Below are 58,644 nucleotides of genomic sequence, written 5' to 3' on the forward strand. Positions count from 1 at the left end.
CGGACGGAGCAGCCCCCGCCGAGGGCAGCACTCCTGGCCCTGCCTGGCAGGAGGGCACGTTTTCCCACATTTCCCTGTTTTCCCATGTTTTCCCTGTATTTTCCTCCCCTCCCCCCCCCCCCATTTCCGCTTGTTTTTCCATGTTACTGCACATTTCCCCATGATATACCATCTTTTTACTTTTTCTCACGTTTCCCCGTATTTTCCCACATTTCCCCCTATTTTCCCACGTTTCCCCATGTTTTTCCCACATTCCCCCTTGTTTTTCCCTCGTTTTTCCATATTTTTACCACACTTACCCACATTTCACTATGTTTTCACGTCTTCCCATGATTTCCCACATTTCTCTATACTTCACCACATTTGCCTATCAATATTTCTTTCATTTATTCCCTCCTCTTCTCATCATTCCTGGGGCTCCAGTGGGTGTTTTTGGAAAGGGTCCCACCAGGGAGGCTCTGGCAGCAGTGCAGGATGCCAGGTAGGCACCAGGCTGGTGTCTTAATTAACCTATTCATGTAATTAACTCTTTTTATAATTAGATCCCCCAAGTCTCCCAAGAGGTGGAGTATGGCGGGGAGGGGGATCCACGGCCTGGGATCAAGAAGGTGGAGCAGAGCTGGATTGGGGATCAGTGATGATTCTGTAGGGCCACTGTGGCATCAATGGGGACTTGTATGGTGGCAGCACTGCAGGTGACAAACCTGCAGGTGACACAGGGACACGGCTGTGGGGTGACAAACCTACAGGGATACAGGGACAGTGCTATAGGGTGACAAACTGCAGGGTGACATGGGGACACAGCTGTGGGGTACCAAACCTGCAGGGGACACAGGGACAGGGCTGCAGGTGACAAACCTACAAGGGGACACGGGGACAGGGCTGCAGGTGACAAACCTGCAGGGATACAGGGACAGTGCTATAGGGCGACAAACCTGCAGGGTGACACGAGGACAGCGCTGCAGGGTGATACAGCTTCAGGGTGACCAACCTGCAGGGTGACATGGGGACAGGGCTGTGGCATGGCACAGTGACAGGATGACAGGGCTGCAAGGGGACAGTGTGATACAGCTGCAGGCTGATACGGTTGCAGAGCTGCAGGGTGACAGTGACAGGACTGCAGGGTGACAGGGTGACATGGTCACAGGGCTGCAGGGTGATGCAGTTGCAGGGCGACAGGGTGACAGGACTGCAGGGTGACAGGGCTGCAGGGTGACACGGTGACAAGGCTGCCTGGCTGCCGGGCCAGGGCTTTGTGCCCTCTCGTGGCTGGCGCTCGCCGGCTGCTCAACGCCCGCTTGTCCCGCACCGGGAGCTTTCCAGCGGGAGGGAACAAGCGGAGATCCCTCCCAGCTCCCAGGGTGAAGCTCCCCAGGGAAAGCCGGGCAGGAGCGATGACACCGAGGAAGCGGAGTTGTTATCAGAGCAGTTTGATAAACACACGCGCATCCAAACCGTGGCACTTGCCAGCTCGGGTTGGGTTTACGTCAGCGATTGGAAACAGGAGCTGTTCCACGCCAGGCGGGGGCGGCTCCAGCTCCCTGTTTGGGTTGGGAGGGTGAATGTTGCTGTTGGAAAATGCCAATTTGTCAAAATGGAAACGTTTGGCAAGAACAGATCCATTCTGACAAACTTCTGTCCAAACACAGCCAGGGAGACTCTGGGAAGGCGGGAGGGGGGAGCACAGGGCACTCACCCTCCTCACCCTCGGCGTGGGGGGCTGACAGGGCTGGTGCCACGGGGCCTCTTGGCACTGCCAGCTCCCCACAGTGCAGTCAGAGGCTTCCTTTCTCACCTTCAAAATTTGGGAAAAAGGCTTAAAACATGAGTTTGCAGCCGGGGCCAGGCGCCGAGGGCTTGGGATGTGCCCAAGGTCACCTCAGCCCCGTGTCTGGAAGAGCTGGGGGGCCCTGCAGGAGGGTCCCTGGATTCACCCCAGACCCCACCAGACAGGCAGCTCAGGCAATTAAGGACAAGCAGCTCATGTGCAAGTTTATAGCAAAATCAGAGCATTTTGGTTGGAATAAATGGGTTCTGCAATGTTATCCCGGTGCTTGGTATCCTTGGCTGGCAGTGGCTGCCCAGGGGTGGCTGTGCCAGGGCCTCACCACCCTCGATTGTCTCCGCTGAAGCACAACAAGGGTTGTTCTTCCCTCCCTGGGTCCTGACAGGAGTGAGCAGTCCTTGGGAATCCCCATGGCTGGACTGGTGGCTCCAGAGGGGGAGCTGTGGAGGGAGATGCTCCATGGAGGAGCTGGCGCGTGGCCAAATCCTGGTCAGAGCAGTGGCATCAGCTCTTCCCATCATGGGCTGAGCTGGTCCCAAAGCAGGGGCAGGTCCAGCCTGATCCAGGACAGATGACAAATTCCACCAAATTCCTCCACAGAGGCCAAATGCAGCAACATCAGCACAGCACCATTTGAGCTCCGTGCTCCCCTTGGCCACCCTGTCCCCCATCCCAAAACCAGCAGGATGGCACCCCTGCTGCCCCACTGGCCCCCCCAGCACCGTGACCCTCCTCCAGCCCCCCTCTGCCCACCGCCACAGGCAGGCGGGAGCCGCAGCGTGGCTGCTCTGGGATTTCTGGGATTTCCCCGAGTTTGTTATTACAAAGAAAGAAAGAAAAGAGCTCAGGGGATCAGCAGGGATGAAAAATGCTTTGGAAACACGGGGGATCATTTAGCAGGTCACCTCCATGGCGCAGTTTGCCAGGCTGATAAAGGCGAGCAAACTTATTAAAGGCGCGCACAGCTTGATTCGAAACGGCTGCTCCCAAACAGCCAATTACTGCGGCCGTCCCAATCCAATTAGGGAGGCTGTTTCCCTGATTGCAGCCGAGTGTTGGACAAATACAGCACAACTGCTCAGGTTCAAAGAGCAGCCCATAAAAGGCAGCTCGGGGCAAGGCGAGGAAGGGAGGCAAACTTCATCCCAAGGGATGCAGGATGCCCCAGCCTCAGGCATGGTGACACTCGCTGGAAAAGCAGCGCTGTGACTGTCCCTAAAGCAGCACAGCCCCACCAGGCCGTGAGATGGGGTCACTCTCCACTGGGGTCCCCACCATGAGTATCCATGGGGTCATCCAGACAGGGATATCACCAGGAGCTTCGGCCACCCTGCTCTAGTCCCATCTGGGGTCTCGGCAAAGGCCTTTCCCCAGGGACCTGGCAAGATTTGAGGTTTATCCACTGGGTTTTGGGGAAAAAACCCATCATCAGTGTCACATTGCAGGAGGATTTCTCCTGGTCCTGCAGTGGGGAAAGGCAGGATGTAGAGGGAGAAACCCAGGTGGGGCCATCAGAGCTTGCCAGAGAACATCACAGAATCAGGATGTGAGCAAGGAGGAGGAATGGATCACATCTCCTGATTCGGATCATGAGTGCAGCACATGGAGCTGATCCCCTCCACACCCAGTTCCCCCTCACCTGGAGCGAAGGAGACACCAAAAACTCATCACCAAGGATTAAAAACCAAGCCCCATCCCCATCCTCACTCCAAGAGGCTGAGCTGGGCTGGGGGGGCCAGGGCTGAGCCACAGCTCCAGCAGCACCACAGCCATCCCAAGGCTCACCGCAACCGCTCCAACGGGTTCGCTCCAGAATCCTGGCACGCGGCCACCGCTGGGGTGGAGCCCAGCCCCTGTTATTAAAATGTGTGACAGCAGCTCAAGATGGAAAGTGAAGTTGTACATTCTCCATCTGAAACTCCGGGAGGAATTTCAAGCAGGGGAATGCAATTTCCAGCCTGGAGGAGAGCCAGCAGCGCCAGGGCGAGATTTTTCTTAATATGGTTTTGCAAAACTCAAACACAGAAAATTGCCCGTAGCTGCAGCGATTCCGGGGAGCTGCACACAGCCCTGTTCCCAGAGGGGGAGAGGGGTTTGCGCAACAAAAACACCCCCCAACTCCAGCAAGCTGCTGTTCCTGTCCCCAGCAGCGCCTTTGGTCACCTCAACTCCCTGCTCCAGCCCCGTCTCCACTGGGATTTGGGGGCTGAGCCACGTGGAGCCTGCGTGGACAGAACAAACCCATTCTTCTGGCTCGGGAAGGCAGCAGCATCCCAGGAGGGAGGGTTCTGCCAGGGGGACCTCCATCAGCCCAAAAAGGATGTGGGTGCACCAGCTCCGTGTTATTCTCCTGATGGCAGTTTGGGACAGTGACCTGCAGGACCATGGGACCCCCGGTCACCCTCTGGCTCCAGCAGCTGTGGCTGGCTCCCATCCAGCTGGAGTCACAAAAGGAGCCTCCCCCCATTTCTGCTTTTGATTTAAATAATCCCAATAAGGGGATAAAGCAGCCAAAAACCCACTGGTTTGGGTTTTTTAAAGCTTCAATTTAAAAAATAACATACATTAAATGTGCAATTTTTATCGGGGCAGGCAGAGCCACAGAGCTCGGAGCAAACCCCATCCCTGGGACTGACATTGTCCCAGCCCTGCCCTGAGCCCAGTCCCCTCCTCATTTCCCATCTTACACAAACTGGGAGCAGTTATTCCCTCAATGGTGCCCTCATGGGTGGGGACACAGATTTCACATTATCCTGGGAGTGAAAAAATTACAGGGATGGGAGGAGGCACAAAAGTGACTTTTTTGTGTTTAATTTGTTGTAACCCAGTGACTGGGTACACAGGTCTGTGGAAGCAGAGGGATTTCTTTATCCTGGCTGGATGTGTGGAGCAGCAAGGACATTTCCAGTGGAGAAAGTCCCCTTTGGAAGGAGCCAGGCGATGCCACACAGTGGGATCAGTGTTGGCAGTGGGAGATGGGTGCAGCCAAAGGTGATGGCCTGGAGCCTGTCCAGCTGCAGACCACAGCTGGATTGGGAGTTCTAGAGTGGTTCTAATGCCCTGGTGGATGTTACAGCCCCAAAATCCCACGGATGAGGTGGGATCAGTGCCTGTGGAATTACTGGAGCCACCTCTGTCTTTCCTGGGCAGGGAATGAACAAGGTCTCACCACCATCAGCCTCTCCAACACCTCTCACATCCCGCAGTTATTGCAGCACCTCTGCTCATCCCTCTGCACCAGGAGCCTCAGCTGACCAGCCAGGGGTGTCCTGACAGCTCTGTACCTGCTCTTTACCAGCTCAGTAACTCCTGGAACCATAATGACACATTCATTGCTGATCTCATTTAGAGTTAATTACATGGCAAACAGACATCTCCCTAATGAGCTTGGAAGCATCCCAATAACGGCTGGAGCAGCCTGTCAATATGCATGGGAGTGCAGGAATTCCTCCTGCTGGTGTTCCAACACCTGGTGCTCACATGAAGGGCTAAATCAATAATGTCATTTGGGGTGGGGGAATGAGGCACCAGCTCAGCTCCGAAGGAGGAGGGGAACATCAGGGAACCTCTCCTGGCCACAGCAGGTGAGATCCAAGGCCGGGCTGGACAGGGCTTGGAGCACCCTGGCATAGTGGAAGGTGTCCCTGCCCATGGCAGAGGGTGGCACTGGATGGGCTTTGAGGTCCCTTCCCACCCAAACCATTCCGGGACTTCCTGGTTCTCTAATTGCTTGCTTAAAATACATCTACAGCAGGCTACCAATAGGGTCACTGCATGGTTTAATTCCGCTTTTTTAGCCTAAAACCATGCCCCTGGGGCATTTTTCCCTGCTGCTGGGCTGGAGGCTGTGCCAAAGGCACTGGGACAGCACTGGTGTGGGACTGGGGAGCCTGGAAGGTGCAGCAGCACCCCATGAAGTGAGAATGGCAAAGGAGGGGTGGCAGCCCCAAGGATGCTCTCCCCAGCACTGCAGTGGGAAAGCCAGGAGGGCAGGCGGGACTGGCTCTGTGCCCTAAGACAGGCCCATCTTGTCACCTTGGAGGGCAGGGCTGGGGAATCCTGTCCTAAACTCTCCCCATACCAGCCAAGAATCACACAGAACTGTTCCCAATCCAGCAGCAAGCAGCTGGGACTCATCCTCCTTCCCCGAGTCTGTGGGAAATGGCTTTTTCCAAGCAAATAATTTACAAGTTTCCTCTTTTTTTTCTCTTTTTTTTCCAGGGGAAAAAACTCAACCCATTTAGGAGCAGGGGGTGTTTTCCTTGTTTGCCTTTAAAAAATCCTGTTGCCAGGTGCAGATGGCCACATTTACATTTACGAGTCTGTGGAGCTCTGGCATGCCCGCTGCTAATTCCATGCACAGGTGGGGGGTAGCTTTCATTTGGCTCTGGTTCAGCCAAATATCCAGTGGCCAAAGGGAGAGAAAGGTGTGGGATCAAGGATTGGAACATCTGGAGCGGAGCCGAGCAACAATGAAACGCAAAGTGAGGTTTGAAGGAAAATGTCTCAAACGGATGGAGGGGAAAAGGAGGGCTCAAAAGGCTCCCTGGAAGCAGCAAGGAGGCTCCCAGTGTCTTTCTTTCAGAAGGGGTTTGGAAACAGGAAAAAATGTGGTGTCAAAGAAGGACACAAAACCCAGCACTGGATCAAACCCTGGCCAGCTGCACCCCCAGCCAAACCTCCTCTGTGGGCAACACAGATTCCAGGGTTTAATGAGTTAAAACCTGAATTTCAGAAGTAGCAACAGCAGGATCAGGCTCCCACTTTAGGCCAGAATCCTGAATTTTCACCCCCACCAGACAGAGATAATCCCACTCCCTGCGCCAGCCTGGAGCTCTCATCCTTGGAAGTGTCCAAGGCCAGGTGGGACAGGGCTTGGAGAAACCTGGGATAGTGCAAGGCGTCCCTGGCCATGGCAGGGGTGGGACTGGATGGGCTTTAAGCTCCCTTCCAACCCAAACCACCCCAGGATCCTGTGACACTCATTTCCCCAAGCAGTGGATGGGGATGAGCTGGCCAAACCAAGGCCCGGGGAGCAGCAGCTCCTGCTGGAGCCACAACCCCGCGTTCCGGGTGAAGAACACCCACTTTCCAACCAGACCTCAGGTCTCACCCGGGAGCGAGGAGCAGAACGGAAGCACAGGAGCGAGGGCAGGGTCCGGGTCCAGCTGCAGAGCCCCACCCAGCCGGCAGGGCCGATCCCCCGCTCATCTCTCATCATCTGGGATGCACATGCTGGAGCAATCAGCAGGGAAAGGCTGGAAAGGCTCCAGAGTGGGAGAGGGAGTGCGGCACGCTCAGCTCCCCAGCCCCAGGGCTGCGGCTCCTCGTGCTCCAACAATCCGCAGGTGCCGGGATTGCCCACACACCTCTCGGCACCCGGATCTGCCTCTGGGCATCCCTCACAACACACCCCGGCGAAAGCTCTGGGGGAAAAGCCCCATTTAGGAACCAAAGCCTCCTGGTGACGGAATCCCCTTCCCCGGGTCAGCTGGCATCTGGTTCCCGTAGCACAGGACCCACACGTGCTGTGTGACCCCACGGGCCTGTCCCAGGTCAGCGCTCGCCAGCCAGGGATTGTCTGGAGCGAGGCTGGTGACAGGAGCTTTCAGGAACATGAGACGGGAGCAAAGCCGCTGGTAGCCTGAGGCTCCTCAGCTCGGGACAGCCCCAGGGACCCCAGAGCAACATCACGAGGCCTCCTGGTACCCACCAGCATCCCACACCTCAGATCACCCAAATATTTGGGTGCTGGTGCTCCAGGACTCTCCTGTCACTCCCCACTGGAGTCAGCTGGAGCAGAAGGTCCCATCCCCAGACCCGGCTCATCCACCCAGGACCTGTTCCTCCCCTTGTTGCCAAACACATCCCAACAGCACCAGCCCCTGCCCCATGGAGAAGGGAAGAGCCAACAGCCCTCTCTGGAGGGAGCACAGGAACACGGAGATGGTGTCCCCCACTTGGCTCTCACCCACCACCAGACCCAGCTTCTGAGCACAGATAAAAACAGGAGACACATGAATCCAAAATGCTGGGAACAGGTTTTAGGATCACAGCTTTGGGGTGGAACCCAGGTAGACCCCGCTCCATGCCATAATTCCCTCCTGCACCAGGACTCAAGTCCCCAGGGCAGTGCCGAGGGGACCGGAGCAGCCTGGCACAGGCAACCAGGGTGTTCTCCAGGCACTTCCTCGGGATCACATGCAGCCACAGACGAGATTTGCATCCCAGTGCTGGAGAGCTTTGGAGACAACAACCCAAGGGCAGTCAGGGGCTTAAATGCAAGGCCCAGTGCCTGTGATCCCTGGAACTGGGACAAGCCTTTAGGATCTGCCCTGATGTGCCTCCCAGGGCACCCCTGTCTCTCGCATCACCCCCATCTTCGACTCTCATGGCTGTCGGAGCTCCTCGGAGCATCCTCTGCCTCCCCAGAGCATCCAGGGCTGCCTGATGGGGTGTCAGGGGGCTCTTCAGTGCTAGGAGCTCCAAGCACAGAGCCAGGACATGGGGCCAGCCCCCCCAGCCCCTCTCCCACCGCCCCCCAGCAGGCCCAGCCCTCAGGCCCCACCATCCCGGGGCTCACGTGAATGCCCCGTGGTCATTTCTAACCTCAGATCTTTGGCGTTATTAACAACACACGTGTGGGCCTGGCTTCCCCTGGGGGACACCGTCTGGGGGAGAACATCTGGGGGATATTCATCACGGCCACCGCGGGCTGCAGCCCCCGCCCCCCGGCCGGGGACGGGTCACATGTGAGCGCTGAGCGCTTGATGTGGAGTCATTACCATCACAGACTTCCAGCCCAATTACTTGACAGATGAAATCAAGATCCGCTGGCCTTATTGTTTGCATCTGGAGCGCCGCATCCGCAAACACTCGGCCTCGTCCCCCGCCCCGGCCGCGGCAGTGCCAGCGGTGGCTTCATCTGGATGTCGTTTCCCTCAGCCTGGCACATGGGAACATATCAAACACACGCTGCTGACGGGACCTGTCCCCCAGTCGTTACCCACAGCACCTTCAGAGAGGAGGGGATGCCCATTTCCCGTCCCTGCCCGCTGCCTTTCCTCCCGTCAGCAGCCCCACAGGAGTTTTGCTCTCCCGGCCATCCCAAGCCCAGCTGGGTCCCACCCCAAACCAGTTTCCAGCTCCGGTTTTGCAACCAAACTGCCTCGATTTCCCCCGGCTGATTTCACACAAAGGAACAATTATGCTTCGTTTCTACCCATTAACACATCGCGTTTGCTTTAGGAGGGGAATAAAAGGAATTGCATCAGAAATATCTGAGGTGCTGAAGTCAGCAGGCAGGTGTTCGGTGACTCTGCCAGCGCCAGCCCGAGCAGAAAACTCCTAATCCCGGTGATTACGGCACATAAACACGGGGGTGGGGATGGGGTTCACACCCCGGGCAGCCCCTGGGGTCGGCCCGGCCTTGGAACCTCTCCTGGAACTGTTTGCTCCGCTTAAGGAGCGGCTCCACTGCGGGATGGGAACCAGGGAGCTCCAGAGGAGCCCCGAGTCCCCGAGGGCCATCAGGGTCAGCCATGGGCAGAGCGGGGATGGCCCTGGGTGCTGCAGGAGCTTCATCCCCTGGGCCCAGTTCTGGTGTCCTCACAGCAGCTGCCTGGCATGAAAGATGTCCATCCATCCATCCATCCATCCATCCATCCATCCATCCATCCATCCCTCCCTGCCCTCAGCACAGCCACAGCAGTGCCCTGGAGGCAGGCACTGAGCAGCAGAAGGAATTTGGGTTTCTTTTTTTCCCCTCTAACCCATCTGTCCTTAATTTCTTTGGGGGTTTCACTCCAAATTCTTCAGATTCTGCAGCAAATGCTTTGCAGTCCTCGGCCCCTCCGCGGCTGCCCGGCTCAGGGCTGCCTGCAACCGGAGCAGAGGGAAGGGAAAATCCCAGCCCTGAAATTCACCAACAATAACCCGTGTCCAGGGGTTGTTTGTTGATCCATGGGATTTTTTTCTGTTTGGTTTTGCTTGGTTGGTTATTGGTTGGTCCATCCCCCTCCCTCTTCTGAGGGCTGTGCCAGCCCGTCCCTCCGTGCCGCAGCAGGGGACAATAGATTTGGTGGCAGGGGACACCAGACCCTGTTCCAGCCCACATCTACCCATGGCTACATCCTGTGCCCCGCGTTCGCCAACTGCTGGATCGAGTCCTGCCAGGAGGCGCAGCCACGGCCGCACTGCTGCTCTGCCTTCCCTCCTGAGGACCGCAGTGCCAGGAGGCAGATGTTGCCTTGCCAGGGCTCTGCTGGGAGGTGTTTCCATTTCCTCATATCATTTGTAGCAACAAATCCCTTGTTTTGCCCTAATTTCTCAATTACAAGGTGGTGGCTCAGGGCTACGGGCGCATGCGAATGTCTGGGGCTGGGGAGCGCAGCCGGCCCGCGGTGCGATGTACCCTGCAGTCGCTGCTAATTAGCCGCTAATTTTACAGACTCCTTTATGGTTTGCAGTCATTTCAGCTTCCTCGTGGGCTGGAGCGCCGCGGGCAGAGCTCTCCCGGGAAGCAGCAGCGCGGCTCAGCCGCAGGTCCCCGGGGAGAGCCGGGCGGGTGGAGCAGGACCCCGGCGCCAGCCGAATTATTTCCCCAGGATGCTGGGAACAGCCTGGGAAGCATCGGGAGGTACTCACAGCCTGGCCGAGGCTGAGCTCAGGTGGTCACAGCTCCCTTTGGATGCTCCCACTTCCCCGGGATGCCAGGATCCAAAATATCCCCCTCACCCCTCTGTCTCACAAAGCACAAACTCAGATCCTGCACAATCCCGGGTGAAAACAATCCTGCCCCAGCAGTGACCCACACAAACCACATTGGCTCGATTTGAGCCAAACTTTGAGGATTTAAATTATGCCTTAGATTAACAGGAGAGCACAATTCCTCCTCGGAGCCTTGGTCCAAGCCCCAGGTTTGATAAGCATCAGGACACGGCCTCAAATGGAGAAATTAAACAAATACCTCACATATTTGGGAGATTCACACATGTGAGCAGCTGCAGTTGAAGACAGGATCCATCTTGCCCTGATCCCTCTCACCCCTCGGTGGGTATTGGCAAATCCCAGCCTCTCCTTGCTCCCATTTAATCCCTGCTGAAGCAGAGGTGCCAGCCTGGCACCACCCCTCGCTCGGCTTGGAGGGGTCTCCCCGGCTACTTCAGCCCCTGACCCCTCACCGACCTCACACTGCACACCTGCACCTACAAACTCTGCCCCTTTCCAGCCAGAATTCCCGGGAAACCAGCACAGCACCCCAGTTCTGTCCCACTACCCGGGGTTAGCTCATCCCGACAGACAGCAGGGAGCTGCGTGGATCAGCGTCCCACACCTGGACAGATGGATGGATGGACAGACACGGGATGTGCTGGGAGAGGCAGCACCTCCTGCCTGTGTTGCATCCCTGCCAGAGCCTTGGTGCATCACCCATTCGAGCCAGCATCTTAAATTAATCCGAGATTAACTAATTTGGAGCCTCGCTTTGAATTGGACGCCTGCGAGATTGGGTTTAAAGCAGGGAAGTTGATTTCCAGCAGAGCTGTGGTGCTGCTGGCAGGAACAGCCCCGGCCATAAAATCCCAAGACGTCAGAGGGGAACAAAGATAGACTGTGATGCAGAAAAGATGCTCAAATTTAAAATAATCTGAGAGGAATGAGCACAGCCCTGCAGACACATGGCCCCAGCATCGCTCCCGAGCGCAGCTTTTCCTCTTTAAATAGACTCTACCGCTTATTCCCTCCCGGTGGCTTTCAAGTCTTTATTTTCCACCCAATAATGACGCAGTTTAAAATCCTTTTACCCTCCCAGGTGCTCTGGGAAGCTCCCACCTCATCCCAAACATCACTTGGCGGTGGCCTCTGAGCACCCAGAGCCAGAGCCTTCGGTGCTGGAGCAATTGTGGCCTCTGCAGAAATTCTTGGCAGTCTTCCCAGAGCTCCCCTACTCCTAGAATTAAAGGATCGAGCCACAACAACCCCTGCATCTGAATTAAAACGAGCTCTATTTACTGATCATGCTAATTGAATTAGATGAACTCCAGGCTGGAGGATAAGCAGAGCCGGCCCTCATGGTTCCTGGGTTTATTCTATTTAATGTTGTGACAAACGCTCACCAGTGGGGCTTCAAAGCAGAGGAATTTGGTCCTGGGCTGTTTCCATCCTGCCCTGACAAGGCTGGGTGGGAATTTGGTGGGGGTTTTAGGAATTGTGATGTGGAAGTGGTGGTGGATCCAGTGCAAACACTGTGTTTCCTCCTCTGGAGCTGGGAAGTAGAACCCCACGGCAGTGCCAGGTTGTGGTGGCAGTGCCCAGGGTGATGCCAGTGGGTGGTACCAGGCATGGGAGCAGCTTCTCACCCCAGTCCATACCCCACAGCTCCATAGGGCAGGACCCAGCCTCACCCTCTGGCTGCTGCAGGATCCATTCCCCCAGTGCCATCCCCGCTGTTCCCATCTGGTGGGGGCACAGCCAGGGAGGGAGGGCACAGCACTCACCCAAAATCTGGGGCAGCCAAGGGCTCCATGAAGGGACAGGACAGAGGTGTGGGTGGGGAAGGAGAGCACACCACCCTCCCTAACATCATCGGGACAAACTTAATTCAAAAAATTTGGGCAGGAGGCTTCAATAAGCCCAGAGGACCCTGCCAAGAGTCACACTCTCTATATCCAAGTGCACAAAAGCTGGACATGTAAGACATGAAGAAAGCACTGTCAGGGCAGGCCAGTGCCAGCCAGCAAATCTGTAACAGTGGGAACATGAAATATTAATCACTGGTGCATAAAACAATAGGAAAAACCTGCCTTTTGGGGCAGCCATCCATCCTCACTCAGCAGGGAACATCAAGAGACACTAATGCCATACAGGTTCTGCTTAAATATTTGCCTGCCTTAAAGCTCACGCAAGAAGCATTTGCTTTGAAGTTGAAAATAGACTGTAAATGTCTTTTGTGTGAGATGAAACATGATAAGACATGAAACCAGGAGGCTAAAGTGTAGTTAATCACGGCAGCTTTACAAGCAACAAATCATTACTGCAGACAGTCAAGTGGATTGTTTGATAGAGCAGCCACGTGGGGAGAGAGCCCTGGCCAGGCATCGGCCTCCACCATGGGGGTTTGGGGTCGTGGCACGGCAGGGTGGCCACGGGAACAGCCACAGGGCTGGATGGATGCTCACAGGGCTGGAATGATGCTGGGGAAGGGCTGGAACAGTGCTGGGAGGGCTGTGATGCTGCTGCGAGTGCTGGACTAATGCTCACAGGGCTGGGGTGATGCTGGCATGAGGCTGTACCAGTGCTGGGAAGGCTGGACGGTGTTGGTGCAGGGCTGGACTGATGCTGGCAGGGCTGGGATGATGCTGGCAGAGCTGGATTGATGCTGGCAGGGTGAACTGGTGCTGGCAGAGCTGGACTGATGCTGACAGGGCCAGACCGATGCTGGCAGAGCTGGACTGATGCTGGCACAAGCCTGACTGGGTGCTCCCAGGGCCAGACTGATGCTGGCACGAGGCTGGAGTGATGCTGGCACAGCCTGAAACATCCTTCCCTGGTGAACCCTTCCCCAGGGCCACGGGGGTGATGTGGTTTGGGTTCACCCAGCTCCACACTGGAGCATGGGGAGGGCAGCAGAGCTGTGACATTCCCATGCTGGCTCCATCGGCACCCACGGCGTGGGGAGGATCAGTCCCACCCCAGGCAGATGCTGGGACGCCCAGAAGGAAGCCACCCTCAAAAATTTGGGATGCAGTTGGTGTGGGCATGGAGCCCATGGTGGGCATGACTCTTCAGGCATGGACTCATGGAATTGTTAGAGTTGGAAAAGACCTTAAAGCTCATCATGGTCACCACTAACCCACGTCCTTAAGAGCTACATCCACATGTCCTCTAACACTTCCAGGGCTGGTGGCTGCGCCAGCCAGTTCCAGGGCTTTACAACCTCTTCCACGAGAAAATTTTCCTAATATTCCATCTGAACCTCTCATGTGCTGCCCTGGTGCAGCCGGTGCAGGAACACGCCTGGGACGTGTATTTCCCACATCAAAAATGAAGCTCATGATTAGAGGCGATGCTCACTTGGGAGCAGGAGATAAGACCCCAAAGCGAGTGTCTAAGTATGACTGATTAACAACTAAAGCCTCACTAATTGCCTTAAAAAGTCGGATCTCGACAACCAGGGAAGGGGAAAAAAAAAAAAAAAAGGATTAAAATTTTCCTTGGGCTAAACATTTTTCCTGCGTGCTCAGACTCGCTCTGGATGTCTCCAGTCATTATCTCCTCATTAACACACACCACAAACCGAAAACAAATTTCCCCACCTTGTGGCTCTGGGAGGTTCGGTGAGATTAACCAAACTTCGGGAATGGGATCAGCCAGTGCCCAGCTAGAGCTGGATTTGGGACAGGGGCATGAAGTTATTATTGGTGAATGAAGTGGAATAAGCCTTGGATTTTCTCCAGCTGCAGCTGGAGGTGCTGGGGGACAGGTGAGATCTGGGATGGAGCAGGTGAGGTGATGGGAGGCTCCTCTCCGTCCAACCCCGTGTCACCAGGAAATCATGACGGGGTAGGATTTTTAAAAATTTCCATCCCTTTATTTCCTGTAATTAACACAAACCTGCATTTTCACAGCCCCAAAAAGAACCCAAATAACCCCTTTGAAGCAAACTGATGCTCCAGAGACCACCAAAGGGATGGGACCTGGCACAGCTTGGGATGAAGGCAACGTTTGTGGGGAACGATGGTGCCAGAGCACCCCAAATCAGGCTGTGCTCCCTGTCCCGAGGGACGTGTAACCATCCAAAACTGCTGCTTTGGAGTCTTGGGCTTTCAGAGTGGGAAAAAGTGTGGAGCAAAGGGAAATATTAAATAAAATGACACAAATATTAAAGGAGCCATCTCTGTAATGCTGGGCAGCCACTGGAAACATGGCTGAGAATTCCAGGGTGCAGGAGGAGCAGGAGCAGCCAGGCACCGGCTCCAAGGAATAGCGGTAATTAGAGCTTCCGAGTGCCTCCAGGTCATTTTCCTTTTCCTTGGATAACATAATTTCTATAGGGCTTGTTGTCTTATTAGAGAATTAATCTAAATCTCGGCGGGCTCTGGATGCTTTGCCGGCGGCTGGAGCCATCCCGAGGAGGGTCAGGGGCAGGTCCTGTGCGTGGCATGTGGGGGGAAAAAAATGACAAAACTCTAAAGGGAGGTCAGCTGGAGGCTACGGGGGAGGAAATGAATGATTTCTTAAACAATCAGGGAAGTTTGTGTCGGCCTGGAAACGTAATTGAATTTGTGCCGTTAAAGCCGGGCTGGGGCGGCTGCTCCCGACTAAGCAAAGTCCTCTCGTTAAGGCAGAATTGTCATTAGTGGGATAATTAAATGAGGAGGAATGGCACAGGGAACGCCCGGGCCATGGAGTGAGGGAGGGAAGAGCAGATTTCCGAGTGCCCCGAGCAGCCAGAGGGATCCGGGGAGGGGGAGGGACCCTGTGGTGCCCAGGGCTGAGGGTGCTCGGGGAGCTGGGATGGGATCCATCCTGCGGGATTGCATCCTGAATCCTCAGCATCAGGCGTTGCCTGGAGCTCTCCACCTTCAGGTCTTTAATATTCCTACTAAAATCCCATCTCCAGCCAGATTTCCATGAAAATGTCCCACCCCTATTTAAACCATTCCGGGGTTTTTGGCTCCGGGGATATTTCCTTGTTGCTGCAGGGGTGGATGTACGGGATCCCACAGGAGCATCCTCCTCCTTCCCATCTCTTCCTGGAAGGGTTAGGAAAGGCACTTGCACCCTCCCGTGCCTGCATCCACGAACTGCAAGGCAGCGTGGAATTCCGGCCGGATCCCCGAGGCACACACAGGCTGCTGGGCAGGGCAGGAGTGGGAGGGATCCCGGCTGGATCTCCCCTGGCACCCGCTGCCCGCGGTGGGAGGAAGCTCTGCCATCCCCTCACCGCTGACACTCCCAAGGTTTCCTCCCACTGCAACATCTCAGGGGAAACCACTCCAAAAATCCCATCCTTCCACGCTTCCAGCACTCCAGGGCTCACATGGATGTCACGTGACCTGGGAGAATCCTGGAATGGTTTGGGTTGGAAGGGTCCTTAAAGCCCACCCAGTGCCACCCCCTGCCAGGGCAGGGACACCTTCCACTGCCCCAGGCTGCTCCCAGCCCCAATGTCCAGCCTGGCCTTGGACACTTCCAGGGATCCAGGGACAGCCACAGCTTCTCTGGGCACCCTGTGCCAGAGCCTCTCCACCATCCCAGGGAAGAATTTCCCCTTAATATCCTAAAATCCAAGGATTAGTCAGTGAAAAGGCAGCTTGGACCTTCAGACTGGAACCTGGTGAATAATTAAGAGCTGGAGGTTGACCCAAGGTGAGGGCAATGGGGGAGAGCTGGCACTGGCTCCTGTGTTCCAGAGAGAACTTTACCCCATTGGAGCAGGGAACTGGAGTCTGGCAAAGCTCAGCTCAAGCCTCCAGGCTCCAGGGATCTGGTATCCAGCTCCAAGGGGGTGAAGAGCCCCTTGTGAGGCTGAGGGTTGTGGCTTCCAGTCCTGCAGACAGCTTCATGTGGGGAAGTTCAGGTGAGAAACTCAGCTCCCTGTGCCCAGAAAATCCTGACAGCCCAGGAAGTACCAAGAACACACTTGGAACAAGCTAAAATCAGCTTCACTTGGGAAAAAGTGCGAAGTGGAGTGAAAAGGAAATGTTCCCAGTGGAGCTTTGGCCCTGGGAATGCCCAGCGGCCTCCAATGCATCAGCATCCCCCTTTCCCATGGCAAAACCTGAGGTAATGGGAAAGATTCCAGGTAAAACCACACACATCCCACCCCTCCCAGGCTCCCCATCCCTGCAGCCACAGAGCAGAGAAGGAACCCCCGGCACTGGGATGCCATTCCCAGCGTGTTTAACACTCCAACACAGTGAATCAGTGCTTTATTTTCAGTATGGAAAGAGGTACAAGACCAGCAGTTGAGCTCCAGGAGGTGGTGTGGCAAACTTCCCCTGTGCCCTCGGATCCATGGGACTGAGGCAAAACACACGGAGAGAAAAGCCCCCAGTGTGTCCCCGAGTGCAGCTGCACCGGAACAGCACTGGCAGCGCGGCCCCTCTAAACCCCACAGGTCAGCAACAGCCTTCCCCATCTTTAAAGATCTTGTGTACCAATTCCAGAGGAGGATTTGGCTTCTGGGACAGGGAGGGAAGGCCACGAATCAGGAGCTGAATTAAGGAGAATCAGTGTGACAGCCCTTGGGAGCATTGAGGCAGCGCAGACACGATTCCCGGAGCCTGAGCGGTGCCAAGCGCAGCCCGTGGGCCCAATTCTGGCCTCCCTCCCACCAGGGCACAGCCAGGAGGAGCCTGAGTGCCACTGAAATTTATTACACAGTGCTAAATCAGGTGTAAGGCCAGGGCAGAGTCGAGGATGCGGATGTGGAACCGTCTGTGCTGTGTGCGAGGTGGGCAGAGGGGGAAAACACCTGGATGCTGCCCAGTGGGACCATAAAACATCCTTGCCCCAGCACCCTGGAAGGGTTTATATAGGGCAGTTCATACCATGATCCCAGCCCAGAATAGCTCCAGGGATTAACCCACACTCTGACCTCAGCTAATCCCGCGCTACTCCCTGGAAGTGCCAGCGGAGCGACCCTGGATTGCATCAGTGCCTGGCTGGGATCTGGAGACTGTCCTGGCTCGGCTGAAGTCAGCAGCAAACCCTCCCCAGAGCTCAGCAGAGGCAGGAGCACAGGCACAGGAGCTCCTTGGATGGAGCCCCAAGGAGGAACTGGACCAGGGAAACCAGGAGAGACCCATGACAGCGAAACCAGAGGGGAACCAGATTAGGAAAACCAGGGGATAAAACCGTGATGGGGAAATCAGGGGAAAACCGTGATGGGGAAATCAGGAGAGAACTATGACAGAGAAATCGGGAGGAACTGAAACAGGGAAAATGGGGAACCATGACAGGGAAGTCAGGGGATAAAACCTTAGCAGGGAAATCAAGCGGAAACCGTGACATCAGGGGCAAACCAGAACAGGGAAACCAGGAGCTTCCTTGGAGTTCTTGCTGCTGTGGGTGCCCTTGGCAGGACAGTGCACCCCAAGGAGTGAAGGCAGGATCAGCGCAGGGCAGTGCCAGGTGCAGCAGCTCGCTTATTTCTCCTTCAGGTCATTTTCAGCTTTACCTAAAAAAGGAACAATTGGGGCTCATGTTCCTTCCTCCAGAACCCTTTTATTTGGGAGTTTTGCTACACATCATCACCTGACAAGCAGGACAGCAGCTCATGGCTGTGGTGCCGCCTGGAATTTGGCCTCCTGCGGCCTTTCCTCGACAGCCTTTTCTTGGGCAACTTCCCCAAGGAGTGACCAGCAAACCCCCCCAGCCCCTCAGTGCCACCACAGGGGCTCTCTGCCCTCTCTTTGCACCCCCAGAGAACCCCCCCAAAGCTCAGCCACCCCTCAAACCCACGGAGACCCGTGGTCACACCCAGGAGCTCCAGTGGGAGGTCGGGGAGCCTTGAGCTGAGCAGGCTGAGCCTGATTTAGTCCATGAGCAGCTCTCTGGTGTTATCAGCACTGCCAGAGCCACGCTGCCGAAAGCACTGCAGCACACACAGCGTGCCCCCAAAATAACTCCCTGGGCTGGGACAGCTGCCAAGCCACAGCTGGTACCTTTCGGGACGAACTTCAGCGAGCTGCTGAATATTCAGAAGCGGGACTGGCCCTTCTTGGGCCCATCGTTGAGGAATTCGTGGCCCAGCCCGTTGCCACACTTGCCACACGTCACCTGAAAGAGCAAGGGGAGGGGTTGGCAGCAATCCGGCTTTCTCACGGGCTCATGGAAAACAAGCCCGGGGGTGTTTTTTTTGTTACATCCCAAGGGTTCGGGGATCGGCACCTTTAAAGCCCCCGGGCGCTCCTCGCGCTTGGCCACGCTGTCCCCGTGCAGGGTCTCGGTGAACGCTGGCCACGGGGACGAGTGCTCGTACTTGGCCCGGCTGGAGAACAGCTCATGGCCACACTTGGCACACACGTAGATGCCTGGGGAGGGCGGCACGAGAGCGGTCAGTGCAGCGGACAGCGGGGGGGTCACGTCAGCGCGGTGACACGGGACACTCACGTGGGACTTTGCCGGGCTGTGGCTGCCGGACCCCCACGGAACCCCCAGGGCCAGGCACGGGGGTGGAGGGGCAGGACCCCCATTCCCCATAGGGGTTGCCACAGGGCAAGATCCCCCCCAAAGGGCTCCTATAGGGACCGAACCCCCGAGCCCCTATCAGGACCCCCCCCCCGCCACAATCGGGAAGGATTCCCCCACCCCACTGGGAGGAGCCCAACAAGGACGGCAGAGAGGGGACCCCCAGCCGGATCCACGGGTGGAGGATGCTCCCCCTAATCCCCCCTCAAACGCTCACCCGGAGGGTTCCGCTTTGCCGGGTGACACCCCCTGCCCGCCCCGCTGGGGATCCCCCCCGGCCGCACCCCCGTGGGGAGCCCCTCACCCGGCTGGAAGTGGTCCTTGAACACCTCTCCCCCCACGAAACAGCAGAAGGACATGGCTGCGCCCGCGGCCCCGGCCCGTTCCGCTGGCCCGGCCGCGCCCCCGCCACGCCCATACACCGGGCCAGCCCCGTGTCCCGCCCCTCGCCGGCCCCCCCCGTGTCCCGCCCTTGGCCTCTCCTCCGGCCCCGCCCCTGCAGCCCCGCCCCGCCGCCCGCAGAGGGCGCTGCGGGCCCGGCCGTACCAGGGGGGTCCCGGTACCGGGGGGGGCCCCGCTCCGACCCCTCCATCCCCGCGGGGACCCCGGCCCGGGCCCGCAGCCCCCGCGCGGCCTCCCCGGGGCGGTGGCGGAGCGAGGGGCAGCCCCGGCGAGGGGGATGCGGGGGGGCGCGGGGCGGCGCGGGGGGCGCGGGGCGGAGCGCGGAGCCGGCTCGGGGCTGCGGATGCTCCGGCACCGCCGGCGGGAGCGGGGCGGGCGCCAGCCGGGCTCTGGGCATCTGCAGCCGGCAGCGGGACCGCGACGGAGCCTCCGGCACCGGCTCTTCACCGCCGGTACTGCCACCGGAACCGGCACCGGCTCCGGGCCTGCTATCCCGGCACCGACATCAGTACTTGGATCCTGGCACCAGGACCGACCGGCCTCCGCCAGCGCCGACACCGTCACTGGCGCTGGCACCGGCTCTTCTTCCCCGGCACAAGGTCCGGTCCTCCCCGGCACCGGGACTGACCGCCACATTATCCTCCCCCGGCTCTGGGGCCACTCCGACTCCCCGGCTTTGCTCTTCCTTCTCCACCACCGGGACCGACCGGCCCTTCCCGGCTCCCCGGGCCCCTCCGCCTGCCGCAGGTACCGGCGCTGCGGGGCCCCGGGGCGGGCGGCGGGGCCGGGCAGCCCCGATTTCCCCAGCAGGGTTGGTGGCGGTTGGGACACGGGGTCCCTCAAGCACCCCCAGGGCTCTGCGGATGGGTGCAGAAGCGGGCACAGCGGGACCACCCTGCCCCGGGAGCGCAGAGCCGGGGTCACCCGTTGGGACCCTCCCACGGAGGGATGCGGGGTCCGATCGGGGCCCGTCGTGGGCGCGGGGGGTCCCGGAGAGGAGGAGGTGACAGCCCGGCATGTGGCAAGGTGAGGGCTTTGAAGGTGAACCTGGGCAGGTTTCCAAAGGGGCTGAGCTGCTGCAGGTTCCTTCTCCTTCCAAAAACTAGCACCACAAATCCCTTCTTTTGTAGTTTATCCAAAACCTCTCGGATGACTCCCCGGGCTTTGGCTCTCGTGGAAATGGCACCTTCCTTGGTGCGAGAGGAAAAAATTTTAGTGCCCTTTGGACAAAAACCGGGGTCTGGCTCTGCCGCCCTGGCCCTGCGGCCGCAGCGACGCGCTTGGATGGATCCCCATTCCCTAACGCCAAGGGACGTGTCCGGCGGCCGGGAGCTCCCCCCGGGGCTGCGGGACCCCGGCGTGGGGCCGGCGCCGGCGGTGCCGCTGCCCTCTGCATGCTGCCCCTTTGAATTAGGTCAGGCTTCATCCCGGGCGGGCTGAGCTCCCGCTGCAGCCCCGGGGATTGATGGCTCGTGGCAGGCGCCCGGGCAGGGGGAGGAAGAGGCTCCGCACCGCAGGGCGCGGGGAGCCGGGAACGCGCCGCGTCACCGCACGGGAGGGAGGGGGATGCGCTGCTTTGAAAGCGCTTCCCGTAAGATCCACCGAGATCAGAGGAGCGGGATGTCAGTGAAAGCTCCAAATAGACTCCAGGGCCCCGCACACCTTAGAGGTGTGGATTTCCAGGCGGTGGAAGGAGCCGCAGCAGCCAGCAGGTCTTGGCAGCATCATCCATGGGATAACTGCTGTTCCCTGGAATTCCGACAGTGAGGCTGTGCTGGTGAATGGGATGGATGCTAGAACTGGCTGGATCCTTTCCCATGGGTGAGAGCTCCTGTGAGCTGCAGGGGCCATGCCACGAGGGATGTCAAAGTCTCAGGAAGACAAGCAGATATGGGGAATGGCTGAGACATGGGAGCGAAGCAGAGTCCATAGAGAGGCAGGAAGAGGTTCAAGCCCTGGGATGCACAGGGTGGTGTAGAGGCTTTGGGAGTGGGTCCTGGGGCTGGCTGGCTCTTGGCACCCTGCTGGAGGCACTCCAAAGCCCACCTGGCTCCTTGCTCCCCCAGCAGCATGAAACCCACTCCTGTATCCACCAGTAAAACCCCTGAGAAGGAGCGATGTGATATGCAACTGGGAGCAGAGGATGGAGCTGGGATCCCACACTGCCCAGCCCATCGGCCAAAGTTACATTCTGAGCTTGCAGAATTCCCTCAAAGCCACCTCGGTGCTCCCTGATCTTGGGATAATGCAGAGCGCTCCAGGGACAGTGTCACAGCCAGGTTCTGTCACAGTGTTTTGTGCAGATAATTAGAGAGGGATTTCCAACTCCTTTGGCTGGGTGAGGAAAGCGCTGCTGTGGTGCCACATCCCTGCCAGCAGCACCACTGCCACCCTAATTAACCACAGAGGACTGAGGGAAGTTAATGAAGTTGATATTTCAATTAACTCACTGATTCTACAACCAAAGCAAACACCAGGCGGGCAGTGCCCCCCCCCGGGAGCTCCCACCATGCCACTCTGTGCCATGCCACCTCCCACTCCCTTGGCCGTGTGAAGGGAATGTTTTAGGGAGAGATGCCCCAAGACACCAGCCCAAGCTGGGTCGCAGCTTGTCTCTGTCAGGTCACGTCCAAGACTTGAATTTGAACCAAAGCTGGGAGCAAGGAGTGGAATTTTGGAGCTGGAATCCAGTGGAGATTCTCACTTGGTTACAGCTTTGGTGTGTCCACACACTGTGAGGGGGGACACTGTCATTAGGGGTCTTGTGCCCCTGCCCTGCAGAGATGTGACCATCCTGGGCTGGGTGTCCCAAGCACTGCTCCTCAAGAGACATCCCACTGAGCCCCAAACCCTTCCAGGGATGTCCCAAACAGGAGGGATCACCCCCTGAGAGCTGTTTGCTGGCACCTCCAAAGCCACCATCATCCTATCACCCTGTGACCCAGCTGAGCACACCCAGCTGCCCCCATGAAAACACTTGCAAGGACCTTCATATCCAATTTATCCTGTAAAGAGCAAAAAGATCCCCACGATCCTGCAGGGCCACGGGCTGGGGACGAGCTCTGGGCTGGGAGGTGGGGTAGTGCTGGGCCACCTCCACGCTCAGCATTTGCTCTGTGACACCTGAGCCAGCAGCAAAGCCTCCCCCGGGGCTGCACCTCCCTCTCGGGGTGCTGGTGGTCCAGCCAGGGCACACAGCTGGGTCTATCCTGCTGCACCCCACCTTCCAGCACCCCCTCCCCAGAGGTGGCTGTTGCAGCAGCAGCAGCGTAGCCCCCGCTGTACTCACCATCCCTGCCAGAGGAGAACTCCCATACAAGCCCAGGCTATTATTATCTCCGTCTTCCACCGTGCTAATGGTCTCTCAGGAAACAGACTTCTTTTTTTGCCTTATTTTTTTTTAGCTTTTAAAACCCACGAGTACGGGAGCGGTGGGAACGGAGAGCCGGGCACGGCAGAGTGGAACACCGGCAGCACTAAGCCCAGCACTGGGGAGACACTGTCCCCCTGACCTGGCAGGGACACGGAGCAGGGACCGGGCAGGACCCTGCAAGGACCAGCCCAGGGACGTTCTGGTAGGAACAGCCAGTACTGGGGATACTGGGAGTGGCTGTGATGTGGTGCCACTGAGAACCCTGCATGATGAGGGGCAGGGGGTGCCCGGGCTGCAGTGCTGGGGTGGGAGGTGGACAGGGCCCTGCGGCATCAGGGGAGGGATCCCTTGGAATCACAGAATCATGGAATGCTTTGGGTTGGAAGGGACCTTAAAGACCACCCCTGCAGTGGATAGGAACACTTTCCATTAGAGCAGGTCTCCTCTCAGGCCCAGCTCCACTGCTCATTTCCCTCTGCTCACTCCTTGTTTGGCTGTTTTGGTGCCTTGCCAGGTGCTGGTGGTGCCAGCAGTGCCACAGCCCTGCCCATGGGCTGGACAGCAACAGCCAGGCTCTCTGCAGGGAGCTGGGACCACCAGGATAATCACCCGTGGATGACTTGGGGTTAACAAGTGGCTCCTGTAAAGGAGAAGCAAAGCAAGAGCTGAGATTATATAAAGGGGGCTGGAGGCAGCTGCAGCACAGCCTGTAATTAATTCCTGGCACTGAGGAGCTTTGAAGATCCAGGGCGGTTCGGTGCGAGCGTGAGGCAGCCCCAGGGTCCCTGGGATGCATTCCTGCTCCTGCTGCAGGGATGCTGTGAGGGGAAGAGGGCAGGGGGGGCTGAGCACTCCATGGGCCTGCTGGGAGCTGACTCAGCACCGCGGTGGCCCTGCAGAGCCCTTCCTGCAGATCCCTTCTCCCTCTCAAAATCATGGAGGGGGCACGGCTCAGAGCGGGTCAGCCCATGGCTTTGGCAGGAGTGCTGCCATGAGGGATAGCGGCAGCTGGTGGGGACAGGACTGCACTTTGTTGAGGCCACAGACCCCCTCAAGACAATGGAAATCTTGTGTTAGAAAAACTTGTGTGCCCCCTTAGTAAAGCCAGAGATTGCTGGCTGTGCTTATGGAGCATCCCCACGCTGCACTGGGGCTGCAGCTTGGGCTGGCTCCATTTTGGATTCATGCAGTGCTCGAATCAGGGGCCAAACCGTGAACATTTAGAGGAGTCAGGGAGTCCTGCCCGCTGGCCTGGCATCCCTCCTCGCAGCCCCAGCACTCAGCACTGGGACCAGTGGAATGTCCTGGTGTGGAAAATTCCCCTGCTTTGGCTGCAGCCCTGGCTGGCAGCCCCGGGCTCTCGGCAGCCCCGGGCTCTCGGCAGCCCCGTTGCTAATTGCCTGGCTGAGGTTTATCCTCGTTAGACAAGCGGTTTCCCACACGCAGCCATTGAGCTCATCTCACCACGGGGCCTTCTGCATCCCCTCCCTGTCGGGAAGCACAAGGAGAGCCACAAGCTCTATGCCCCAAGCGCATCCCCAAACAGGCTGGAAGGCGCCCAGCCCAGAGCGATGGGTTCCGGGAGATGCCCCCGGGCGATGCCGATGGGGTTGGCAGGACTAGGGCAGGGATGTTCCGTGCCCTGAGGTGACCCGGAGCTCTTCCAGCTCTGACAACTGCTTCCCTGTCCCTCGGCAGTGCCGTCGGCGATGCGAGCGATGGCAGACCAGGCTGCGGTGGCAGCAGACGCCTCTCCAGCCCTGGCACCATTCCCGGGCTCACCTCGCCGTGGGGACACCGAGGGACCAACGCCCCATCCCAGCGGCACCAGGGAGGACACCGGCGGCCGGGATGGCTGCGGGCCCCTTCACACGGCGGACGGGGACGCAAAGCGTCCCCCCTCGCCCCAGCCCGGGGGGATGCTCCTGGCCGACCTCCCCCGGGCCCCCCAGCCCCGGCTGAGCCCGGCCAAGTCGCGCACGGCTCCATCGTCGCCCAGCGTGTCCCCGTCGGAGAGCCGAGCCGGCCTGCTCCGGCTGCGCGACGCCAGGCTGGAGGACACGAGGCGGCGGCTGTCGGAGGCCGTGCAGGAGCCCCTCAGCCGCCTCAGCCGCCTCATGGCCGAGGACAGCAGCCCCACGAGCCGGGCCAAGGAGCCGGGGGGCAGCCCCGGGGGCAGCCGCGGGCCCGGAGGCCGCCGAGTGCGGGACTGGACGCCCTGGGAGCCCACCCTGAACTGCCGCTACGAGATCTGCTCCTACGGGGACGTGATCCAGGTGGTGGAGGTGGCACAGAGAGACGCCGAACCCCCGCTCCCAACCCCCGAGGAGCCGCCGCCGGCGCGGTCCGGGGCCACCGTGCCGGGCAGAGCGCTCGCCTCCATTGCCCTCCTCGCGTACGGGTACCTGGTGCTGCCGCTGCCGCCCTACGCCGCCGGGCTCGGCGTGGGGCTGCTCTGCGGGCTGCTGCTGGGCTTCCTCGCCGTCCTCCTCCTCGTGCCCAAGGCCCCGCCGGCCGCTCGGGGACCGTGGGGCCGCCTGCGCCCCAAGCTGCTCCCGGGGGAGCCGCGGGAAACCCCCCACCTCCAGGTAGGAGAGGGGCGGTCCGGGACGAGGGGCTGGAGGGGGTCGCGGAGTTGGAGGTGCCTGTGGTGAGCAGGAAGCAGCCGGCTCCCTCTTCCCCCTTTTCCAGGGCTGGATGAATCAGCTGCACGTGTACGACCCCGAGCTTTTCCATCCGTCGCTCACACACTCGGTGCTCGCCGTGCTGGACGGGTCCACCCTCAAGCTGTCCTACCCCAAGAGCAACATCCCGCGCCGAGCCACCTTCGAGGAGGAGATCCTGGACGCAGTCTTCGTCAGCCACCGCTGCTACGACCTGACCGACGCCAAGGTGAGCCTGGAGGTCCCCAGGACCCTCCCACGGGGACCCCCCATGCCTGGCCCGGCCTCATCCCGCTCTCGGTGCTGCAGATCTTCCTGTGCCCCCCCAGCCTGGCCCGAAAGCGGACGTGGAACAAGAAATATCCCATCTGTGTGCTCCTCCCCGAGACGGCGGAGGGAGAGGGCAGGAGCAGCGAGGAGCACGACACGGAGCTGCAGGGGGATGAGGGGACAAGGAAGGTGCCGGTGTCTGGGCAGGACATCCCAGGGGACTGCAGGGAGAGGTGCCTGTACCTGTTTGGGCGGACAGGGCGAGAGAAGGAGGAGTGGTACCAGCACCTCGTGCAAGCCTCCCATGGGACACCTAGCAGTCACGGTGACACCAGAGCAGGTGAGGAGCAGCCACCACGGCCTCTGCTCTGTGCCAGGACTGATCCCGGAACACAATCCCTTGGTGGGCAGCAATGAGCACAGAGGGACATGGAGGAGCCCAAAGTGTAGCCAAGAGGGTTCACGTCATCAGCACAGAGTGGGTGGCGTGTCACTGGCATCATGGACAGGCATCATGTCACCCTTGATGCTATCCTGACCCAACAGATTGGATATTAGGCAAAATTCTTCCACCGAAAGGGCGGTCCAGGCCTGGCACAGCTGCCCAGGGCAGGGGTGGAGTCCCCATCCCTGGAAAGAGTTAAATCCCTGTGGATGTGGCACTTGGAGAGGTGCTGGGGAATGGTTGGATTGATGACATTGGAGGGATTTTCCAAGCTAAATGATTCTGTGGTTCCATGTCCCCAGGCATGGGATCAGTTCCGCAGAGCAGCGGCAGCAGCAGTGGGGGCAGTGCTGAGGACATCCCATCCACAGATTCAGCCAAGGATCTGTCGGGAAGCGTTGAGGAGATTTACCTGGATTACAGCACCTACATGGCCCGATTCATGCCAGCACAGGGGGCACCCAGCCCGGACCGGAGCCCCTCTCATGGAGCTCTGGGCAGCCCCACGCCCACAAAGGTGAGTGGGACAAATCCAGCACTGGGAGCGGGACTTGAGCGCTAAGCAGAGGCTGATGGACCCCACACAGAGCCACTTCCAGTCTGTGGTTTGTGTGAGCAGCCAAGCCCTGGGGCAGGAGAGCACCAGGACAGCAGGTTCCACTGCTCACGGGGCCACCTCGCTGCAGGGGCTGGTGGCTGCTGTCCCTCCGCAGCTCAGCGAGGACACGGCGAGCATGGCCTGGATGAATGCGCTGGTGGGGCGCATCTTCTGGGACTTCCTGCGGGAGCAGTACTGGGCTGAGCAGGTGTCCAACAAGATCCAGAAGAAGCTGAGCAAGATCAAGGTGAGAGGCAGGAGCATCAGATCACTCGGGGCAGCCTTGTTCCCAAGGCTCCATGGCACATGCCAGGCTGTGGTGACCGTCGCCCATGGGGTTTCCCTCCATCAGCTCCCGTATTTCATGAATGAGCTGACGCTGACAGAGCTGGACATGGGCACATCTATCCCCTCAGTTCTCAGCGCCTCCAACCCCACCATCAATGAGCGAGGTAAGAGCCCCACAGAGGGACAGGGACCCTAAGGCTGGCTTCAGGATGGCTTTACTGAGCTGCCAGCCCGGTCCCCAAAGCTGGGAGGTTTTGGCAGCACGCAAACAGCTCTGACCCCTGTGGTGCTGACCTGATCTCGCCCTGTCCCTCTCCCTGGCAGGACTCTGGGTGGACATGGAGGTCACCTATAGCGGCTCGTTGCAGATGACGCTGGAGACAAAGATGAACCTCAGCAAGCTGGGGAAGGAGAGCTCTGCAGAGGAGAGTGGCCCTGCAGAGGCAGGCAGAGAGGGGTAAGGAATCTGTCCATGGATGGGCTCATCCTGCTCCTCCTGCCCCAGTGAGGCGAGGCTGCTGTCCCCAGAGCACCCCGTGATCTCCTGGGGTTTGCAGGGCCAGGCCGCGGCTGATCCTGCTGGCAGACAGCGATGCGGAGTCGTCCAGCGCCGGCTCCTCTGACGAGGAAGATGTCACCACTGCAGAGCCCGTGGGAGCCCCGGGGGAGCGGCTTCCCCCGCCTGGCACCGAGGGGTAAGGGGGTGCTGGGGGTTTGTGCCATGGGGGGCACTGGGAGGGGCTGGGGGATGCACGGTGCCATATCAGCACAGGAGCTGGGGGACAGTGTCCCCAGCAGGGCACACACAGCACATCGTGGCAGCTTTCAGAGGGGACTCTGTCCCTGTGGGGTGCTGTGGCAGAGGGCTGGGGAACCCCAAAACCCAGCAGGGCTGAGCTGGGGCCCCTCTTGCTTTAGCCACGTCAGCGGCAACAGCACAAGCCGGAAGATCCTGCGCTTCGTGGATAAGATTGCCAAGTCCAAGTACTTCCAGAAGGCCACAGAGAATGAGTTCATCAAGAAGAAGATGGAGGAGGTTTCCAACACGCCTCTGCTGCTGACGGTGGAGGTGCAGGAGCTGGCAGGAACCCTGGCCGTGAACATCCCCCCACCACCGACCAACCGTGTCTGGTACCAGCTCTCCTTTCCCCCACAGGCACATCCTCCTTCCAGCTCCCCTTGCTCCCTGCGAGGAGCCAACTCCAGGGCTTTGGGTTCATCTTGAGCACCAACAACCCAGGGCTGTTCCTCAAAGGGGCTCACAGACCTCAGGCTCATTTCTCTGAGTCTTCACCCAGGCCAACACAGGATCTGGGGACCCTGAGCAGCTGTGACCTCCTCCCTAAAACCCAGCAGTGGGGCCACCTGGGCTGAGCCACATCTTTGAGAGGTGATGCTTCCTGCCTCTTTCCTTTCCCCTCACAGGTACAGCTTCCGAGTGCCACCGCAGCTGGAGCTGAAGGTGCGCCCGAAGCTGGGCGAGCGGGAGGTGACATTCCTGCATGTCACTGAGTGGATTGAGAAGAAGCTGAAGCACGAATTTCAGGTGCCTGGGCTGTTCAAGGGCTTAACAAACCCTGCTGAGGCTTGGGCATTGCTGCCATCAGGGAGAGTCAGCCTCAGTTCGGGCCACTTGTTTCTGCAAAAAGCCGACATCTGGTCTGGTCTGGCCAGCTTGGAACAGTGAAGACACAGAACCCAAATAACAAGCTCCAGGGCTGAGGAAAAGTGATTTCCTCCCACCATTTGCAGGCCTGCCCCAAGCAGGGAGGGTTGGGGGTGTCAGGCAGTCCCAGGCAGATATCCCCCAAAAGGGCTGAATCCACCCATCTGCTCTGGTTTGGGGATGTTTGGGAGATTTACCTTCCCAAGGGTTTGTTTTCAGCCTCTCACCTCTGCTCAAAGAGCAGAAATGTCCCCACAGGTATTTAGGGCCCCCCAAAAGCCACCCATTTGGATGGCTTCAAAGTGCCCTGCTGTGGCCACCCCTGAAGCCATGGAGGTGGGCAGAGCAAAGATAAACTGTTCCTGTTCATCCCCACCCTGATATCCAGGGCTGGGACCGCCCTGGGGCTGCTGCTGCGGGGGTGGGAGCCCAGGACCTCCAGTTCACAGCCTCTGACCCAGGCGTGGCTCCTGCCAAGCCACCTCCAGGCAGTGTCCCCGTGGTGTTCAAACCCACTGATTTGTTATTCCGGATTCCTCTTTTCAGAAAATTTTGGTGATGCCAAACATGGACGATCTCATCATTCCCATCATGCGCTCTGGCCTGGATCCTTGGCCACCCACCACAGGACTGCCCCGGGACCTGCCAGCCAAGGGGGACAGGAGGCTCTGAAGCACAATCCCAGGGGCAGGGACAATGCCCGGAGCTCAGGGACCTCGCTGGGACATGGGGACAGCCAGGGCCTGGCCACTGACTGCACCCAGGGCTGTGCCTGGATTCATCCTCATCCTCTGCTTCTGCAGATGAGCCTCTTCAAATCCTGCAAGCACACGTTCAGGGCACAACCAGGCTGCTGGAGACCCAGGAATTTCATGGCCACGTTCCCAGGACTCCTGGTCAAGTAGGCAGCTCTGGACAGTGGAGGGCTGGCTTTCCCACTGTCTGGTTCCCGAAGAGGGTGCAGGACACCTGGACCAGTTCTGCACCAAAGGAGTTGGGATCATTGCTGATCCAAAATTCCCAGCTCCGGGGCATCCCCCCCTCCCCACAGGCAGCTGGGCTGCAAGGAAAGCACGGGTGGGAAAGGAGTCCCAGCTGAATAAATCCATCGCTGCCCAGCCCTGCCTAGCAGCCCTCTTCTTGTACACAAATTCCCATCTCTGCTGAGGATTCCAGCTGGGATCAGAGGCTTTGAGCAGGGAGAAGCCCCCGGGTTGTATCTTCAGCTCTGCAGTGCCTGGGGGTGTGTGGGAGAGGCAGTGAGGGGAGAGACAGTTGGGGAGCCTGGGCAGAGGCAGGTCATGGGGAGGCCCTGTATTCCCAGTATTCCCAGTGGAAACTCGTGCAGAAGTGCTGGTACCTGCTCTGCTCTCTGCTGGATGAGAAGAAGAAGAGTCTTCATGGTGGTTTGGTGAGTGGAAAAATTCACTTGGCAAAGGAAAGGGAGGATCCAGAGGACACAGCAGGCACTTGGCTGTCCCAGTTAGTCCCTGTCTGTGTGGGCCAGTCCCAAATGCCACTTTTCCCATCCCCACCTGCTGAGAAGCCTGAAAACAGGCAAGACACCCCTCCAGAAGGAAGAGAGGGAGCAGGCATGGCTTGGAGCCCCTTTATTGCAAGTGCCCTGTCAGGCAGCCTTGGATCTCCATCCTTAGAGCTCTTCCTGCATACCTGGCTTCTCCTTCACCAAGTGTTTCTTCTGAGGACCCTGGAAGAGAGCAGAGAGGAGAGTTTGGTGTTAGGGACATGCAGACATGGCTGTGTCTGGGCTGTGGGGACCAGAAAGGCAGCTCTGGCCAGCAGCTGAAAAATGGGGTTATCCTACAGCAAATCAACCCTATGGGAGCAAATGGCAGGAATTACTTATGTCCCTCAACTTCCAGGCAAATGTGATGTTTTACCACAGAATCCGTGGGGGAAAATGGCAAAGAAAAGAGCTGCACCCAGGTCAAACCTCCTCCTGTCACCGAGCTCCTCATCACAGCAGCTCAGGGCTGGCAGTGACACAACAGGCTCCTGACACTGAGCTGAAGGAAATCAGCTTAACCTCTAAAGAGCTCTGCCTAACCAATCCTCCTGCCAGCTCTAAGGAGGCTTAGCCAGCTTCACATGGCATTTCTGGCTGACAGGCCAGATCCAGACCCAGTTTACATCTGCCTGGGATCCAGGCAGTTGTTTCTTTGCCTTCTCCTTCTCTCTCTCCTGGTTTATTCAGTGCCTCCTCCCCTTCAGACTCAGACTTGCACCAGCCTGGTGAAGGCTGCAAAACTATTCAGGAAACTGCCATGTTTGGATTTTTTTTTTTTTTTTTTTTTTGCCCCAGATTTAAGAAAAATACACTGCTTGGCCTTCTTGAAAGCTTCTGACAAAAGCACCATAAATCTGCATCTGAATTTGACCCAAACTTTTTTCCTCTAAGAACATTAAAGCTGTAAATCATTCCAAACAAATCAAAGCAGTGCACAATTCCAAGTGAAAGGGACCATATGGCCAAGACAGTGCCTGCCAAGTTAACTGCTTGTTTAAAACTTCCCATGGTAAATGGGAACTGGTTGCCCATATGGTCTCTTATTTGCTGGTTGAGTTGTCTTGGATCACTCACACAACCATCCTGTTCTTCCTTAGCATAATTTCTGCTGCGTGAGCTGAGCTTGTGGCTGTCTTTACTCAAGAGAGTCTCAAACATTCGTTTGGCTGTTGTTGTATCGAGAAACATCATAGAATCATGGAATCATAGAATCCTGGAATGGTTTGGGTTGGAAGGGACATAAAACTCATCCAGTTCCACCTCCCTGCCCATGGACACCTGGAAGATGCTTGGTTGGAGTCAGTCAGTTGCTTTAGCCCCATGATGAGCTGGAGGCAGCCTGAGGAACTCACCATGAAAGCCCTCTTTTCCTGAGCTGTCTGGAAGCGGCCGTGGCCGAATTTGGAAGTGGTATCAATGAATTTGAGCTCGATGGCTTCATGGGCCCAGCGGCTCGTGTGCACCAGGAGGGACTGGGAAAGAACAGTCACAACACATCAAGATAATCATTACAGAAAATCAGGACGGCTGTTCTCATGGAAGCAGGGTTGGAATATCCTCTAAACAAGTATCTCCTCAAAAATCTGTGTTCTCAGAGCAACACCCTGGTGCTCAGGTGGTGGAGAGCTTGCAGAGCTGCTCTTCACTCAGCATTTCACAGAGTCACAGAATCAACTAGGCGGGAAAAGACCTCTGAGATCACCAAGTCTAACCTATAGCCTAACACTGCCTTGTCAACCAGACCATGACACTGAGTGCCACATCCAGTCTGTCCTTAAACACCAGTGACTCCACCGCCTCCCTGGGCAGCCCATTCCAATGCCCAATCACCCTTTCTGTAACAATCCATCATTTCATTTCTGAAATGAACCCCAGCCCTCAGAGCTCTGAAGCTCTCCAGAGAGGCTCCATCCACCTGCCCACTCCACAAACCCTCCACCTGCCAATGGCCTCAGCACCACATTCATGTGCAACACAGCACCAAGGACCCTCCCAGTGTCCCTGCACAGCATTTGGAGGGCTCTCCATGTGGAGAATGTGTCCCTGGGAAGCTGCAGTCCATCCCAGCCTGGTGCTCTCACCTTCCGGAGGGTGAGCACACGCTTCCTGGTGCCCACCACGCAGCCCTTCAGCATGAGGAAGTCGTTGTTGACCTCTCCATAGTGAGGGAAACCACCCTGTGGGGAGAGCAGAGGGGTTGGTGGGCAGGAGAGCTGGCTGGGAGAGTCAGGAGAGTCACAGCCCTGTCACCTCTCAGCCCTTACCATAGGTGTGATGGTCTTCTCCGTGATATCGTAGTGCGTCGAAGCGTTGTTCCTCACCACTTTGCCATCCTCCACATGGATCCCATGGCCAATGCGGTAAATCTGGGAACAGACAGGCAGCAGAGATGGAGACTCTCCTGCCCCTTGCTGAGGAGCTTCACAGGGTGACCAAATCCCCCACAGAATCACATGGTTTTCACCAAGGTGTGCCCTCGAGCAGCAGAAAAGCACCGGGAAAGACATGGAGATGTCTACGGAAATATCTGGGAGGATAAGGACAGCTGAGGGCACCGTGGGAAGGAGGATGGTGACAGGATGGGAGGCCTGAGGGAGCCCCCCTGGGCTGTACCTTCTTGTTGATCTCGGTGCGGTGGTGGTAGCCCTTCTGGCCAGCCCGGGCGATGGAGTAGCCCACGCGGGCCGGGTGCCAGGCCCCGATGCAGGCCACCTTCCGCAGGCCCTTGTGTGTCTTCCTGGGCAGCTTCTTGGTGTGCCAGCGGCTGGTCACCCCTGGGAGCATGGGAACAGTGGGCAGGGTCAGCAGGGAGGGGCAGGGCAGGGGCTGGGACTGGGGAAGCAGGGTCCCATCATTCTCCTGAGGGACAGTCCCATCCTTCTCCTGCAGTTCTCAGAGGAGGCTGTGTTGGGAGGAGATGAGGAGCTGTTCTCACTTCCCATGGCTCTGATCAGACTGGGATGTGTTCCATGCCCCGAGGGACACCCACACCCCTGCACATGTGGGGTTTGGGAGACATTCACACAATCACAGAATGGTTTAGATTGGAAGGGACCACAAAGACCATCCAGTTCCAAGCCCTGCCACAGGAAGGGACACCTCCCATTAGATCTTGTTGCTTTATGTACTGACAGTGCCTCTGAGCCTCCTGGGAGGCCTCTGGGCACAGTAGACAGCACAGCTTTCATTGCCCTTAATCTCAGGGAAAATCTTTCCACCAGAGGTTACCTTGTCAGCTCCTTTGTATCTACATCAGAGATGCCCCTGTTGCACTTTTCTCTTGCCGGAATCCCTGAGATTAAGGAAACCAAACTCTGCCACAAGAGAACTGGATGTCATGCTTAAGATCCCGAGGCTCTTTGCTACTCCCTCTACAAAAAATTGGGGGTTCTCAGTGTTGTTAACACCTTCCTGCCCCAAAACCACCTGATGGGCAGAGCCATGTGAGAAGAACAGACCCAAACCCCTGTACCTTTCATCCCGTGCCCCTTGGTCACACCGATGACATCGATCATCTCGTTCTGGCTGAAGACGCTGTGCACAGAGATCTGCTTCTCCAGCCTCTCCCGGACCCAGTCGACCTTCTCAGCCACTGTGCCCCCATTCAGCTGGATCTCCATAATGTGGGCCTTCTTCTGCCTCAGTGGGAGCAGCCTCATCTGCAGCACACAGTGGTTTAGGGTGACATGTGGCCCCTCGCCCCACAGACACGAGGGTGCAGCAGGGCTGGGTCACTCAGAATCTGTGAGGAGCACAGGGGTGAGCAGAGCCGCTGCTTCACCACCCTCTCTGCCACAGTCGTGCCCTTTCATAGCAGCCCTGGGTCAGCAGCTCCTGGTATCTGGGATCTCGTGGAGCCAACTCCTTGTCCTTGAGCCCAGAGACCTCATCTGGGCTTTAGCCAACTTAGCTCTCCCCCAGACTCCAAAGCAGCCCTTAACTCCCGGGATCAGCATGAAAACGGGCCCCTGTGTATCCGGCAATCAGCATCTGGCAAAACTGTGCCTGCCCATGTGGTTATTTTTGCCTAAAACATTTGACACCAGTTGCTAATTTGAGGTGATCATGAGGCCCAAGGTCCCTTGCTGACACAGGACTCAGGACCTGCCCAGGCTCTGCCCTCCTCTTGCTCTCTTCCACGGGATGTGTGTGCTCCCATCAGGATGTGGGGGCTCCCCAGCGTTCCCAAACCACAGCCCCCGAGGCAATCCTGGAGCAGAGAGCTCTGGAAGGGGACTGGGAGGTCAGGAGGCAGCTGGGAAGGTCAGTCAGCACCTCCCATTGCCCTGTCTCACACCATCTGCTCTCTCAGCCTCTGTGACACCACCAAAACACCTCCTGATCCCATTTCCAGGCCCCTCAGAGCTGAGGAAGCCCCTGAGCTTTGGGGGACGCTCTGACCTGTGTGTGCATAATGACACGGATGACCTTGCAGTACTTCTTCATGGCTGCAAAATCCTTCTCCAGCTGCCTTTTCCCAGCCTCATCCTGCCATTTTTTGCAGTACTTGGTGAACGCCTTCTTCTTGCTCTTGTGCCTATGACAGAAGTGGTTTGAAATCCATCAGAGCTGATAAAGGGCTTGTGACAGTGCAGAGAGGGGACAGGTCACCTTGTCAGGCACTTCCTCGGAGGCACAAGGAACCTGTGGATACCTGAGCCTCACCTGACTGTCAGGACCTTGAGGTGGGAAGAGGAAAGTGGATAATGAGCCGTGAAAAGGGCTTGTTCAAGGGTAATTCAAACCTTTCTGCATGAGGAATGCAGTTGTCTCCCACTGACTGACTCAGCACCACCAAAATACAGGCACAAAATGAGAGACAGGAGAAAGCAGGGATCAGGGGCTTGTTGTGGGTAAGTCTCCATGGCACTGTTACAGGAGATTCCTACAGCTAGGAAGCCACAAAGCAGCCAGGCACTTCCCTGGTACCTGTGGATACCTGTGCCTCACCTGACTGTCAAGGGCTTTGGGAGGGAAGAAGGAAGTGGATGAGTTGTGAAAAGGGCTGACAGGAGAAAACAGAGGCGTATGGTGGGTGGGTCTCCATGGCACTGTCACAGGAGACACAATTCCTGCAGCAAGGAAATTCGTGTTTTCCACTTCCCTCTCTGCTGAGGGGTGTTGATATTTATGAGGACCAGGGGCCACATTCTGCACCAATATTCCCCCTGGCAAATCTGGTTTCACTCCAGCTCAAGAATTCCAGTTAACTGGGGAGCTGACAAGTCCAACCTACACAAGGGAAAAGGAACCTGCCATATGATATTGTGGAGAGAGCTAACTTGGTTCAACCATTAGAATAAATTTACATATGCATATGCTGCTCCCCAGCATCGGGCTGTTTGCAGTGTCTCTGTGCATGACTAAATAAGCAGCAGTTTCACTCCACAGGAGTTGAGCTGTCTGGGCATCCCGGAGAGCCTGTGGAATTGCTGCCAGAGATCCCTCACAGGCAGCCCCCCAGGAAACCCCCCACTCTGGGAATCCAAGAATCATTGAGGTTGGAAAATACCTCCAAGATCATCGAGTGCAACCTGTGACTGATCCCCACCTTGTCATCCAGCCCAGAGCACTGAATGTCACATCCAGTGGTGCCTTGGACACCTCCAGGGTGGTGACTCCACTACTTCCCTGGGGAGTTCCAATGTTAAATGACCCTTTTAGGGCACACATACCAGTTCTTGTAGAAGCGCCGCCGGCACTCATCGCTGATGTGCTCAGCAAAAACAGTCTTGAAATTCCTCAAGCCCTTGGGTGTCTCGATGTAGCCCACAACCCCCACCACTACCATCGGGGGGGTCTCGATGATGGTCACGGCCTCCACCTCCTCCCGCTTGGAGACCTCTGCAGAGCAGCAAAGGGAAGTGGTGCTTGGCATCCTCTGGGATCAAGTCATTCCCTGGAGGATTCCGGCTGTCACAGAGAGTGCTGGGGGCAGGGTCATGTTTGGTCTCCAGCCAGCCCCAGCCTTCCCATCTCCCAAACCACCACTCACTATCGCAGTGTGGAGATTTCCAGCAACTCCCACTCAGCCCATGCTGAGGTGGCCTTTGACCATCCAAGACCTGGACAGTCAGGATTTAACCTAGAAGCTGTGGGCTCCACCACCCCTTTCCAGAAACAGCCTTTCCCAACAAGCCTAATCCCCTCCTTTCCCTCCTGGATGTGGCCCCATGCCTGCTGCAGCCAAGCCTTACTGAGCCCAGGCCTGTGCACCTCCCGCACAGTGTGGGTCATTCCAGCCTTGTAGCCCAGGAAAGCTGTCAGGTGCACTGGTTTGCTGGGGTCATCCTTGGGCCAGGCCTTCACCTTCCCTCGGTGCCGGCGGCTCCGCTTGTGGGGCAGGAAGCCCAGGTGGCCATGCCTGGGAGCAGAGAACTTGCGGTGGGACTGCGGAGAGGAACAGCAAAGGGCAGCTTCACTCTCAGCTCCCGGAAAATGGGGCAAAGCACAACAAAATTTCCCCTCTTTTACATGGGAATACCGGAGAGATTCCAGGCTCTTCCTTGAGTTGTAACAGGGTGGGATTTTGTTCAAGCTTCTGTCATGTACATGGAAAAATGTCACAGAATTCTGGAATGGTTTGGGTGGGAAGGGACCTGAAAGCCCATCCAGTTCCACCCCCCTGCCATGGGCAGGGACACCTTCCACTATCCCAGGGTGCTCCAAGCCCTGTCCAACCTTGGACACTTCCAGAGATCCAGGGGCAGCCACAGCTTTTCTGGGCACCCTGTGCCAGGGCCTCACCACCCTCACAGGGAAAGGATTTCTACCTAATATCCAGTATAAATCTACTCTCTGTCAGTGTGAATTCCCTAAATTTCTGGACGAATGATGCCACTTAAATAAAAAACTTAACATGATCTCCCTCCTTCAGCTTCCTCTGAAGGACTTTGAAGGAGAAATACATTCTCTATTAGATCTGTCCTTCTGTCCTCTTAATTATAACAATTTATTTGGTACCTGCAGCACCAAAAAGGCCTGCTTGGAATTCCTGGGCTTTGTGTCATCAAGGCAAATGGCACAAAACAAGCACAGGCAAGGATCGGGAACACAGGGGAAAGGATGCCCAAAGGAATGGGTAACAGGAACATGCACAGGTTCTAAAGGCACCTTGAAAGCCAGATGAGAAGAGATTAATATATAGACTTCAACCACAAGCAGCAAAGGGTTAGTCCTGCACTCACTGCAGCTCCTTCCTAGCTCAGATCAGTCCTAGCGCCTGGCTGTGCTTTCCACCAAGCTCATTTTCCAGCCTGAGTGGAACTCAGAGGATTCTGACCCCATTCCAGCGGCACTACCAGGAGCATAACCCAGCCTTGCTCGCTGACCCTCCACACACAAGCGACTCCAGCAGAGCTGTACCGACCATGGGACGTCTTCGGCCCGGGGCAGCAGCAGAGAGAGACTGTCAGGAAGTGCCTCCCCAGATTAATACTTAAGATGGTTATGGGTCTGAAGACACAAATTTAGCCGCTCGCTTCACCCGCTGCGATATTCATTTCATTCCTGGCAGGTTGGACACGACAGTTGTGGTGTGATAAAGGTCAATTGCTGCTGGCTCAGTTTACGCTTCTCCCTCCTGAACAACTCCAGTGTGAATGGCAGGAATTAGGGCAGTTTCCTGAATTAGGGCAGTTTCCAAATGGGTACCACACACCCAGAGCTGTGAACACCTGCACCAGGTACCCCCAGCACAGACTGAAAAATCTGTCAGCCCAGGCAAAAAGGCTTTGTGATTCTGATGTGAAAAGAGATCAAGACAATAGACCTCGGAATCACAGAACAGTTTGGATTGGAAGGGACCTTAAAAACCATCCAGTCACAGCTCCTGCCATGGGCAGGGACACCTTCCACTATCCCAGGATGCTCCAAGACCTGTCCAACCTGGCCTTGGACACTCCAGGGATCATGGGGCAGCCACAGCTTCTCTGGGCACCCTGTGCCAGGGCCTCCTCACCCTCACAGGGAAGGACTTCTCCCTGATATCCCATTTAACCCTGTCCTCCGTCAGTGGGAAATATTCCCAACAGGTCAGGAGCTGTCTCTCTGCTCAGCCCTGTGAGGCACATCTGTAGTGTGGTGTCCAGCTCTGAGCCCCCTCAGCACAGCAGGGCCAGGGAGCTCCTGGAGCGGGGCCGGCAGAGGCTGCGCAGCTGAGGAAGGGCCTGGAGCAGCTCCGTGCCCAGCACAGGCTGAGGGAGCCGGGGCTGCTCAGCCTCGAGAGGAGCCCCAGCTGAGAGGGGCCCTCAGCCCTGGCTGTCCCTGGCTGCAGGGAGGGCTCAGGGCAGGGCCCAGGCTCTGCTCCGGGGCCCAGCAATGGCACCAGAGCAACGGGCAGGGACTGACCCCAGTAATTCCCCCTGCACATACGGACTTTATCCCTGTGCAGTGACCAAGCACTGGAACAGATCCCACAGAGGGTGCGGAGTCTCCCTCACCAGGGATATTCCAGAGCTATCTGTACACAGTCCTGTGCCATGTGCTGTGGGATGGCCCTGCTGAGCAGGGAGGTGGGACAGACGGGACACACCGTGAGCTCCTCCAACCTGGCCCATCCCTGATTCTGGGATCCCCCCACGGAGGAAAGAGATGCGCACTACAACTCCCGGCGTGCCCCGGAGCCGCCGCCATGTTCCCGCGGCCCCGCCTCCTCAAGGGTCACCCCCATATTCCCCGCTCCCGGCGCCTCAGGGGTCGCCGCCATCTTTCCCCGCTGCCGCCGCGATGCCGGAGGATCACGACTGGGAGGCGTACAAGGTGCCGCCGACCCGCACCCCTGTCTCCGAGAGGACCACGTCGGTGCCCAACCCCGTCAACTTCTTCCAGAGCGCCTTCAGCTATGTCTTCGACGCGCCCGTCACCTTCGTCCGAGGTACATGCAGGACGAGACCCCCGCCCCTCCCTTCCCGCTCCCCGTGGGAGTTGAGCAGCGACCCGGGGACGGGCACACAGGGACGGGCACACCGGGGCACGGGGCAAAGGCGTGAGGATACGGGCACCTGGACAGGCAAAGGGCACACGCAAGGACACGGGGAGACTGATTCTGACAGTAACAGCAACGGGAACACAGAGGGACAGGACACAGGGACATGGGACATAGACAAATAGACGGCGTGGACACAGGGACAGACAGGGACAGGAGACAGCATGGACACAGGGACAGACATGGACAGCGGACGCAGAAGAACACAGCATGGACACAGGGACATAGGACAGACAAGAACAGAGCTTGGATAGGAGGACAGACACAGGGACACGGGTCACGGACAAGAACACTATTGATAGTGGGACAGGGACATGGGACACAGCATGGACATTGGGAGAGGTGCAGGGGCTTGGGATACAGGGACAGAGTAACACAGCACAGAGGGACAGACACTGGTGGGCATGAGCTGGACACAGTAATGGACCCACTGCTGCTGCGTGGGAGGGCAGCACTGGGCAGTGCCAGCACTGGGGCTGTGCTGCCCCTCGGAGTTGGGGTGTGTGACCGGGCTGTCTCTGCAGAGTGGATCGAGCAGTGGCAATCCAAGAACAAGTTCTACTACTACCACCAGAAGTTCCGCCGTGTGCCTGACCTGAGCCAGTGCCTGGATGGTGACTACCTGTGCTACTATGAGGCTGAGGCTCAGTGGAGGAGGGACAGGTATGGCTATGCCTGGACTTTCTCCAGGCGAGGTCACAGCAGAGCACACAGCTCTGGGACCTGCAGCATTTTGGTGGATGCTGGGGTGCTGAGGCAGCACCTCCAGCCCACCCCATTACACATCAGTGTCTTGCTGTCCCTGCAGCACACCTGGCATGGTGGCATTAGGAACCAGCACCCTGAAAATCCAAGCTGACATTCCACAGGGTGTCCTCACCCATTGCTTCAGCTTTTCTGTCATCTTGTAGCTGCTGTTACATTCATCACTATCTTTTCTGCAGGATGGTTGATCAGGAAATCGTGGAGATAGTCCGGGAAAGAATGGCTGCATGCAAGCAGAGGGAAGGGCCCAACCGTTTCCAGAACTGTGCCAAAGAGATGGAGCTGCTGGCACAGGTCACCAAGGCCTACCAGGACAGATGTGAGTATGGCAGCAGCACACAGGGAAAGGGTCCTAAACCCAGGAATGGGGGGTCTGAAACCACACTTGTCATGGGACACAGGCTTGTGGGAGGCACTGCTCAGACATTTCCTTTCTTTTTCAGACGGTGATCTGGGTTACCATGGGAATGCACGGACTTGCTTAATGAAACAGAAGCACAGGATGATGGAAGAGAGGAAAGCAGCACAAGAAGAGTAGAACAGTTCCTCCCTCCATGGTGCTGGTATCCAAGTGCATGTTGCTTCCTTGACCTCTGGTGCTGTTGGCCTCCACAATAAACAGACATCTGTACAGTTGAGATCTGTATTCATTCTTTGAAGAGCTCTGCAAGCCCTCAACTACAGGCACTTGGGGCTGCCAGTACTGGGATTTGCCCTCTGGACCTCTTCCTCTCCTCCATGAGCCACCAGAACACTTCATGCTGCTGCGCCCAGCACTGGTTGAGAATTCCCTCAGTATAGGTAAAGATGATGTGCCCCTGCAAGTGCCCAAGGCCATGCTGGACAGAGATTGGAGCAGTGTTGTCTAGTGGAAGGTGTCCCATGGCAGGAGTTGGAACTGGATGAGCTTCCAGGTCCTTTCCAACCCAACCCCATTCCATGATTTAGCCCACCTGCCCCGAGCACCAACCCCCCCATCACACCAACCACCAGTTCCTGGTTCTCTGATCACTTTATTCTCGTACAAAACCCACTTAGGTTGTGGCCACAGCGGCTGCCTGGGTCCTCTGCACCGACACTCTCGTGTGGGTCTTGGCCAGATGATCAGTGAACTCCTGCAAAAAACACAGGAACAGTGGGTTATTTCCTCAAACCCCTCTCATTTGTTCCTTAGCACCACTTCCCATCCCTGGTGTGCGTTTGGGGCTGGGGGTAGCTCAACTTTATAGCTACCAATTCTGTGGGTATAGAAACTTGAATTTCAGGGGCAAGAATGGTTAAGATTTGAGCTGCCAAGTTACCAAAATGCTCTTACCTGGTAAGGAGACTTGGTGAAGACGGTCTCTTTCCAGAGGTCAGGAGTCAGGTAACTGTAGGTTTTGGAGATGGCATCAAAGGTGGCTTTAGCTGTGGAGAGATGTCACACACTGCCCATCAATTGCTGCAGAACCAGCCTGCTGATCCCACCTACAGCTCCAAAATATCCCCCTGGTGCAAAAATGTGGAATTCTGAAAGGATCAGGGAGACCACAGGAAGGTCTCTCTGATGAACCCACAAAACTCAGGTTTCTCTCTCTCTCCAGTTACGACAATTACACTACGGCACACAAGTGCAATCGCGCAGATTGGGAGATGTGGGATTGTAAAACCCCCATTTCTGTAATTAACTTTCACAGAACCCGCAGCAGGACCAACCTGCACTGTCAGCAGAAGTCATGGCTTCTGCTTCACTGCCAGAGGCACAAACCACTATAAAATGGAGATGCTGTGCCCCGTCAGTGACAGAAGTGGCCGTAAGCTACGTGCTAGCCCCAGAGCTCACCGAAGTTGCCGAGGGTGGCTGTGCAGCCCCGCGCCGATGTGTAGCAGTCATCAATGCCAGCCATCATCAGCAGCTTCTTGGGGACAGGGGCGGACACGATCCCGGTGCCACGGGGAGCCGGGATCAGGCGCACCAGCACGGAGCCGCAGCGCCCAGTGACCTGCAGGGACACAACGGGTCACACCTCCAGAGCACACCCCTTGAACAGCCCCCAGGGCCAGCAGGGGACACTCACCTTACAGGGCACTGTGTGTGGCTTCCCGATCTTGTTGCCCCAGTAGCCGCGTCGCACGGGCACGATGGACAGCTTGGCCAGGATGATGGCCCCACGGATGGCCGTGGCCACCTCCTTGGAGCACTTCACCCCCAGCCCCACGTGGCCGTTGTAGTCCCCAATAGCGACAAATGCCTGCAGGCAGAAGAGTTTTCACTGCTCCCTCAGCGGCATTTCCCACCAAGAATACACCGTGGTGGGTTGCTCAGCAGGAACTCAGAGCTCACCCCCAAACCTTATACACAGTTCTTGAAACCCATTTTTGCCCTCAGAGTTCATCCTTCAGTCAAAATCAACAAGGTTAAAGCACTGGGATTCAACTCCCTGCTGCAGCCTCACATTGGTCAGAACTCCCCATGATTTCCCAACAGCATTCTGTCTTTATACCCAAAACTTCTCCCTGAAAACCCAGCACTGCTGTACAAAAACAACTAAATTTTGCAGTCTCAGAATAGTTTGGTTAAAAGGAAGATCAAAAGTGTTGCAATACAACTTTTGGGCCAGTACTGCTTCAAAGAGCATCTGCACGTATCACTGATGCTTTCAAGTTAAAATACACTTAGTAAACTATTAATGGCCCTCACAGCAAAATATTTACTAAATGGGACAGAAACAGGGATTTGGAGTGATGAAAATAACACTAAAAATGCAGAAGGGAAGTTGTGAATGCGAGGATCCTGAAGAACAGGATTACCTTGAACCTGGTGCGCTGCCCAGCACGGGTCTGTTTCTGCACAGGCATAATCTTCAGCACCTCATCCTTCAGCGAGGAGCCCAGGAAGAAATCAATGATCTCTGACTCCTGCAAAAGTCAGGCACTGAGCACACAGAAATCACGGCATCCTGGAATGGTTTGGGTTGACAGGGACGTCGAAGGTCAGCTAATTCAACCCCCTGCCAAGGGCAGTGACACCTTCCAGTATCCCTGGGTGCTCCAAGCCCCATCCAACCTGGCCTTGGACACTTCCAGGGGTCCAGGGCCTCCCCACCCTCACAGGGAGGAATTCGTTCCCACCTAACCCTGCTCTCTGGCAGTGGAAAGCCATTCCCCCTCGTCCTGTTCCTCCAGGCCTCTGTCCACAGCTCCTCTCCAGCTCTCCTGGAGTCCCTTTGGACGGTGTAAGGGGCTCTAAGGTTTCCCGGAGCCTCCTCTTCTCCAGGTAAACATCCCCAGCTCTCCCAGCCTGGTTCCAACCTTTGGAGCACCTCCCTGACACATCACTTCCATGTCCACAGCAACTCACCTTGATGGGAAGCGAGAAGAGATAAATCTCCTCCAGAGACTTGATCTTCATATCCTTGACCAGGCGACCGAGCTTGGTGACAGGAATCCACTGCCAAGGAAATCCAGGAGCAAGAGTCACCAGGCGCCAGCACCCGTCGGGAACCGGCTCTGCTGCCCCATGCGAGGGGTCGGCAGCACCCCCGGCCCCGGCGGTCCCCACTCACCTCCTTATCCTCGGCTTTGCCTCCGCGGGCCCCGCGGCCTCTCCCGCGGCCCCTCCCGCGGCCACGGCCGCGGCCCCGCAGCCCGGTCCCGAATCCACCGCGGAAGCCCCCGCGGGCCGCTCCTGCTCCTCCCGCAGCACCGGCGTCGTCCGCCATTTGCTGGAACAAAGCGGGACGTCAGCCGGGCCCCGTCGGTCGCGGATGGGGCCGGATGGGCCCGGGACCGCCCGGGGCCCGCCGCCACCGCTCCCGCCGTACTTACGTGATCTCTCAGCGTAGAAGGCCGCACCACCGCGCCGCCCGCTATTTATAGCGCGCGGGCATCTCGCGAGAGCAGCGCCCGGCAGTGCCCAGCCCCGAGAGCTGAATGAGGAATACACCACAGGCTAGAATGAGTGGGTTATGGTAAATTATACAGAGTGAGGGGCGGACGCGGCTCTCGGGATAACAGCGGGCGCACGCGGCGAGCGCTCAGTGAGCGGCGAGGCGGCGGCGGGTGAGGATGTGTGGGGGTGGTGGGAGCGGGAGGGCACCGCTACACCTCCCTTCTTTTGTGCGCATTTAACCTTTATAAAGCTCTGCTGGGAAGCGGTTATGGCGCTGCCCGAGCCGGAGCCGGGCCGGGTGGGGCGCAGGGAGCGTCCTGGGAAGGCGCTCCGGGGGCCGCAGTAGCGTCCGGCGCGGTCTGAAAATCACTCGGGGTCTGCTGTGGCCCCGGGTGAGATAACGGCGCCCATAGCATCGGGAACATAAAGCTTATTGCCTACGCCTGTGTGTGGGGAATGAAACCCGTGTTCCCATAAGCCCCGTGCCCGGCGGGTACAGGGAAGGAGGGGGTTGTAGTGGCTGCTTTGCAGAGCGCTTTGTTCTCTTGTAACAGGTGGCCCTGCCTGGCCGGTGAGAGCCGCGGCCCCGCCGTGGGCTGGGCTGATACTTCCATGGCGATCCCTTCCCCGGAGGAGCTGTGAAGAGCACGGGAATGCCGTGATGGACGGCGAGACGGGAGTCACAGCTGAAAACGATTCGTGTTTGTATTTTGGTGCGCAATAAAAGATTTAATGCTTAAAAGATGAAGCGTCTCTTTTCTTTCTAATTGTCTGAAGTCCTGCTCTTCGCTATGCTCGGAGCAGGGAGATCACTCCGTTGGGGCGGGGAGGGAATGTTTTGCTGGAGAACGCTCTGGATCGCTGAGAAGATGCACCGCAGGAGCTACTGCGGGCTGGGTTATCGCCGCTCGCACGGAGCAAGGGGAATTTTGATCCCGTTACTCCGCAGCCGCCCCCTGCCCGCACCCAGCGCGGCGCGGGTGGCGGCCCCTCGCTTACGTCACTGCCGGGGCCGGAAGTGTTTCCCCATTTCCCGGAAGTGGCGGCCGGAAGCACGTGGGCCGCGGCCATGGCGGACACGGACACGGACCCGGCCGCCGCCGTCGCCCCCGTGCGCTTCAAGAGCAAGTGAGGGAGCGGCGGGACCGGGCTGGGGCTGCGAGGGCGAATGAGGGGCTGGGCTGCGCGGCCTGAGCCCCCGGGCCACCGCCGCTCCGCTTTAACGGGGCCTCTCCGCGCGTCTCTTTCCCTTCCAGCTATGCCGTGACGCGGAAGATCGAGCCGTTCTACAAGGGAGGAAGAATCCAGGTAATCCAGGCTCTGGAGGGACATTTGGGAATGTCGCGCCTCCTGGCTCTAACGTTCCTGTTCCCGATCCCTTTTCTTCAGCTAAGCCGGGATGGGAAGTTCATGTTCTGCCCCTGTGGGAGCAAAGTCAACGTCATCGATGTGGAAACAGGAGCTCTCCTGCACAGCCTCCAGCAGGTGACCGGCCTCTCCTGAGGGTTTTCCTGGGCTCCCGGGGGATTTTCCCACTGTGGATATGAAGCTCCCAGGGGTGAGGAGTGCAGGGAAGGTGGGAACGGACCCAAACATAGGGTTTTGGGTGGTCCCCGATCTGTGCTCATTGTCAGCAGAGCCGCGTGAAGAAGGGAGCTCTGAGATCTTTCCAGGGATGGTTTAACTGTGGGATTTCCCTTCTTCTTTCCCAGGAGGAGGAAGAGGATGTCACAGCATTCGTGCTCAGCCCTGATGATGAGGTGGGTTTGTGCTGGGGGCTGTCAGGAGCCTGGGACAGGCTGAGCCAGGAACAGGGGGGATTTTGGGGTGTCTGTGCAGGGCCAGGGGTTGGACTCGATTATCCTTGTGCATCCCTTCCCACTCAGGATATTCCATGATTCTAATTCATGCCCTCTGTGCTTCCCGAGATCCCCCTGGAGCCTTCTCAGGCCCTTCCCTCTGGGTCAGACTCGGACTTGCTGAGAGCCTGAGCTCCAGCAGCAGCACCTCTGTGTGGGACCGACAGAAACCCAAACCCAGCCAGTGAATCAATCCGTGGTTAATGGTGCTTCCCTTGCCCCACTCCCAGGTGCTGGTGACGGGGAGCCGGGCGCTGCTGCTGCGCCAGTGGCACTGGAGGGAGCCCAGCTGTGCGCGCACCTGGCGAGCCGTGCACACCGCGCCCGTGGCCACCATGGCCTTCGACCCCACGGCCACCCTGCTGGCCACAGGTACGAGCCAGCACTGTCACGGTGGGGGTGACCCAAGGGATCTTCTGCTCCTGGAGAACTTCCCTGGGCAGCGACCTCCTGAGTGCAGTCAGGAGAGGTTCACTGCTCCAGTGCCATGTCCAGTTTGGAGATCTGTTGGCTTCCTATGTCTCTCCTCCGGAGTTCATTCCCAGATGTCCTGCTTTTTCCAGGTGGCTGCGACAGCACCGTTAAGATCTGGGATATGATCAAACACTACTGCACACACAACCTGAAAGGATCCTCTGGAGTGGTACAGTAAGGATGAGTTGTGTTTGTCAGTCCCTGGCTGTGGTGGGATACTGGGATTGATGTGGAATTCTTGAGTTAATGGAACATGAAAGCCCATTCCAGAGAGGAAACAGTTTGGTCAAGAATTCTCATGGAATCACAGAGTTGTTGGGCAGGGACACCTTCCACTGGTCCAGGATGCTCCAAGCCCATCCAGCCTGTCCTGCTGTGGGATGTGCATTATTTAAAGATTGGGTGGTTTATTCCTGTCCTGTCCTCCTGCCCAGCCTGGTCAAGTTCCACCCGGACATCTCCCGCCTGCAGCTCTTCTCCTCCTCCATCGATTACAAGATCCGCATCTGGGACCTGAATTCCAGCAAATGTGTGGCAGTGCTGGACGGGCACTTCAGTGCTGTCACCTCGCTGGCGTTTGCAGATGGGAACACCCTCCTGAGGTACCTCCTGGCAGGGCTTGACCCTCCATCTGTTCACCTCCTGCAGGACTGGGGGATTCTGGCGGGTCTGGGCAGGTTCTGCTGTGAGGGGAAGGGTTGGTACAAGTGCTCAGTGGGTGCCAGCACCTGTACCTTGGAATCATGGAATGGTTTGGGTTGGAAGGACCTTAAAACCCAGCTAGTGCCACCCCCTGCCATGGGCAGGGACACTTTCCACTATCCCAGGCTGCTCCAAGCCCCATCCAACCTGCCTGTGTTTTTGGGAATACCCTGTGCTGGTAAAGGGAGGGAATGCTGGTGCTCTCCCTCCCTTTGATTCTCCAGAGAGGTGTTGAACTCCCACAGTGCCAAATTTGCACCCAGAGCCGAGCTGAACAGATTTAGCACTAAAACTGAGCTTTTCATTTGCAGCTCTGGCCGTGATAAGATCTGCATGGTTTGGGACCTGGACACCAGGCAGAGCAAACGAACTGTTCCTGTCTACGAGGTGAAACTGCTTTTTGTTTCTTCTTTTGAGGTCCTTTGTAGTTTCTAGGCCATGGTTTCCCTCTTTAGGGTCTGTACATTGTGAAATCAGGTTTCTCTCCCTTCCCAGGGGTTTTCAGCTCTGGTTCTGTGCCTCTCTGACTCTTGCAGACCGTGGAAGCCGCTGTATTGTTGCCTGAAGAGGGAGATTTCTCTCAGCTGGGTGTGAAGAAACAAGGGCTGCACTTTGTCACAGCTGGCAGCAAAGGTGGGTGTCACTGCCACGTTTGGAGCCTGAAGGGTGGCACTTCAGTCACTTCACTGCTGTTATTCCTGGGATGTGTGTTCTCCATGTGGCTGGAGAGCAGGGCCTGCTCCTGAGTTCCTCGGGCAGGAGTGGATGAGCAGGACAGGGCAGGCTTACTCTGATCCATTTAATACTCAAACACATTTATGTCTATTTTCAAACTCAATGAGTTTGATTTGCACTGAAGAAGCAAAACTTGGAGGGTTTTCCTGCCACCACCATTGGATCCTGCCCAGTCCTGCCTTGGAGCTCTGTGGCTTTTCCCAGTGTACTTTGGATGATATTCCTTGGACATCCACTGTGTAAAGCAGTGGCTCTGCCATGATTTCTGCTGGTTTTTCAGGCATCCTGAGGGTGTGGGACGTGGCCACAGCTGCCTGTGTGCACACCCAGCCCGTGCCCTTCGTGCTGCGGGAGGAGCCGAGCGAGCGCAGCCTCTCCCAGTGCCAGTTTGTTCCCGCCAGGAATGAGATCCTCACCGTGTCCATGGAGCACAACATCGTCTTCTATGACGCTCAAACCCTTCAGCTCAGGAAGCAGGTGACAGCCCTCAGCCTCCCTTTCCCTCTTTCCATGCTCCAGGATCAGCTCTGCTTCTGGAAGAGCTTTGCCCAGGGGAGCCCTTGGCTCCAGCCTGTTCTGGAATTGTTCTGTAGTGACAGGGAATTTCACTGGTTTGGGGGAATTTTGCCCAGACACCAACACAGAAACGAGAAAGCAGAACAGGCTTAGCCAGAAATCCCTCCTGGGTGTAGAAATTACACCCAGTATTAAATGAAAACCAGTCATTCCCACCTTCTCCTTCAGCTGCCTTTTCCCTCTTGGACTGTTTCCATTCCAGCTCGCAGGATACAATGAGGAAGTTCTGGATGTGAAGTTCCTGGGCCCTGGTGACTCTCACATTGTTGTGGCCACCAATAGCCCCCAGCTGAAAGTGTTTGAGCTGGCAACATCCCACTGCCAGATCCTGTACGGCCACACAGGTGTGTGACAGCACTGGCCGGGGGGGATGTGGGCAGCTCTTCCTTTATCCAGCTTCTCCTGAACTCTGGTGGAAATGAATCCTAGAATTCTTGCTGGAGCAGCATCACAGCAGGTTTGGGAGTTGTGTGGGGAAAGGGACCATGGGATACACCCTATCCCTGGCAGTGAGATCAGTTTAAATTGGAGCTGAAGGTGTAGATGTGTGACAGGCTCAGTCCATAGGGACTGGGGTGTCGTGTCCCAGACATGTCCCCTGTCTCATTAACTGGGCTCATCAAGCACTGGGCTTATTAACTAGCCCCTTTCTGTTGTCCCATCTCAGTATTGCTCTGCATTCACCAGGTTTTATTTCTTCTGTTTAGAAACAATCCTGGCTTTGGACGTCTTCAGAAAAGGCCTGATGTTTGTCACCTGTGCCAAGGTGTGTCACAGTTCTCCATTTAATGAAACTCTTCGTTCCTAGTGATCCTTGGGGGCAAAATTATATCATTTTTGGAACTCCAGAAAGGGAGTTTTTTTCATACAATCCCTGTCTTCTGCATCCCCCAAATACAAGGTTCTCCCACTATTCCTTTTTAATGTTGTCCCTGGGAAAATTGGTTGTATTTTATTGGCCTGAAGGAGGTGTTTCCTTCTCCAAACATCCTGGTCAGAAAAGTTGTTAGTGTGAGACTGATGGGGGAAAAGGTGCTAAGAGCCCTGATGCACCCAAAAATAAAGCTCTGATACAACCAGAAATAAACCCCCATGCTGGAATTCCAGAGTGGGAGCTGATCTTGTCACCTGCTGTGACAAAGATGAAGGTTCAAGCTGGAATATCAGGGACCAGTCGGGCTCAGGGATGTGATGAAAGCACAGGGGACCGATGACTTCCCAGAAAACTCCAGCATTTTCTGTCTTTCCTCCCCCCAGGACAGAAGCATCCGGGTGTGGCGGATGGGCAGGGCTGGCAGGGTCACCTGTGTGGCCCAGGGCCTGGGCCATGCCCACGGCGTGGGTGCTGTCGCCTGCTCCAGGTAACACAAACTGGGGGAGGGTTCCCCTTGTGACCACAGGGATTGAGGGGAATGTCCTGGTGGGTGCTGCCCCCCTCCCAGCTTCTCATGGTGCCCAAGTGTGAAGGGATCATGGAATGGTTTGGGTTGGAAGGGACCTCAAAGCCCATCCAGTCCCACCCCTGCCATGGGCAGGGACACCTTCCACTATCCCAGGTTGTTCCAAGCCCTGTCCAGCCTGGTCTTGGGCACTTCCAGGGATGGGGGAGTCACTCTGAAATGAAAGAGCTTGGAAAGACATGCAAACACTGTTCCACATCCCAGCAGAGGCTGAGTGTGGACATCCCAGTCAGGGAGGAGAAACCACTGAATTGTTTCCCTGCACTTGATGGTTTCATTCCTTCCAGGCTGAAGGAAAGCTTTGTAGTGACCAGCAGCCAGGACTGCACCATCAAGATCTGGAACATCCCGGAATCCCTCACTTCCAAAGCAAAAGCAGCCTTGATCTCCAGCCCAGAGCCCCTCCATGCCAGAGTGACTGAGAGGGGCCATGACAAGGTACAGCTGCCCTGACCTTTTAGCGCCTCAGTCTCCCTCCTGTGCTGCAGCCCACATTTGTTCCATGTCCCACAGCCAGAGCCAAGGCCTGACCCTCTTTCTCCTCCTCTTGTGGCTTCCCCAGGATATCAACAGCGTGGCAGTGTCCCCCAATGACAAACTGCTGGCCACAGGCTCACAGGACCGGCTGGCCAAGCTCTGGTCCTGCTCCGACTGCTCCCTCCTGGGGGTTTTCTCTGGGCACAAACGTGGGGTCTGGTGTGTGCAGTTCTCCCCCGTGGATCAGGTCTTGGCCACCTCCTCAGCTGATGGGACCCTGAAGCTTTGGGGACTTCGGGACTTCAGCTGTCTGAAGGTGATGAGAACTTTGCCCCTTGCCCTGGGCAAAACCTTGGGGTTCGTTAAGGATCTTCAAAAACCTGGAACTTATTTCTCTGGCCTTTATGAGTAAATCAGATCCTTTTGTGTCTCTACAAAGGCCTGGCAGTGGCTCTGGCACTGCTGAGCTTCCTTTCTGTTTTCCAGACCTTTGAAGGCCACGATGCCTCAGTGCTGAAGACCATCTTTGTGAGCCGAGGGGCTCAGCTGCTCAGCAGGTTCGTGCCTGCCCAGGGATCTGGGGAGATTCCAGAATTAAGGGAATATCTGAGCTCATCACCAGCACCAAGAGGGAACAGTCTTGTGTCCAAAGAATCTTTGGAAGGATTAATAGGAAGATGCCATGTTTAGGCCAAGCTTTCTGTAGAGGTTATTTTAATCTTCCTCTTCTCCAGCAGTTCCATGGATTCCATGTGGCTGCTGTGGCATTGCTGGGTTGGGACAAACGCAGTAGACAGATCTAAGGGTGCATCTTGCCCGCTACATTTTTGGTTAATTCTGCTTCTGTTTGGAAGGCATTGGAATGGGACAAGTTCATCTGATATTTGAGGTGGCACAGAGCAAGAATGGATCTGTCCAGTGATTCTTTCTGTTGTGTTTCTCTTCCAAAAGTGGATCCGACGGTCTCTTAAAACTGTGGACAATTAAAACAAACGAGTGTGTGAAAACATTAGATGGTCATGAAGATAAAATCTGGGGCCTTCACGCCAACAAGAAAGATGACATGGTGGTGACAGCCTCCAGTGACTCCTGCATCACCCTGTGGCAGGTACAGCATGGGGGGTTGGTTCCTCCCTGGGTTCATAATCGCGATAATTGGAGAGCTCAGCATCCCAGTGGTTCGTTCCTCACATGCTCTCCTTTTCTGCCATTTGAAATTAGGTCAACAAGGCTGATCTTGGGGTTTGGGGGTATTTTTTGGCCATCCTGTATTTCCTTAGAGCAGCAGATGAGCCCCCAGCATTGGAGCTTTGGAGGGAGGTTGGGAATTGCTGGATTTAACATTTAAATTACTTGACCCCAGGATTTTGGTGCAGAAACTGGTTTCCAAATCACTCAATGGCTAAATCAAAATCCTTCTATATTAAAGTTGGATTTGATAAAGTTTTATCTTGTTTTTCATAGGATGTGACTGAAATTGAGGAGAAAGAAGCACAGGCTAAACAGGAGGAGCAGATTATGAAGTGAGTTGATCTTGTGCCATAAAGAGCTGTGAAAGGCAAACTGTGCAGTGAAACTGTCCACACCTGGAGCCATCCAGCTCCATCTGATCCCAATATTGGAGTGAGGGAATTGAGGTGTTTATTGACAAGCACCACGGACTTCTTAACCATTATTGCAAAATCTGCAATTTTTGTGTAGTTTCTTTTTTTTCCACCACCCAAAGATTGGTTTCACTCTTGCCCCTGATTTGTTTTCCAGAGAGCAAGAGCTTTCTAACCTGCTCCATGAGAAACGGTACCTCAAAGCTCTGGGCCTGGCGATCTCCCTGGACCGGCCGCACACGGTGTTGACAGTGGTCAAGGGTGAGTCCAGAGCGTGCTCTGAAGGCATTTCCTGCCCTCTCTGCTTCCCAGAACACCTTTCCCAGCTAGTTCAAGGCTACAAAGTCCAATAATTAGTCTGAAATTCTCAGTTTTCCCTAAGTGAAATCACCCATGGTGTCCCTGCTCTCATTTCTGTCTCCAGCCATCCTCAAGGAACCTGAGGGGAGAAGGCGCCTGGAAGAGAACATTGTTCGGCTCCGCAAGGATCAGAAAGGTTTGTTGCAGGATTAAAGTGCTGAAAGCTTTTGGGTCAGAGGCTTGTTTTGTCACCTGAAATTAGAATCTTACAATCCTGGAATGGTTTGGATTGGGAGGGAAATTAAACATTGTCCAGTCCCGCCCCCTGCCATGGGCAGGGACACCTTCCACTATTCCAGGTTGCTCCAAGCCCTCTCCAGCGTGGCCTTGGACGCTTCCAGGGATCCAGGGGAGCTTCCATCACTGTGTGGGAGCTGCACCTCTCTGTAGGACCCCAGGGATGTTTTCCAGTGTGGCCTCTCCCATATGCCAGCCTGGACAGGCTTCCTTCCCCCACAGAGGCAGTGCTGGCATTCCTGGTGACGTGGAACACCAACTCCCGAAACTGCCATGAGGCCCAGGCTGTCATGGAAACCCTCCTGAAGCACGAGGCGCCGGACAACCTGCTGCAGTTCTCAGGAATTAAATCTGCTGTGGAATCCCTGCTGCCCTACACGGGTGAGGCACTGCAGGCACGGGCATGGGCTGGAGGTGCTGACTTGGATCAGGGATCATGGAACAGTTTGGATTGGAAGGGATGGGTCAGTTAATCCAACCCCTGCCATGGGCAGGGACATCTTCCATCATCCCAGGCTGCTCCAAGCCCCATCCAACCTGGCCTGGGACACTTCCAGGGATGCAGGGGCAGCCACAGCTTCCCTGGGCCTTTTCACCCTCATAGGGAGGAATTCCTTCCCAGTATCCCATCTCCCCCTGCCCTCTGGAACTGGGAAGGCATTTCCTGTGTCCTGTCCCTCCACCCCTTGTCCCACGTCCCTCTCCAGCTCTCCTGGAGCCCCTTTAGGCACTGGAGGGTGCTCTGAGGCCTTCCAGGAGTGTTCCTTTCTCCAGGCTGGACATTTCCAGCTCTCCCAGCCTGGCTCCACAGTCTAAGGACAGGTTCTGCTGCCTCCCCTGTGACTCCAATCCTTTCCTTCCTTGCAGAGCGCCACTTCCAGAGGCTGAGCCGGCTGCTCCAGGCTTCCACGTTCATCGAGTTCATGTGGCAGAACATGAGGCTGGCAGATGTGGCCCAGCAGGACCAGGGGACTCTGTGACCCCCCTCCCACCAATTTCTCTTTCCAAAGAGCTCTTTCCCACCAGGATGGCAGCTGGATTTTTAGTTCTGTATTTTATAATAAATGTTCTAATTTCTAAACCAAGTCCAGCATCCAATTTACTCAGGGCTGAATGAAAGGAAAAGGTCGTTTCTTTGGCCAAGCCAGGGTTTGTGTTTTCACACCCTGAATTTTCAGACTCACAAACAGAAGTTAGTTTGGAATTAAAAGGCAGAATCCCACCAAGCAGTTGGGTTTAAAGGATTCACGGAACTGAGATCCTGCTTGGGCAAAGCCCCCTGGACCAAGGCAGGGGTCTCACCTGTGCCCACTCCAAATTTAGAAGCTGGGAGGGAGAAAAGCACAATTTAAATTCCCCAAATAGCAAATTTTTAAAGCATGAAACACAAGAAAGCTTCAGAGATATTTACATGTATTTTATTTCATTGACAAAAATATATAAAATACAAACACCATAAACACCACATGTTCTTTATAAACATATTAAGAGATACCTGGGAGAATAAGTACAATTAAAGCCATGAGTGTAGAGAAAAGTCTTAATTTTCCTATAACTTTTTCTAACTCAATTCTAGCAAATGAGTTTAGGATTAGAATCGTTGTGAGTTTCAGTAACTACCCAGCCCCCTGGAAAGGGGAATGTTTTGTCCATAAAAGTGACCTCTGTCCCCATCCCCAGGTGGGACACAAGCTGTGATTCCCCTGGTTGTGTTCCTGTGCCTGCACAGACATGGCTGGAGGGAACAGGGATGAGGTTCCTCCCCAAGAGGTTTTTTTTCTCACAAACATTCAGCAGATCCAGCCCATCCCTATAAAAAAAAAAAACCCAAATCGACACCAGAAGTCAAAGAGTTAAAAAAAATCTATAAAATAGGGGGTTCAGGTAACTGACATCACACAGGTGCATCATCCCATCCCTCCCCAATCCAGTAACTAGCTCAGGGTGCCAGGGGTGACTAAGTCACGCTGGTGCCACGCCTTTGCCCTCCACTGTGGCCATGGCTGTGTCAGCTCATCCTGCTGTGGGGAACAACACAGCCACGACTGTGAAACGCTCACATACTGCAGGGCAGGGTGAACAACTGCCTCAGGGAGAATTCACTGCCTGCTAAGTGACCTCCAGCTCTGGAGCTGCCGGATCCACACCGAGTGACACCACTCGCTCCTCTCCCAGTAGCTCCCCGACCCCTGCGGAAGCTGCAGCAGGAACGGTGGTGCCCAGGGAGGTGACGGCTGTGTGTGTGTTACTTGGGAGGGGACAGTCCCAAGCCCTGACGTTCCGGAGCTGCTCCCAGGGGCCTCCAGCGAGTGAGGCTGTCCCCGTGTCCCCTCCAGGGCCACTAATGCCGGCTGGGGATCGGGAGCAGGGCCTGCAGGGCCGCCCGGGGAGCCGACTGCTGCACAGCGCGCTTGGTGACGGTGCTGCACCTCTGCAGGATCTCGTGGGCCGAGGGACGCGCCGGCACCTTGGGGACACCCGCGGCCAGCTCAGGGTCAGCGAGCGACGAGCCGAGCTCGGCTGCAGAGGACTCCACAAAGCCGGAATCGTTCCTGTTCCTGGCACTGAGGTGTGGGGATTTGCTGCTGTGCGTGGCCAGGCCGCGGCTCGGGGCGGGAGAGCTTCTGGCCTGCTCCACGTCGGGCAGGGATCGGGACAAGTCGGGTGTCCAGGCCAGCCGGGCGTGCCCCTCACTGCTTCTCGCCGAGCTCAGGGAGGAGCTGTCCAAATCCAGCTCCGGCGTGGAGCTGGCCCTGGGCAGAGACCGGGATCTGCTTCTCTGAGGGCTCCCGTCCTCTTCACGGGGGGCAAAGGAAGGGCTAGGCTGCAGCCTGGGCTGAGCAACAGCCTCCCCCCGGGGCTGGGGGGAGCAGAGGATGGGGGTGGAGGTGTTGAGGCCGCAGCTCATGATGGTCTGGAGCTTGTGGTGAGGGTTCTTGTAGGGCCGGAGGCACAGGGAGGGAATGTAGCCAGTGCAGCCATTGTACCTGAGGGCAGGGATGGAAAGAACACTGAGAAAACGCTTCCAGCAGCTCAGGCCGAGGGGAAGGAGCATAGCACTTGGGGAAGCAGTTCTGTGCTGTCCATGGGGTGTAAGGACAGGGAATCCATCCCCAGCCAAGGACATTCAGCTCAGGGGGCTCCTGTGCATCCCACATGGTGGGGAACAGCAAGCAGCACCTGCAGCAGGTAAGCAGCTCCCTCGGGGAGCCAGGACTTTGGGAAAGCCTCCTCACCGGATCAGCCACCAGCCGTTGTGGGACCTCCTGACCACCTCCACGACCACACCCTGGTTCAGCGAGAGCTCGTCTGCCTTCTGAGCCTCATAGGCCTGCACCACAAAGTACAAGCTGCCTGCAGAGAGAGGAAGAGGTTGGGTTTGCCTTGTGTAGAAAATGCTCCAATCCCAATGAAAGACCAGCCCAGCTGCAGGGCAACTGTCCCTGAGACAGCTGAGAGTGACTGGTTTGCTCAGGGACCCCAATCTGATCCATTTAGGCTGGATATAAGGAAAAAGTTTTTTACAAAAAGGGTGGGGAGGCCCTGGCACAGGGTGCCCAGGGAGGCTGTGGCTGCCCCATTCCTGGAAGTGTCCCAGGCCAGGCTGGATGGGGCTTGGAGCAACCTGGGACAGTGGAAGGTGTCGCTGCCCATGGCAGAGGGTGGAATGAGATGGGCTTTGAGGTCCTTTCCAAACCAAACCATTCCATGATTCCATGACCCACAGGTGGTGGCAGAGCTGACCACAAGAGTCAGAGGTCCAGGCAGGGACTCCAGGCAGTGGGTAAAGTGGTGGGGTTTTGCAGAACTCATGTTTTGAAGGAGGAACAGACTTACCCTCCTCATTTGAGCTAAAGGCATTCTGGATGTCCTCAGAGGCATCAAGCTCTTCCAGGTATGAGGCTGGGAACCAGGCTATCTGCTTGTCTGCATTTTCCACCAGCCACCAGCCTACAAAGAACAAAAATACCCAGATTTTAACAGCCTGCAAGTTAAGACATGACAATAATCCCTGGGCAGGGTATACAAGAGACAGCAGGGGCATTCACTGTCCCCCCAGGTAAACACACAAGTGCAAACACCTGCAACCCTGACACTACCTCAGCATTTGCCGAGCTGTGAATCCATCTGCCCATCCACCCCTGACACTGAATCTTCTCAAACTTACCAGTCATGTCCTTGATTAACACTTCCACAATCTCCTTCTGAGCCACTGTGAAAGGTTTGTTCTTTGTGTCTTTGGTTTCAAAGGCCTCAATGCAGCGGTAGCTCTCCGACGCCTGAGGGAGGGTGATGGAGAGGGGCTGGGGGTTCTTCTCCCTTCTGAATACTGATGGCATGATCACAACACTGGAAAGTAAAGTCTCATGTCAAAAATGCAAGTGGAAGGTTGAGTTTTTTATTGATTTTGGGAAAATCATTTCTGCAGCGGGCTGAGAAAAGCTTTAGGCATCAGAAACAAAATTAACCGGGATAGAAGCAGCCAGCTGAACTGCCCTGGAGTGTAACTGGTGTTTCCCTTCTATCCATATCCCATAACATTTTTGTCTCATGAACAAAGAAAAAAGTACAACTCAGATTTCATACCTGTTTTCAGGGAAGGAGGGATCAAGGTCTTGAGTCTGTGCCTTGAAAAACTGATTCACCTCTTCACCCTGGGAGATTTTCACATCCGTTTTCAGCAGCTCCTGGGAATACGTTTCCAGCAGTTTCAGGATCTCCAGGCACCTGTTCAGCTTCCCCCCCTTCCTCTGCTGCATAGTTATACCTTCAAAATAACAAGGGCACAGTTGGGACAGGACAGCAATGGATCTGGATCCTGGGAGCAGCATCTTTTCCCTGAACAGCAGCCGGGGTGCCCTCACCCACCACCCTTCCTGCCCAAGCCCAAACCGTACAAAGTCACTGTCCCTGCCTCCCTGTCATTTTTAACAGCTCCTGATATGATTTTTTAACATCTAAAATTTATCTTTTTTTCACATGTAAAGTTTCAAGAAGATCTAGGCCAATATTTGAAGTGTAGCATTAATTTACCAAGTGCAATTATCTATTAAAAAAAGCCTTTCTGGGTTATTTTAGGTCTGTATGAGACCCAAACGTTGATGTGACCCAGTGGTGCCATGGCAGGAGCAGGAGTGACCCCTAATCTGTTCCAGAGCAAGGTCAGACTCAGAGACTTCAGTCTCTGTCATGGGTTATGACTGTCCCCAACCACTCTCGTGTTTGTGGCCCATCAGAGATTTGTCCTTACCTTTAAACCTGGGTAAACTCCTCAGTGACCCACTTTCAGTGGGGAATTTTCTCTTCAGCTCCTTCTAAAAGCAAGGAGAAAGAGAGAACAGTGATTCCTCACAGCTGACACATGCCTGGGCTCCTTCCCCTCCCCAGGACAGGAACCTTGAAATTTCAGGAATTGAAAAGTCACTTACATGGAATTTCTTAAACTCTTCAAACGTCCTGTAGATGAGAATGTTGTTCTGATCTGACCAAGACACAAACATCATGTAGTTCTGGGAAATGAACAGGGGAAAGAAAAGCATTTTAATCACAATGTTCAATTTTGGATGCTTTCAGGCAATCAGCATTTGCTGTGGTTTAGTTGTGGCTTCAGGCTGAGAGTGTCACAATAAAAACGAAATAAAACATTAAACCTACAAAAAGCCCTAAATGGAAAATCATTGCTGAAACCAGGAGAATTTTGTGGTGCTGTGACAGAAAGAGAGCAAAATCCAAGATATGAAGCCCATTAAAAAACAAGTCCCCTTGTCCTAGACCCCAAGGCTCCGATCCCAACACTGTGGGGAATGAGCATATCCCCGGAAAAGTAACTCCTCTAGTTTCCCCATTTGTAAATTGTATTTAAGGAGGAAAACAAAGCCAAAAAAAAGAGTAAAAGTTAAAGTACCTTCTCTTTTCTGCATTGCATGAAGCCAACAGCCTTCACATCCACGGGGTACCTGTTGCAGCTCATCTTCCCCACGGCTGCTCCTCCTCCTTCGCAGGGAGCTGGAGGGATGTGTGAGGGAAGGATGAGAGCTAGAGGGAGCAGAGATACGGCTCCAGCCCTGACCGCCGAGTTTAAATACCCTGGAGCAGGAGGCAGGGCAGAGGTGTTCCCGAGCTTCCTCCTCCGCCCAGCCACCAGGCAGAAATTCCGTAATTTGGCAAACTACCGCGTGCCTTTTACCTTTCCCCCTGCTTTTAGCATGCAAATGCTGCCGGCTGCAGGCGGGACACAGTTCAGGGAACCGGGGAGGAGAAACACCTTCTTTTATCACATCCTTACTAACCAGTGCCGGGAAGGGAGCCAGGGTTGTTTGCTA

The 58,644-nt window shown here is 56.4% G+C and overlaps 7 protein-coding genes, 1 long non-coding RNA gene and 2 other non-coding genes across 11 annotated transcripts; 5 read left to right on the top strand and 5 right to left on the bottom strand.

The window, feature by feature from the left end:
* Nucleotides 1-16,702: 16,702 nt before the first annotated feature.
* On the bottom strand, nt 16,703-19,392 carry MSRB1 (methionine sulfoxide reductase B1). The gene is made up of 4 exons (XM_032126275.1): nt 19,287-19,392; nt 18,683-18,825; nt 18,457-18,571; nt 16,703-17,969 (listed from the first exon to the last, which is right to left on the bottom strand). Exons 1-4 carry the CDS (start codon nt 19,339-19,341, stop codon nt 17,938-17,940), a joined length of 345 nt encoding a protein of 114 aa, XP_031982166.1. The 5' UTR covers nt 19,342-19,392; the 3' UTR covers nt 16,703-17,937.
* Nucleotides 19,393-19,704: 312 nt separating this feature from the next.
* On the top strand, nt 19,705-29,805 carry LOC116451892 (testis-expressed protein 2-like). Of its 2 annotated transcripts, XM_032125833.1 has the most exons (13): nt 19,705-20,131; nt 22,789-22,959; nt 24,456-25,345; nt 25,449-25,649; nt 25,730-26,030; nt 26,438-26,652; nt 26,822-26,980; nt 27,086-27,185; nt 27,346-27,478; nt 27,579-27,716; nt 27,940-28,152; nt 28,447-28,567; nt 29,234-29,805. In XM_032125833.1, exons 3-13 carry the CDS (start codon nt 24,467-24,469, stop codon nt 29,357-29,359), a joined length of 2,586 nt encoding a protein of 861 aa, XP_031981724.1. In that variant the 5' UTR covers nt 19,705-20,131; nt 22,789-22,959; nt 24,456-24,466; the 3' UTR covers nt 29,360-29,805. The 2 variants fall into 2 exon arrangements, with proteins under 2 accessions (XP_031981724.1, XP_031981725.1); XM_032125834.1 differs by lacking the exon at nt 29,234-29,805 and having other exon boundaries at nt 27,940-28,090; nt 28,178-28,540.
* A 477-nt stretch (nt 29,806-30,282) lies between these two features.
* Nucleotides 30,283-37,658, bottom strand: RPL3L (ribosomal protein L3 like). The gene is made up of 10 exons (XM_032125835.1): nt 37,585-37,658; nt 36,413-36,605; nt 35,891-36,059; nt 34,617-34,752; nt 33,688-33,874; nt 32,829-32,989; nt 32,480-32,581; nt 32,297-32,392; nt 31,568-31,687; nt 30,283-30,395 (listed from the first exon to the last, which is right to left on the bottom strand). Exons 1-10 carry the CDS (start codon nt 37,585-37,587, stop codon nt 30,339-30,341), a joined length of 1,224 nt encoding a protein of 407 aa, XP_031981726.1. The 5' UTR covers nt 37,588-37,658; the 3' UTR covers nt 30,283-30,338.
* Nucleotides 37,659-38,888: 1,230 nt separating this feature from the next.
* On the top strand, nt 38,889-40,604 carry NDUFB10 (NADH:ubiquinone oxidoreductase subunit B10). The gene is made up of 4 exons (XM_032125838.1): nt 38,889-39,090; nt 39,726-39,864; nt 40,146-40,285; nt 40,410-40,604. Exons 1-4 carry the CDS (start codon nt 38,943-38,945, stop codon nt 40,502-40,504), a joined length of 522 nt encoding a protein of 173 aa, XP_031981729.1. The 5' UTR covers nt 38,889-38,942; the 3' UTR covers nt 40,505-40,604.
* Nucleotides 40,605-40,959: 355 nt separating this feature from the next.
* Nucleotides 40,960-43,788, bottom strand: RPS2 (ribosomal protein S2). Its single transcript, XM_032125837.1, has 8 exons — nt 43,774-43,788; nt 43,512-43,670; nt 43,307-43,396; nt 42,757-42,864; nt 42,024-42,197; nt 41,789-41,948; nt 41,282-41,373; nt 40,960-41,081 (listed from the first exon to the last, which is right to left on the bottom strand). The coding sequence occupies exons 2-8, from the start codon at nt 43,665-43,667 to the stop codon at nt 41,001-41,003; spliced, it is 861 nt and encodes a 286-aa protein (XP_031981728.1). The 5' UTR covers nt 43,668-43,670; nt 43,774-43,788; the 3' UTR covers nt 40,960-41,000.
* On the bottom strand, nt 41,464-41,601 carry LOC116452258. Its single transcript, XR_004243446.1, has one exon. It is a non-coding gene; the product is annotated as a small nucleolar RNA SNORA64/SNORA10 family (small nucleolar RNA).
* A 124-nt stretch (nt 43,789-43,912) lies between the features above and the next one.
* On the top strand, nt 43,913-44,581 carry LOC116451898. Its single transcript, XR_004243360.1, has 2 exons — nt 43,913-44,007; nt 44,392-44,581. It is a non-coding gene; the product is annotated as an uncharacterized LOC116451898 (long non-coding RNA).
* Nucleotides 44,192-44,316, top strand: LOC116452259. The gene has a single exon (XR_004243447.1). It is a non-coding gene; the product is annotated as a small nucleolar RNA ACA64 (small nucleolar RNA).
* A 276-nt stretch (nt 44,582-44,857) lies between the features above and the next one.
* TBL3 (transducin beta like 3) lies at nt 44,858-53,406 on the top strand. The gene is made up of 22 exons (XM_032125836.1): nt 44,858-44,965; nt 45,094-45,145; nt 45,227-45,322; nt 45,550-45,597; nt 45,927-46,068; nt 46,260-46,344; nt 46,605-46,772; nt 47,184-47,259; nt 47,409-47,505; nt 47,888-48,084; nt 48,386-48,527; nt 48,891-48,949; nt 49,441-49,544; nt 49,931-50,081; nt 50,206-50,436; nt 50,607-50,677; nt 51,072-51,228; nt 51,585-51,643; nt 51,882-51,985; nt 52,149-52,220; nt 52,544-52,702; nt 53,189-53,406. The coding sequence occupies exons 1-22, from the start codon at nt 44,907-44,909 to the stop codon at nt 53,299-53,301; spliced, it is 2,442 nt and encodes an 813-aa protein (XP_031981727.1). The 5' UTR covers nt 44,858-44,906; the 3' UTR covers nt 53,302-53,406.
* Nucleotides 53,407-53,789: 383 nt separating this feature from the next.
* NOXO1 (NADPH oxidase organizer 1) lies at nt 53,790-58,382 on the bottom strand. The gene is made up of 8 exons (XM_032126519.1): nt 58,227-58,382; nt 57,751-57,831; nt 57,573-57,636; nt 56,909-57,089; nt 56,490-56,671; nt 56,159-56,272; nt 55,558-55,675; nt 53,790-55,308 (listed from the first exon to the last, which is right to left on the bottom strand). Exons 1-8 carry the CDS (start codon nt 58,290-58,292, stop codon nt 54,663-54,665), a joined length of 1,452 nt encoding a protein of 483 aa, XP_031982410.1. The 5' UTR covers nt 58,293-58,382; the 3' UTR covers nt 53,790-54,662.
* Between the last annotated feature and the right edge of the window lie 262 nt (nt 58,383-58,644).

This window comes from Corvus moneduloides, chromosome 16 (assembly GCF_009650955.1).
Source record: "Corvus moneduloides isolate bCorMon1 chromosome 16, bCorMon1.pri, whole genome shotgun sequence".
NCBI classification, from domain to species: domain Eukaryota; kingdom Metazoa; phylum Chordata; class Aves; order Passeriformes; family Corvidae; genus Corvus; species Corvus moneduloides.

Bases quoted from the DNA above. Each gene is read 5' to 3' on its own strand.
- RPL3L (XM_032125835.1), bottom strand. The intron at 32,393-32,479 runs GTAAGGGCTGAG...CTCTCCCCACAG, and splicing joins AGAAGACCATCACACCTATG to GGTGGTTTCCCTCACTATGG. The intron at 30,396-31,567 runs GTGAGTTCCTCA...GCTCTCTTCCAG, and splicing joins AGGAAAAGAGGGCTTTCATG to GGTCCTCAGAAGAAACACTT.
- RPS2 (XM_032125837.1), bottom strand. From the start codon at position 43,667: ATGGCGGACGACGCCGGTGCTGCGGGAGGAGCAGGAGCGGCCCGCGGG. The intron at 43,397-43,511 runs GTGAGTGGGGAC...TTTCCTTGGCAG, and splicing joins GCAAAGCCGAGGATAAGGAG to TGGATTCCTGTCACCAAGCT. The intron at 42,865-43,306 runs GTGAGTTGCTGT...TGACTTTTGCAG, and splicing joins TCTTCTCGCTTCCCATCAAG to GAGTCAGAGATCATTGATTT.
- NDUFB10 (XM_032125838.1), top strand. From the start codon at position 38,943: ATGCCGGAGGATCACGACTGGGAGGCGTACAAGGTGCCGCCGACCCGC. The intron at 39,091-39,725 runs GTACATGCAGGA...CTGTCTCTGCAG, and splicing joins GCCCGTCACCTTCGTCCGAG to AGTGGATCGAGCAGTGGCAA. The intron at 39,865-40,145 runs GTATGGCTATGC...TCTTTTCTGCAG, and splicing joins GCTCAGTGGAGGAGGGACAG to GATGGTTGATCAGGAAATCG.
- NOXO1 (XM_032126519.1), bottom strand. From the start codon at position 58,292: ATGAGCTGCAACAGGTACCCCGTGGATGTGAAGGCTGTTGGCTTCATG. The intron at 57,832-58,226 runs GTACTTTAACTT...TTCATTTCCCAG, and splicing joins TGCAATGCAGAAAAGAGAAG to AACTACATGATGTTTGTGTC. The intron at 56,273-56,489 runs GTAAGTTTGAGA...TGTTCTTTGTAG, and splicing joins GTTAATCAAGGACATGACTG to GCTGGTGGCTGGTGGAAAAT.
- TBL3 (XM_032125836.1), top strand. From the start codon at position 44,907: ATGGCGGACACGGACACGGACCCGGCCGCCGCCGTCGCCCCCGTGCGC. The intron at 48,528-48,890 runs GTGTGTGACAGC...TCTTCTGTTTAG, and splicing joins GATCCTGTACGGCCACACAG to AAACAATCCTGGCTTTGGAC. The intron at 49,545-49,930 runs GTAACACAAACT...CATTCCTTCCAG, and splicing joins GGTGCTGTCGCCTGCTCCAG to GCTGAAGGAAAGCTTTGTAG.
- LOC116451892 (XM_032125833.1), top strand. From the start codon at position 24,467: ATGCGAGCGATGGCAGACCAGGCTGCGGTGGCAGCAGACGCCTCTCCA. The intron at 26,653-26,821 runs GTGAGTGGGACA...ACCTCGCTGCAG, and splicing joins GCAGCCCCACGCCCACAAAG to GGGCTGGTGGCTGCTGTCCC. The intron at 27,479-27,578 runs GTAAGGAATCTG...TGGGGTTTGCAG, and splicing joins GCAGAGGCAGGCAGAGAGGG to GGCCAGGCCGCGGCTGATCC.